Consider the following 60,948-nt stretch of genomic DNA (forward strand, 5'->3'; position numbering starts at 1 on the left):
TGCACCCTGCAGCTGTGAGCTCCTCCAGTAGTTAATCATTAGAATTCGTAGGTAAAGAACCAGACACAGTAAATGATAAACATCCTGGCCCTTCACAAGCTGCCATGCAACTTTAACACAATATCTGTATGTAAAAAAATACACTTTTGCTTTTTTTTGTTTCCTATAACATTAAAATTAGTTTTATTCTGGACATGCAGATTATCAGAAGGTACAGAGATTGTATATTTAAAAGGGTGTGCTTGTCTCAGAGATAATTTTTAAAAAATGTTTCATCAATGTTTCATAACAAAAACATATTATGGATATAGCCTCAATACATAACCCTGGAAATAATATCAAAGTTTTCTTTAGACTTTTTCTGTTTACTGGTTTTCATCTTATTGCTACACTTTTATTACTCTTGGATCCAGCCGACCTGAACAACACATGATATATAAATGTGCTGTAGGGAGCCTGGGGTACACTGTGTAGACTACTGCAAAGCTTTTAAAGCATGTTCCTCACATAAAAAAGTTAATTGAACCACAAGGAATGAGACACAAACATAATAAAGTGATATCATTTCAGGTTATTAATCATTTAGAACTCACCAACATGCGTACTATTATTGTTATCAGAGAAAAGTCTTGCTGTGTTATGTAATGCATGATCAATAGTTGTGATACAGGTGTATTGTTTTAGTTTTCCAGTTGCTCAGTGTTTAATCAGTTTGTGTCACTGATTCTCATTTCATATATTTTTCTTGACGGAACAATAAATGAGGCACTTATAGTGAAGATTGCAGTGTGAGTTGGGATGGTTGAGCTCAAGCCAGGCTTTTATGGAGCGTTCAAATTCTACCACCCTGCAGACAGGAGAGGCAACAAACACTACAGGAAGTACAAACTCCTGTAAAACTCTTCGTCTCTGCCTTTATGTATCTCTGTGTCTCTCTCTCGCCTTCATGCTATCGGTCTTTTTTAGTGGTTCTGTTTCTCTGGCTCGGTATCTTTTTTTTTCCTTCAGCATTTTTTTTTCCTTCCTCTGTCATGATTTCTCTCTGTCTTCTCTCTGATTAATAAAAGAAGCAGAATAAAAGGTTTAGACTCAAAAGGGAATCATTCAGGGAGCCAGGCAAATAGAAATAGTCTGTCTTAATCACCATATGCACACTTGCAATCATACACACACGCATGCGCAGTTTCCAAAGCACCCACACACAAACGCATGCTCCATATACCATTATCACAGGTTTCCAGGCTGCAGATAATCCAGTAAGAGTTGACATTTAGCAGCCTGTTGTTTCACTAAGACAGAATGTGCAGAAGCTCTGATTAACATGTTATATGATGGCCAGATTAACACCAACATGTACCACGGTACATGTCCTCAAAAGCTGTCTTCAGTTTGTGTTGCTTTGAAGGTGTTACTGCTCTGTGGTAATGATGGAAGGACACACGATTCATGTGTTTGAGTGACTGTTCAAAAATCACCATCCTGAGTGTACAGGCCTACAGGCTGGTCAGAGGAAAATTAAATACAGGAAAATGACAGGACTCTTAGTGATGTGATTATGAAGGTTAGGCTCTAAAATCATATAGGCCAGTCACAAGGATTTCAACAGTAAATGAAGGATTACTATAATCTATAGCATGTTCACTGACATGAAATACAGAGTGGAAGAGAGAGGCTGGAGCATTAGTGAGAAAAAAGGAAATAACCAGGTGGATTAGAGCAGACTACTGAAAAAAACAAGGAACCATTTTTTAAGGACATGGACACAGGATGTAATGAGGAGCTGTGTCCCAGTTGACGGGCTGCATCCTTCAAAGGACTGTGTGGTAAAGGTTCCTTCAAATGCAGTCAGCAAATGTGTCCTTCCTTTATGTGGTAATAAATAGGGAAATAGGGAGGTAACTGTATTCTTATTATTGCGATATCACAAGAGCAAAAGTTTCTCGATATCACTGTGCACTTGTGACAGTATCAAACAGTAGGTCGTTCGGACAAAAAAATTTTGTTTGGTTTCAGCGGCAGTGCATAACAGCAGAAGGACCCACAACAGTAGGAGAGCTCAAGAAATCACAAGATGTATTGGTAAATATGTAGCCAAAGACCTACGGCCGTTTTCTGTAGTGGATGACAAGGGATTCAGAAGGTTAGTGAATACACTGGAGCCAAAATATAAAATCCTGTTACAGACATACTTCAGTCAAACACTGTTACCAGCTCTTTAAAATTAACACCTAACCTGTGAGGTTGATTTTTCAGTCACTGATTTTTTTTCCTTCTTACTTAGTATGAAAGCTAAAAACTGTGGATGGTCCTGTTTCAAAGTGATGCAGTTTTTGTACCTTCAAATTACTGCCAAACTTATAAGGTAGTGTGTATTGATACATGGTGTGATCAGTTGCAAAAACACTGGCTTGCTCATTATTTAATAAACATTTTTTTCGAAAGTCAAGGTAGTATCATATCATTACATTTGTACAATATCGCAATAAATATCATACTGTGGAGTTGTTATCTGATATTATCGTATTGTGAGATTTTGATATCGTTACATCCTTAGTAATAAAGGGTGGATCCTTCAAGGCCCGACAGATCCCAGCACAGACTCTAACAGACGTTAACAGCCAAAGGGTAAACTCCTGATTGTAAATATCATCTGTATTTCACTTGGCAATACAAGCCAGTCACAAAAAAAAGAAGTCTTCACGATCCATCCCATTTAACAACTGCTGTTGTGACCTTTGAGGGCTGTAGCTGCAGTCTGTGAAGGACAGACCTCTGTAGACCATGTCCTTTGGAGGGTGCAGCCCATCAACTCTATGCATGATAAAATTTTGGCTAATCCAGCCAATCTATGGAACCAGTGGTTTGACCAAACTGCTAACCAAAGCCTAAAACAAACCTCGACCATGCCACCTCAGTAATCCTCAAAAAGTACAGACTGTATAGAACAACAACAGCTCTCTGGGTGATGCTTCTTCTTACTCTAATTGGGCAGGGGGCGGCTATTTGCTACAGTGACTCGCTTTCCCATTGTATGGTACAAAGTGGAATTACACAAGGTCCAAGACTGTAGCTGGAAAGCATGCCAACGTTAGCAGATAAACTCCTGATGTTAAACCAATGATCTTCTAAATAAGACTACTATTAAAATAAGGCAAACAGGAGTGCATTGTATTGGCTGTGTTCTTATAGGCAGGTAGGTCAATGTGGGTGATATGGTACATTTTTTATTGCAGTTTGAATTAAATAATGTAGTAGAATTAGCAGAATATTCACTTTAGGACAATTTACAAATCCTGTCTGATGAAGTGTGTGTCTGTGTGTCGATGCAACAACTTGAGGGCAGATTTATCAGGCAACAGAAATAGATGAGTTCAGTGAAGCAATCACCCAGATGTAATATACAATATAATATACATCAATATTTAGGGGTAATCACAGTCTTAACAAAGAAGAGAAGAGACAAGTGGTACCTCTGGTTTTAAGAAAAAAAAAATCCCTTTTCCGGTTTTCTCTTAATCTCTGTCCTTGATTCCTTTCTTGTTTTCATCTTTTTCTGGCCTATCACATGATTTATTGTTTGGCGCTTTCTTCTGTCCTCCATATCATCACATTTTTCACATTCTCTACTTCAATGCCATGAAAGGAACATCAACACAAAGCCTCACTCTTGCTCCAAAGTACCCTGGGAGAGGCAGGGAAGGAGAACAGTTGAAAGGTTTTTTTATTTCTTTTTTTTCTATATAAACAGTTGAAAGAAAATAGAGATGGAGCAGAGAGAATCAACCGGAGAGTCAAAATGAAAGAGAGCAACATAGTCATGCATGTAATTACCCTGTTGACTTCTCTGACAGATGTTAAAATCAAGATTGAGAGAGAAAGAAAAGGAGAGCTTGAGATGGAGAGAGACATCACTGTATTCTGTTGTCCTTTAGTCTGCTATTGCTGCCACTACAGGAACTTCCGTGCTCTGATTAGCCCAGCACAACCTAGCACAAAGGATGCACAGAAACACACACACACACAAGCTCTTGGGAACACGCAAGCGTGCAACCAGTACTCAATCATACACCAACGTCTTCATGGTCATTTGCACCCACACCTGAACGCATGCACGCAAACACTCCCACACACAGAAAGAAGGAGAGGTAAATATCCTTTGATTTGTTACAGCTCAGAGGAAAAAAGGCAATTAAGGTGCAGGACAGGCAGAAGAGGGGAAATTAAACACAAAGGAGAGAAATGTAAGTTTGCAAACAAACACAGAAAGATGGAGGAAGATTGGAAGGAAGCGGAATCCAAGAAGGATTTATTTTAATGAAATAGATATTGTTTTTCTTATCTTAGCAGGAGGATCCATGTTTGTACTCAGTGTGATATATGTTCATGATTCATTGGTTTCTCTTTAATTACAATGCTGTCTCACTCTTTATTGAAGGAAATGGATTTGGTTCCCAGCTCAGGCCTTCGCTCACTGTTAAAACAGCATATTCTGATATATTCTCTCATAGTGCTGATTTAGAACTTTATGATGTTTATCTGACCCTGTCACCACCACACTGTAAGCAACTGCAATTTCCAACAGTAATATACTTACATACTATTAATGTAATATGGTTTTGTATTGTAGCTTGCAATGCAATATGGGATGTTCAACATGAAGTCACAACCATCAACAGTATGCTAATGGTCTTTCCCTACACCTAACCAAGTTGTTGTAACAGCCAAACCTAAAAATGTAAGTGAGCTAAATAAAACAGGATGGCAGTCCTTCAGGGCCTCCATGGCAAGATTACAGGAACAGGCTGAAGGCTTTGTCATTCTGCCAATTCAGCCCAATAAATGAGGAAGGTTGATACTCACATGACAGCCATCTTGGTTGTTTACAAAAGTGCTACAACTGTGCTCCTGTGTAGCGACATAAAACCTGCAACATGTTAGGAATGGCTGTGATTCGCCCAGCAAGCAAGCCCAGGTGGAAATCATGTTTGAGCAGGATGAAGTCCAAGTATTGTGCCAGAGCAAACAAAATGAGCTCTCAGATTGTTTTGGTTCCCAGGCTGTGGATTGTTATAACAGAGTTTTATTTGAAGGCATCTCACTTTTTTGCATAACCTTTTGTTAAAAGAAAAAAAGATACCCAAGAGAATGTCTGTTAGAGAGTTTTTAGAAATGAGATATTGAACTTTGACTTTCAATTTCTAATGATGTTACCCCACCTACACACACACACTCCCAGTTGTAACAGGTCATAAAAAACAAGGTCGCTTGCCACATCTTGGGCATGCCAACCCCACAGGCGACAAAGCAAGCAAGTTTATTAAATTGACCATCTGTCACTACAGACACACACTCAAACACACGACACACACACATACAATATGCACACACAAGAATTTACATATGCACACACACAAGCATGGACTAAACTTTGCATGAAAAAACACTAATATCTTATGCAGCACGCAATACGTATACGATGAAGCACTTTCCTGTAAGCGTTCACAGGCTCATGTTAGGATAGGTTTCAACATACAAAAATTATGTACACAAATATATAGGTATATACTGCAAAACTTCATCCCTGTGTCCACGTTAAACCCACTGTAATTAATTAATTTAGTCATTTGTATCACCGAGGGAGTCTTTCTCCTGCTCCACTGCAAATACACAAATCATTGTGAATGATTTGTGTATTTGCAGATATACACAATCATTTTTGAATTTACCTGCCACTGTGACAATAACGACAACAAAATCAGTGTGGTTGAATTCAGTTAAAATGAACTATCATTTCATTTGCTTTTCCTTTTTTTCTATCAGCTTCCCAATAAATGAGGCTCCAAATCCACCAGGACAGATAATCTTAGCAAAATAGGATGATTGTGGTGCTCTTTAAATCTTCATATCAAATATAACCTTGACATTTAAATCTGCATGTTAATTTTGGCCACTAAAGCGAGGGTTAAAACCATATGCTCGTATTATGGTTGGAGTCACACAGAGCACCTAAGTACTGTACCACAAAGGCTAACGGTTGACAAATGAGATCTCAACATGACATTTAGCTTAGCTTAATTACATTCAAGCATGATGCATAATAGGACTGTCTTTATATTCTGTGCTCAATCATTCAAGCAGTATTAAATTAACACAAAATTCAGGCATGAATTTATGTCCTTTGTACCTCACTTTACCATTTCCTTTAATTTACGCTGCAATTTACATATCGACTAATTTAAAATTACATTCATTTCTACATGAAAAGTGAACACCAAGAGGGAAAAACAAGTATTGGCACCATGTCCATGTTCCGTTGATCAGTTCTCAAGCTTGATCAGAAAGCTGTCTGGCTGCGGCAGCCTGAAGATTGGCTGGAGTTCCAAGAACCTAGTCCACAGCCAGATTTGGATCTCTGCCCCTGCCTGAGTTTTTCTGTTCAGCAGCAGCAGCTCCTTCACTTACACTGATATTGGGTGTGGATTGCTTTGTGGATTTGTCTCTTTCATGTTGTATTCTTGTCTTTCATGCATTCTGATTTATGCATTGTGATCATGTTGAAGAGGCCAGACAAACTGTTCATATCTGCTTATATCCCATGAGCTGGAAGAGCGCCTCATCTGACTTTAAGCATGAGTCTGCCAAGAGTGCCAGTCAACGAAGTCTGTAAAATTGCACATAATAAAAATCGGTGTCAGAGATGCATGTTTATCTCTCTTTCCTTTTAACTTTGAGGTCACAACAAGGTCTGTACAGATGGCGTGTGCCATGCCCCTCACCAGGTTGTTCCTCAAGGCAAGTGAGTGCACAGGTCACGAGAAGACGCAGTGGATGTTTTTTTAATCAGGGAATGTTGCCTCAGTGTCATGGGAACACCAAATTCTGAGCCAATCAAAGCTCTTATCCAGTTATAGCATTTACCAATAATTCAGTGTGTGTCCAGGGTACACAGATGTTATGTGACAGAGTTTGACCTGGCACAGCCAAGCACGGGGAGCTGGAGGGATGTAACCAATGAAAATATGTTAGACGTGTGACGAAAAAGGCTGAAAACCTAGACAGATTTCCTTACAGTGAGATGTTGATTTGTGGTATTTGTTGGCATACTTTGGTTGTAGCAGAGGTTAGCTGAAAGTGTTGCAACAAGGGAGTGAGAGAGGAAGGAAATGGACACATATGCAATATCTACATGGAACTGAGCACTGTCAGAGTTACAGAATGTCAACACTTTAATATCTTAAACAAGCCAGCAATGTCCAGAGAGGACCTTTGTTATATTGAAGTGGTGGCCACACTATTTTTTAAAGGAAAGTATTAGTGAGCAAGCACCACTAGATGTCACTGTAAGCAGTACACTGGTCCTTTAACACATGTTCTAACTAATATTTTCCAACATTAATAATTTCTAATATTACATCCAGCAAGAAAAACAAGACAATGAAGTTAAGCAGATTCAACAGAAGCACTGTGATGCCAGTGATGTAAATGTTTTTTGGTTTTGCTAACATCTTTCTGTCAGGAGTAATTAAATCTCAGGACCACCCTACAAGCCCTGACTACTCTATGCACTTTGTAAATCTTCAGTGCTTTTCCAAAAAGCAAATTATGCCATAAACTGGCTGCTGTCTAAAGATTTTTAACACAGCCTGCATTTTAGAGGCTGGAATGAGCAGTGGCTGGAACGTGTTCAGAGCATTTCCTTCTGTGATTTCCAGGACTGTTGGATATTATCTGCAGGTTGATTCTGTAGAATTGTTTGGTACATGTATGGTGAAGTAAACCTTATAGATTGTCCTTAAACACGTACTTAGATTCAGGGAAAATGTCTTTTTTTTGTACTGTGATACTTATTCTCAACCCTCTTCACATCTCCTCTTCATGTCCATCTCCACAAATGCCTTGTGATGACTTTATCCTGATATACTGGCCTTGCTGTTCATTTTATTTTTGCTTGACCTGAAGTTTCTTGTTTTTCTTCAAAGCCTTTTAGCAACATCCGTTCAGCATATTTACCTCCGGCATTAGCCGTTAATGGCTTTGTGCAAGCTATCAAAAACTGTGGCTAATTAAGTGCCACCATGACTGTGGTTATCTGACTCATAATGTAGGGGAAAGTAACCTAGTACTTTAACTTGTACTTGCCAATATTTATATTTTACTCATAGCTTGTTACTTTGCATTCACAAGTAATGTCAGTACAATAATAATCGTAATTATGTAATTTTATTAAACAGCTGATCACGCATTCCCATTTCTTCTATAATGACCATTGATTTAAAAAAGAAAGAGTTAATATTACGCCTATGTCCCACATCCATACCATATGTTTTAAAAAATGTATGCATGTCACTCACGTGCATTTATTGATTCTCTAAAGAGTTTGTTGTGCCCAGCCTGAGTTGTGTTATAATGTGTATCTTCCACACTAATAATACAGTGCAGTCTTGTCCTCTTCTTTCTTCTCTGCAGTGTTCTGCTCCCATTGCAGCACCACATCCCTCACAAAGTAATTTGTCATTCTGTTTGTTATCAAACTTTATGCTAGAATATGCAGGAATGTGTCTTCAATTATATGTCTTTGGTTTCAACCATCATGGAGGTGGTCTTATCCCACAGGTACGGTTATTACACATGATCTCTCCTTTTTATTTTCTGTCAATTTTCCTCCACACTTTCTTTGTCCTATGCTGTATTGCCTCCACACAGCCCTCCTTCCTTCTTATGTTATTTTCTTCTCAGCAGAAGCTGGATCTGATGGGAGCATGTCTGTATGTTTTTGTGTGTTGTCTTCTTGTAACAGCAGGAGGCACTGCTGCCCCTTAAATGACAGTAGGCTGTGTAACATACAGCAGAGGACTGCAGTATGTTACTGGGGCAGCAGGCCGGTTTCTTGATGCAGAGGGTGTATTAATTGTTAGAGGAAGCAAGCAGATCATGTTACAGGTCAGGGTGGATTATAATTTATTAAGATCAGAGCAGAGCTACAAAAACATTTAAAGACACAGACAGAGTGGGAAGAGGTGGTGGTAGTCTAATACTGTGGAAAATGTAAATAGTCTTCTAAATGGGACATTTTTTTATCACCTCAGCTCAAGCAGAAGCTTTAAACATGTGAAAAGAAAATGTTTTCCAAGTGCACTTTATTTGTGTATTTTGAAAGAATTTATTTCTGACTTCCTCCTGTTATCTGTGCTTGTGTACAGATACCGGTAGCCAGGTAAAAACCTCTGTTTTGTGAAGAACAAAGCAAGAAAATTTAAAACATCTGATCTGTAGAGAAAACTAGTACAGAAGCGTGAGTATCATTAAAATCCTTCGCCTAATTAAAACTCCGATTTTCGACAGTCCGGAAACGTCACCTTGCTCCGACACGTCATCGCGTATCCGTGATCCAGTACCAGGAAGTGCTATGCCGGAGAGGGTTTCTCCTTTGGTTTTGTTTTGACAATGATGGAAGAAGAAGAATTTGAATTTGCTGAAGATTTGGAGGCTATTTTGCATCTTACCCCGGAGGTGCAACTAGCCATTGAACAGGTAGCCGCTTCATCTCGTCACCATATTTGTCCATTTTTTAAAAATAAAAATAAAACGTTGTTGCTAGTCCTGCTAACACGGAGTCAGCTGTTAGCAGGCTAACCCACTCTGCAGACTCACTGGATGGGGGCTGTAGCTATAAAACGATCAACCCACAATGTTTACATCGTCTTGCGCAGAGGACAATTTGTCAGATAGTCAAACAAATCCACTATCCTTAGATTGGAATGATGCACGGCGTTGTTACATAGTGAGATTATGTGATAATTATAGTAGCGTATCGTGTGCAATTAGCTATACAAGACTTCATTTAGTAGGGTACGTCAGTCGGTTTACAGTTTGCCCTTGATTCAGAAATCATCATTCACACATTGGAGAATGTAACCACAGAGTGTTTGTGTGTTTGTGTTGAAGGTTTTCCCCAGCCAGGACCCACTTGACAGAGCAGACTTCAATGCTGTGGAATACATCAACACACTTTTCCCCACCGAGCAGGTACAGTGAACAATTCAATATAGAGGACCACTATTCTGTTCTGAGTATAACAAAAGATAAAGCTTATATGTTATTATATAGGTCTCACAGTAAGTCAAATAAATATGTGTGGAATAGGGTCACCTATTCATATAGGTACTGTTTAGTTTAAAAAACCCAAACTTATGTGTAGTCACTTCCATGGTGTAAGAGCCATTGAACATAATAGAATTATTATAAATAAATCTATAAAGGTAAGGATGAGTAATCAGTACTTTAATAAATGTGTGCAACAGTTTAATCATTTAAATACAGTATATGTGCATGTATCTTTGATCTCCATAAGGGGTCACTGTAACTCTATATTTTGTGCATATGTACAGTGGAAGGTTTCATATTTGAGCCTGTACTTTCATGCAGGTTTCTTCTATGTATAAAACATCAGGATGTGAGGAGGCACACCTGCTGCAGATGTGACACATGGATATATTGCAAGGGATGTGTGTAGTATGATACAGAGTTTTGCAAAAAGTGTAGACTACAGAGCAGAAACAATTTGAGTTGAAGACTCGATGAATGATAAGACTTGATAAATGTTGAAGACTTGATGAATGAGTGACAATTGCTTCATGTTTTCCTCAATTCATTTTCTTTGCCCCCCTCAGTCTTTGGCTAATATTGATGATGTCGTCAACAAAATCCGGCTGAAAATTCGGTGAGTTCGGTTCAGCTTAAAAGGTAAGTTTTTATTTCACACTCAATGAGACTTATGGATTATTTCTGTCACATTGACAGGCGTCTGGATGACAACATAAGAACGGTGGTAAGAGGCCAGACCAATGTAGGTCAGGATGGCAGGCAGGTAAGTTGGAATGGTTGAACAAATTGAATTTAGTGTGAATTAGTTTTTGTACAAATGTTAGGAGTATCTAGAGGTCAGAGAAGCATGTTTTGGACCAAAGAATCACTGTACACTGCTCCAGTTGTGAACTAATGTTAATTACAGAGATGGTGATTTCCCTGTTTATTCAACATAGGAACAGGAAAATGTTTACTTCTTCTATCACTCTTAAACTTTGAAAGTGATAGATTAAACTGTGTTGGAGAGGGGAGACAGAAACTTTCATCCTCCTCCTGAAAATGATGCCATTGGTTGTAACAAACCCAGAAAAGTGTGCTCCTCCCCCTCTCCTGCTCTTTCCTTTCTCCATATTGCTTCCATGGAAAAGGACAAGATGACTCAGATTCATTCCCGCAGCTCAAACTGCCTTTCTTTACGGAAAACAAGTCTGTAAAGTAGATTCCCGTGTGTAAATACTTTGATTTCTGAAAAACCCAGGCCTTTGAGTCTTTATCGTTCTTCTTGTGGGAACATGACAGCAAAGAGCAGCCCCTGCTGATTTAATCCAGGTCCTTCCTCCGTCAAGGAGTTGTGGCTGAAAGGGAACATGACACCTGATGGGTGAGGCGCGTGTGTTCTGACCAGCTGACATGATTAGGTGTGCATTGTCGTCAGGGTGTCTGGCCCGGTGGCCCTGTCTTTCCCAGTTAGCTACCGTTTGGTAGGGGAAACACTCTTAATCCCCTCCAGACCAATAACATTAAACAGTTACACACAATAATTTTAGTTTGTTTTTCCAACCCCACAGAACCTTTCCAACATTTCCAGAGGGAAAAAAAATCCCTTCTGCAGATGGAAAGACGGAGAGGTGTTCATTTCAAGAGGGCAACTGAAACATACAGACAGCCATAGAATAAAAGCAACAATCAGCAGTTTAGTCAATGAGCTGACTGAACTGCTGAACACAATCCCCAGGTTGAAACCCAAGATTGTAACATTTATGGAGCAGGATGGAGGGAGAAGGTCAGGAAGAGGGAGAATGTGGAGGAGGCCTGGGGAATGACTTCCCCTGGGTTTTTTTTCTTTAGGGTGTCAGGCTGTAATAGGCTTGCCGACTGAGACTGTGGAAATGTGACTGCCTCAGCGGTCAGACTTTAGCAGCCACTTCAGTGAAGCTATTTAGTGTTTAGATGGAGGCATGGCTGCACATGCAGTGTTCCTCCACAGCACCACTAGTGTATCTAATAGCAAGATGTGTCTTTTTTTTACTTTTGAAAAAAAATGTCTGCCTTTGCTTTCCATCCTGTACACCCTTTGTTAAACTGTTTACAGTCTGGTACAGTGATGGTTTTGGTGACTGGCAGGTCAATGTCCTTTATAGCATACTGCATGGCCATTGGAGTCTGAAGGAATGAGTGAATTGCAAACATGTAAAGTGGTTGCAGGGAACCACTAAGCATAAAATGCACCAATGCAGAGACCACTTATCGTTTATATACAGTGACTGCTATCTGGTCGTGATGTTCCAATGTGCTTTGTTGCCTGCCGGTTGTCATGGCAATGGGAATAATGCATGCACACCTGCTCAACTGTCAGCTGACTTTAATATTACAGAGTTAACAAAGAGGTTATTTTGTACTTATTCATTCATTCATTGCACTTATGTTGGTTTGAATCTATTTGTGGGAGTCTCAGTTGGAGAAGCTTGTTAACAAGACCAAACATTTGTTATCATTTACTGCCTGCCATTTGCATTCCTGTTAATTGATTGCCGTTCAGGTTTGTGCCATAATAAACTGCTGTGCACAGCGGTATACTCACATTCCATATGCAATCATGTTCTCTTATAGTGAGGCTGTGCTGCTTGCATGGTTTGTAACCTGGCATCTGTGTTTTCCTTTGGTCTGTGTGTGTGTACGTGTGTTTCTGCGCATGCATGTGCTTTTTTTCTTTTTCTTCTGTGAGCAGTCATTGCACAGACTAGGCCACAGTGTCGGTGGTCTTCCTATAGAATTCCCTTAATGTACATATTGATCTCCAGAAGGCTGTTCACAGCTTCTGTTAGTCTATGCTTTCTTGTGAGTCTTCTGCAAATGTCATAATTCACAGTTAGTGTCTCTGTTCTCTACATGTGTAATTACACAAAAAGACAGATCATTTTGAACATTCTATGAACCTGTGCTAAATTACTACTGACTTTTCAGTACAGATTTTTCATAATATGCTCTAACCTAATCTAACCTGCATATGTGAACTAGTACTGTATTGTTTGTGGCAGACTGCATTTCGCCCTTGATATTATTTGCTCTCTTGCTTGGCAGCAACAAAACATTTTAACACAAGCTGTGTTTTCTTGAACTATCTATTTCTCCCTAAATTCTCCTTGTGAATGTTTATATGAAGCGCTGTGCTCAGGCATGGTTCCAGCTGTTAAAATAGCACTGTTTAGTTGATCTGATTTATTTTATTTGGCCCAAAATCCTGAAGTACCATTTAATATGCCCTCTACTTCAGAAAGCCAGTGGTTAATCCTGCGCACATTGAAAGAGTGAAAAGAAGCTCCCAACATCTTCTCTAAAGTGTAATACATCCTATGTGTGCCGTAGAACATGTGCTGTTTATTGCATGTTGGGGATACACTGCTTTGTGCAGCATGTGCGTGTTTGTGTGAGTGCAGATAACATCTTTGGCATGGAGGCGCCTGCTGGGCAGTGGTCTCTCTCAGCTTTCCTCAAGGCTAAATACAGGAAATGAGTGCTAGGAAGCGAGCCAGATTGACTCAGCTGAGTCTGCATGAGCAATGATTGCAGCTTTGGAGGTTCAAGTCTCTTCTGCATGCACTTTGTTTGCTTAAGAACACCTCCAGGGAACCTCTTTAAAGATTCAATGGCACTCCCTTCCTCTCAACCCTCAGATCAAAGAGTAATTACTTAACCTGCCTTTTTAAAATTAATTCATCCAGTGTCCTGACAAGCAAAGGGGGGTTTTAAAGCATGAAAAGAAAGAAGGATGCATGAAAGATGGAGTCTCTGTCTGACCAAAACATGCATTTTTAATTAATTTAAAACTTTCAGGTTAAACAGTCCTCTGCAGCATTATGGGCTGGAAAGCTGATTGTTGTTACTGTATGACCTGATGATTTGGTACCATCTTGACTTCGACTTTGTCTCATCACACTGTCCCTGCTTTTTCACACCACTCAGGAAGGAAAATTAATCCTCTGCTGTCAGCACACACTGTATTTATGTGTATGTGTGTGTGTGCGGCACATGCACAGTTTTGTGTGTTTGCTAAGTCACCGTCCACTTGTTTCTGAGATGTGCTTGTGAAAGTGGTAAATTCCTTGCACAGCTGGTGCCGGCTGTTAGCATTCCTTGTGCGCATGTGTTGTGTGTGTGTGTGTGTGTGTGCATGCTTGTGTGTGAGACAGACTGACTGAGGACTGAGGAGTTGTGTCTGCCGTGCCGCCACTGCATCGGGCCAAATGAAGCCAATTACCCTGGCATCAGATGTCAGAGCAAAATCAAAGAGCAGCTGCCATGTCCGATGATGGGGAAATATTAGAATAGCACTTCAGCTATCTTACAATTGTAACTGTCTAATGTTATCTAATCTGGCCCAGCTTTATAGGCTGGTAAAACTGCTAATGATGTCATTAGCCTTTATAGTGACAGCTTCTATGGAGAGCCTAGCCTTATGGCCTGTGTGTCATCTTAAAACATATCAATGTCAGATATCTGGAGAGCTTGTCAGTTAGACACTTAATAAGTATGTTTGACTCCCATTCTAGAGCTGGGAATGGACATTACAGGATAAATTTCCATGTGGACTAAAGCCAGTGGTGAGACCAGATTAAAAAAAAAACAATATATATTCCTTGGAAATTTGACCCAGACAGCCACAACCACTAACTAACACAGAGATATCCAACACCTGTTTCTCACAACCAAACATGATTAGAAATAGTGCTTACCAAAAACAAACATAATATATTTATCTTGAGGATAAATAGCTTCTATTTTCTAGACTTTTTGAGAGTGTTGGGTTGAGGGGTTGTTACATAGTAGCTTAAGTGTGTTCTCTTTGTATGTTTAATACTGCTCTGTTTGTTTTGCACAGGCTTTAGAGGAGGCCCAGATTGCCATACAACAACTCTTTGGCAAAATCAAAGACATTAAGGACAAGGCAGAGAAGTCTGAACAAATGGTACGCATGCACACGCACACACACATAAAAGAGAGCCTTAGCACAAGAGAGAAGTGGGACAGTGGGGCGAGTTGTTTTAAAGTCACTGTAATGCACCTTCCATGTGTGTTTTGGTTACATAAAGCACAGTGAGAGTTACAGGAGGGCCAATGGCCTGGATGAGTATAGAAAGAATGGGTTAGGTTTCAGGGAAACATGGGGGTAGGAATTGTCAATCAGACCCTCCCTGAGGAAACATGAAGGAGAAATAGTTTCTCAAAGTAGCGGGTGTGCCGTTCATCTTGCTCTTATTTCTCATTATCCTATTACTTCATCCAATGCACCACTCACACTTCCTCTTTTCTCCCTCTGGGTTATTCATCTCACTTGTTCCTGCACAGGTCAAAGAGATTACAAGGGACATAAAGCAGCTGGACCATGCCAAGCGACACCTCACCACTTCCATCACCACCCTCAACCACCTGCATATGCTGGCAGGGGGTGTTGACTCTCTAGAGTGGGTATAACTGCATGTAATACAGTGTCAAATGTCAAGCTCATTTAATAAATGAAGTTGCATGTTCTGGGTGGCTGCTAACACATCATACAACGAATCAGCTTATAGATATCATTAAGATGCGTGTTCTTGTTCCAGAGCCATGACCAGAAAGAGGCAGTATGGTGAGGTGGCTAACCTCCTGCAGGGAGTCGTCAATGTGCTCGAACATTTCCACAAATATATGGGCATCCCCCAGATCAGACAGCTTTCTGAGAGGTAACCAATACATATACATCAGCACACACACATGTGTATAATTTTTTTATCTTCTTTTCTTTATTCAATAAGATGCCTTCCAAGATAACTTGAACACTGGAGTTAGTGTCTTGCTCACACTCATAGTAAGCAGCATGACTCTCCAGATCATTTGCAGAAGCTAGAGGTTGATCTTTCCTTATACCTGAAATATGCCAGGGCCCATTAGCCAAACTATGGAGGAGTAGTTATAGTTTTGGGTGTGGTATTTTGCATTGTATCCTGTTTATGAGGATATACACACATGCATACAGAATCCCACTCACACACACAGGGAAACACAGGAAGGAACCTTACTGAATAGGGTCGAGTTATGCCAGATTTCTTCCATTGTGAGAGAGAAGGGACACTTTTTCTGTGCATGTGTTTCTTTATGTTGTTCATGCTTGCAAGTATCAGCCATGTAACATGTTATTTGTTCAGTCTGAGATGTTTGTTCACTCTGGAGTTAGTGATGCCAATATCTGGATGTTGTCTTGGACTCATGCAGAGATTAACACACACAGACGTTCTTTGTTACATTGTTGTTTCTCACAGTTCTGACTCAATTTCCATTTTTACAAATATTTTCCAAGCACACCACAATCAGTTTGGGACACAATGATTGCCAGCTTGATATTCAGATTCAAAGTGCTGCTGATCCCTAAAAACAAAGAAGAGGATGACCTTCTGTTCTGTTTTGACTGAGGTGTGGTAGTTGGTGTTCATACCAAACAACAGCTGTGTGGAAGAAGTGACTTTGCAGGAGAAACGGATAAGAGGAGAGACAGGGATGGGAAAGATATGAAGGCAAAGCTGAAAGCCTGATGCATACAACCATATGAAACAGTGAAGGATTCAGCTAGTGATGCCCTTACATGGAGATAATATCTGAAGATTTCATTAGAGAGTACAGTGGGTTTAGAATGCACTGTTGTTTTTTGAAAGTCATATTTTAATTGTAGAATAATATTAATTTGGTATACTACTAATTCTGTTATAGCACAATAAACCTTCTACAGTGTTACAGGCTAATATTCACATTAGAGCTTTATAACAGTTTCCTTTTAACATTTCTCTGTTTAAATCACTGATTTTTTTATTAACCTTTTGTCCTGACAGTACTGTGAACCATGACTAAATGGAGTGAGTAAAGCTTTCCCCTTTGAACAAGTTTAACTTTGATTACATTTTAATAAGCCCTTTTCCCCTTCTCATCACTTTATGCTCATCCTGTGTTCAGTGGGGCCGCAGAGAGATCCAGTGGTGTGTATAGAGATATAGATATGTACATGTAGATAGAGCATAAAAATACGTAAAGCAGGGGACACGGTTTTGGTACTGGATGTTTACTGAGTAGCATTCTCATTGTTTTCTCAAGCAAGCTTTAGTTGAATATAAGCAAACAGTCTTTGTGTAATGTTCTGTCATACACTGAACAGGCATTCTCACGTTTGTCATATAAATATCTTAGTGGTTTCGGGTGCAATCTGCCTGGTTGTAGGACTTTTGTTTCTTACCTCCAACTCCATTCTCAAATCTGAAGTTGCTAGTTGGACTATAAATATGGATGGCACATGGAAGAGACACTGTTGGCCTGGATATTCATTATCTGTTATCCAGATATCTGCTGGCTACATTGGAAGTTCCAAAATATCACCATGGCTTCAGGAAGCCAAGTCATTTGATGATAGCTGATTGGATTCCGTGTAGTCAAGCAGACAGAAGTGGATAGTAATTAGTCAGTGAAGGCTATTTGCTCAGTTGGCATCAAAATGCGATGGTATCTCTACACTCTTTCTGTTTATTATGAATAATTGTCATGGCTTTGGGTGCTGTCCTTGGTTAACCTGCCTTCAGTGCCTTTTACACCGATGATTTTTGTTGTGGATATTGTGATATTTAACTAACCAAATTTTAAAATTGGCACTCATAAGTGCTCAGTGTGTTTCTGTTCAGCGACTGGAAAGTAACTAAATAAAGGATCTTTTAACTGGCTGTTAGCCACAGAGGCTAATAAGGCCAAACATTCAAGCCCTACAGGAGGTTTTAATCTGCTGTTTTTTGGAGATTTCCATTTGCAAATGCTTTTATTTGAATATGACACTTGACTGATTGAGGAATCAGCTGTTTCTGGATGTTTATCCTCTATAGAGTGAAGGCAGCACAGAGTGAGCTGGGGACTCAGATCCTGGCAGATTTTGAAGAGGCCTTCCCTTCTCAGGGCTCCAAGGTAAACATGTTATATAAAATCTGAATGTTCTTTGGTTGTTTACTGTGTCTTAACAAATGTATTCCTACTTTGATGTCCTTTCATGTCCCAATCCACACACACAGAGACCGGGTGGACCCAGTAATGTGCTGAGAGATGCCTGTCTGGTGGCGAATGTGCTCGACCCACGCATCAAACAGGAGATCATTAAAAAGTTTATCAGGCAGCACCTCTCAGAGTATCTGGTCCTGTTCCAGGAAAACCAAGATGTGAGTTAAAACTGGAAAAAAAATCAGCTCCATATTAAGCAGGTTGTTAATATTATCTAATTAAAAAGTGTGAAATCTGTATAGTAAGTAGCATCCTGCCCTGCCTCACAGGTTGCCTGGCTAGACAAGATTGATCGCCGCTATGCCTGGATCAAGCGACAACTGTTAGATTATGAAGAAAAATATGGACGTATGTTTCCTGAAGAGTGGTGCATGACAGAGCGTATCGCTGTGGAGTTCTGCCACATCACCAGGTGAAGTGCATGTGGGATAAAAGCCCATCAAGAGTCAAGTATTTTGTATATAATTTGCCAAAATAATGATGACTATTATATTATTGCATTGGATATACTCTGAAAGAAAGGGAAAAAAGAACACTGAATTAAATGAACCAGGCAGAAATTGGAAAATTGGCTGTTTGGACGTCGGGTTTTGTTATGATGAGGTTTTGTTGTGGGAGTTACTTTCTGTCCAGTTGACGTAGGTGGCCTATATGAGCAGTGACCTTCAACTACACGAGAGAAAAATTACAAATATAAAATTGGATTGAATTGTAGTAGACATGCTGTTGCATAGAATCAGTGTAAGGATGTAATTATGGACTAATAAGCATGATTGGAAACTTTTTTGAATATTACAGGTGTGCATACATTGACATTATATCTGTGTTTTGTGTGTGTGTTCCAAAGGGTGGAGCTTGCCAAAGTGATGAGAACACGTGCTAAAGAGATTGAGGTGAAGCTGCTTCTGTTTGCCATTCAGAGGACCACAAACTTCGAGGGTTTACTGGCCAAGCGTTTCTCAGGATGCACCTTGACGGACGCACCTGGAGTGAGAAAAGCTCACACACAGTAACACAATACATGTCTAAAAATACAGGTCTGCTGGTCACCAAATACTTCATATTCCTCCAGATGAAAAACTTAAATGAGGAAGATTGGATTTACAGATCAGAAATGCACTAACAATTATGTCATTATTGCTTTCTTTAAAGGTCTGTGAAGGTTTATAAAATATAAATCTTCACCACGTGAACATTCTTAATCCACGTCATACTGGTGTGTCAGCAGTGTGAAAGTGATACACACAGAATGGGCATGATTAGTTTTGTTGGAGCCAACTAGGCCAACCTTGTACAGAACTGAGAATATTTAGGCAAGACAGAGGCCCTTTTGTCTCCAGTTCAATTTACACCCATGCCTGTTGGGTTCTGTAATTCAATCAGGGATTTGGTTGAGTGGAATTTTATAATTGGAGGTGCAGTTTCATCAGAGCCTTGCATGAAATGGTCTACAGAGACACAGGATGAGGAGCTGGGATTTCAACTTAAACAACACTAGATGAAGTGATTTCATTATTATTTAATTATTGGCATAATTTGCACTGATACTTAATCATTATGAAGTGCACTAAAGTTGCACTGGGTTTTTTGTTTGTACAGCAAAAGAGGCCAGAAAGCCCCTTAGACACAACTAACCCTTTTCTAGAGGATGAACCAGGAGAGGATGTGGGCACAGAAAAAGACGAAGATCTTGCTAAGGTGAGCTAACCTGGACTGACTTTATCTGGGTTTTTGCACAGTTTGAAGAGAGCTGTCAGATGTTGCTTACTGATGTCACCACTCGCCCCTGTTACCTCTTTCAGCCCAGGAAACCCAAAGCTCCAGACAACCCTTTCCACGGCCTTGTCTCCAAGTGCTTTGAACCGCATCTATATGTCTACATAGAATCCCAAGACAAGTGAGTAAGGCACACTCATAGAAGCAGAGAAGATCAAATTGGGTTGTGGTATACAGACCCAGAATTAGGAGCAGGTTGTATGTAAAGCTGGCACATAAATGCTTTTTCCACTGCCTGCTCATCAATCAGACCCCCCTCCTCCTATTCTACTCCATTGCCTCTTCTGTCTTTCCATCCCTTGTTCCTGTATATGCCTCCTCCTTCTCCACTGTGGCAGAAATGTTTCCCATTAGCCGCACAACCACAGACACTGAGAGAAAAAGAGAGGGAGGTTAAAGAAGTGCTGCCACAGCAGATCTGCCTATTTTCTTTCCCACCTCCTTCCGTGTTTTTTCTTTCTTTAGTCTGCTTTTGTGTAATTTATGTTCCTTTCTTTCATTTTAGTCTCCTTTTTGTTTATTCATTTATATCCCTCTGATTCTTTGTTGCTTTTGGTGTTATTTTACCACCATCAATCACTTCGCCATCAGTCCCTCCCCTCCCCCAGTGTTAGTGGTGCTCCTGAAACTGAACACAGTTCTGGGATTACTGTGCTTGTATGTAGCCCCTGGGTCTTGGCTCTTTGGAGCGTTAAATGCTGTTTGTCTGTCCAAGGGGACAGGACTGACCTATTCTGCAGCCACAACCTCATTTCAGTTCAATCCAAAGGCCTTAAACAGGCAACAGCCAAATCAGTGTGTCCCCAGTGGGACATAGCAGGAGAGAACAGTGGCCTGCTTGTTTTGTCCTTGGCTTTAGTTCCTTGATTCAGTTGGGTTGAGCCACATTAACTGGCTGCGGACCTGTTGACTGCAGTACTGAGGAGTTTTGAATATTGTCCCCTACTTATCCAACTGGCTTTCTGCCTGTTTGCTTGTTATTTAATAATTTTATTTACATTACAATTAGGGATCAATCATATGTTTATAATGTTTTTTATTTGATCCATTTCATTTGTTACATGTGCATCTAATCCAACCACCCATGTGTGTGTGCTGTGTGTGTGAACCTCTGTGGGTTTGGCTGTACCTTTTTTTGGGTCTCTGCAGGAACTTGGGTGAACTGATTGACCGGTTTGTGGCTGATTTCCGAGCACAAGGCCCACCCAAGGCAGGCACAGATGAAGGTGGAGCAGTGCTGCCTAGCTGTGCTGACCTCTTTGTCTATTACAAGAAGTGTATGGTGCAGTGCTCCCAACTAAGTACCGGAGAACCAATGATCGCCCTCACAACCATCTTCCAGAAATTCCTCAGAGAGTACGCGTGGAAGATCCTCTCTGGCAACCTGCCTAAGTAAGACTCCACTCTGATGTACCTTACACTCTTAGCATGCAACTAAGGATGCTTTGTGACAGGCAAAAACCTCATCTTCCTTCTTAAAACACAAATTATAACTTAAGTTAAACTTTCGACTCCTTCTAAGCTTTGACATGGACAGATGATATTAAAGTCTAGCACGCTTATTTGTAACAAATAGATTGAAACCATCAACTGCCTGAAAATTATATTTTATGAAAGTATTCTGTATATTTAAGGTCCAGCATTTTGAGATTTACCACTTCAGAATAACAACAATTATGGCATGGGGCTGAGTGCCACAGACTGAACCTAAAAGATAGTGAGAGATGGACTAATACACTTTGATATTGTTACCAACATGTATTAGTAATAATACCACAAAAGGACAGTTAGAAGTAAGCATATCATTTCAGATATTTGTGTTTACCGTATTTTGTTTATTTCAAAGTAAACACAATCTGGGATCAACCTTTTTACAAACAGACATGTCATGCCCGTGTTTGTTCATACTTTTGGAATGGTGCTGGGGCTGTATAGTAGTTTAGTTTAAAACCAACATCTCCAGTCTGCACTGCATTTGATGGATTGAGATGGCATGCCACGAGTGATCTGGAGCTGGTTATGTTGCGGCAAAGCCCAATATGCTACCAGCAAAAACATCTCTGGCTCATTGGCCACATTAGAAATCTTCACTGGCTGTGGTGTACACACGCACACACACACAGGGTGTGTTCTGTTTTTCTTTTTCAGATATGCATACTAATTAAACACTTGCATTTGCTGACTAACTTATACCATATTCTGAGCCATATACAGATACACTCTTTGGGTACAATTACAAACAAATACAGTTCAGACACCCGACCAGTGTCGTGTGCTGTGAATGTGTTTTGCGAGGGTTTGAAGGGGGCCCTCGAAAGGAGCTTTGAACTACGTTGTGGTTTTACCCACATGTCTCTGTTATGACGTTTATTAATGACTGGACTGCCAATGAAGGCCCAGCATCTCTACATTTGCATCTGCTTGTAGTTATGCCCATTGTGTTACTAAAAATTGCCTTCTTTACCTGTGGTTTTAAGAGTTTTTAGAGCTCAGTAACAAAGGGGAGCAGATAACCTCTAGCACTACATGTAAATATATGGGACTATCACTGGTGGGACTATTATTTGTCATCTTTGTTGCATTGAACTAATAATCTGTGTCTTTGTTTCCTCATTCTTTTTTTTGCTGTACTGTTTCTCTCCAGATCCAACAGTAACAGTGGCGGTCTTACCATCAGCAGTCTGCTGAAGGAAAAAGAAGGCTCTGAAGCAGCGAAGTTCACTGTTGACGAGCTCTGTTTGATCTGTAGCATTCTTAGCACTGCAGAGTACTGTCTGGCTACCACACAACAGGCACATATACAAACCTACTTAACATAAAACTTCTGCTTTTTATTGACTTATATTTTATGTGTGTTCATATTTCTGTTTGCATGTGTTTCAGTTGGAAGAGAAGTTGAAGGAGAAAGTAGACAAAGTCTTGGTGGAGAGAATCAATTTGACTGGGGAGATGGATACGTTTAGCACGTAAGTGACAAATGTAGACCAGCAGTTTTTTTTTCCTTATAAAAAAGAACATACCTTCAATTATTTTATTGGCTCATTTCAATTATATCCATTTGTGTTTTTACAGTGTGATCTCAAACAGTATCCAGCTGCTTGTTCAAGATCTCGATGCTGCCTGTGATCCTGCTCTTACTGCTATGAGCAAAGTAAAACACAGCGACCATTTTTATAGTTAAAATTAACATCATCACATTTCTGTTATTGTCAAAAATAGGAAATTACTGTTATGCTGCTTTTCTGCTGTTTTTGTTTATGTCAATTTGCACTAATCATCATCTTAAAAAAAACCTCAAATGTGTGTTTTAATGTGCGATGCATTTTAAGGGATTAACACCTAAAGCGCTCTCTGGCCTTTATCTCTTCCCCTCAGATGCCGTGGCAGAGCGTGGAGCATGTTGGTGACCAGAGTCCCTATGTGACTTCAATTATTATGCACATTAAACAAAATGTGCCCGTCATCAGAGACAATCTGGCCTCCACGCGCAAATACTTCACCCAATTCTGCATAAAGTTTACAAAGTACGGCACATGCATCCATTCTCATCTGTAAAACGCATCTAAAGGCTCCTAATATTGATACATTTTTTTCTTCCTTTAGTTCATTCATTCCTAAATTCATCAACCACCTGTTCAGATGTAAGCCTATCAGCATGGTGGGAGCAGAGCAGGCAAGTGTAATTTAATCTGTTGTAAAGGTGCAATTTGAACCTCATTTATTCATTTTTTACTTGTTAATCAAAGTAATTATTAACAAGTTAGAATTATTGACTCACTCTCACTTGTGTTAATACTTACCTGACTGTGCTTCTTGTGTAATCGCACCAGCTCCTCCTCGACACTCACTCTCTGAAGACAGTCCTGCTGGATCTGCCCTCCATAGGCTCCCAGGTGCTCCGCAAGGCACCTGCAAGCTACACCAAGATAGTGGTGAAAGGCATGACGCGTGCAGAGATGATACTCAAGGTAAGGAATCTATTCAGACACTGAAAAATAACCCAGCCTGTCCTTTGATGAAGGTTGGAAAAACACTCAAACTAGCTTCATTTAAACTGTTTACCCTTTGTGTATAAACTCAGCATGAGCTTTAACTGACGGATTTGAAAGAGAACTTGAGTTTTACAGTAAATATAAGGCAGGTGAAGTTAAACACTGTATCGGTGTTACTCCATCTTTATGGCACACTTGAGTTTTTATGATATTTAGCTTGGGTGGCTAAGTTTAAGCTTAATTTCTACAGTCAGAGCTTTAGGTTCTGACCTTTAAAGGCTTGGAACTTTAGATAGACCTTTAAGTGCAGTCTGAATGGGTTTTCTTTCTTCTTGTCGTATAGCAGATTTGATGTCGAAGTTTCAACATGTCAAACACAAGCTTTGGAGCTGACGCTAACACTTAAATGTGAATAGTCTGGCACAACCTGCAGCTAACTGCTTTTCCGCTGATTTTGGTTCTGTCTTAAGGAGCAACAATAGACTGAACAAACATTTGTCCCGTGAGTGTTTGTGGTTGGACTGGCGAGCCAGCTTTAAATGTTTGTCTTGAGTCACTTGAGCAGATTATCTACTTAGAGTTTATTTTGGCCTGAATAACCCTTTAATTGTGTCTTTAACCCCACTCACAATAGCACTTTATGAGCATGTTTCCACACAACAGCCCATCTCACAAGAGAAAATAGGAAAATCGGAATGGGACTCATGCACTGCTGTTTTAATGAGTGAGAAACATGCCAGCATAAGACACATGCACACACACACACAGACACATTTTTAACAGAGTCTAGTGGTTGACCTTGAGCTAGTGGAAAGGTGTGAGTGAGTAAATAAGTAGATAATCATGAGTATACTCACAAACACACAGCCACACACACATGCAGAATGCCATGTTGTGTAAGGGGATGTTTAGTGAGGAGAGCAATCACAGGAGTTGGCCCTTCTATCAGAATTACCTTAATGGACTCTGGAGGACACTGGTATGTGGCTGTCATAGATTAACCCCACCCTAATTAACTGTCCCTGGAGTGTACAGAATTGGAGCCAGTACATGCCTGACTGTCCCTTGATTTCCCTGGGACTCCCAGGAGGACCTGCTTCCTTCCTGAAGTTGGATTGTCTTGATGCTGTGACCTGATCTAATCATGCAACAGCAGCTCTGCTTTCACTGCCTGAAAATAGTTTTGATTTATGGCATTTTATTGTGACCACTTTGACTCCCCGTCTTAGATTCAGGCCTTCAGGCACACCAACTTGTTGTGTCTCAAACACCGACTGTCTAGCGAACCCTTCTCACTATTTCATATTTGATTGTCTGGTCTGTCTGTCTTCTGCTGGGATGCACTCTGTTCCATGTGGCCTGTGTAAAGCCTGTCTTTGTCCCCTGGAGAAAAAAAAGAGAGCTCTAAATGTATATACATATATTTCCCCTCATCTGCCATACATTAAGGAGGCTTTCACATTATAGAATTATATGAATGCATTCACATCAGCTTACTGATGTCTGCTTTCTCTGAATCAAGACTGCCAGCGGGCCCCCTCAGCTGGAATGTGATCTATATGGCTTCCAAGCAACTTTTAAAGACGCAGCTGACATTCTGTGAAGGCCTTTGATTGATTCACATGCATTACTGTGACAGCAAAGGACAAAAATAATCATTGTGGAGGCTAGAAATCTGAAACCATGCGAAATATCAAAACGCGGGTACTAAAGAGAAGTAGAAGAAAATTCTCAAGCACAATATAACAACAATTAAATAGACTACATACAGAAAAAGGGTATAATCGACCATTACATTTCAGCCTGAGTGGAAAAAAACAGCCTGGAAGGATGAGTTCTCTGTATTGCATCAAATTAAAAGGAACTGCTGTTTAGAAGGAGCCACACAAAGATTTCTTCTGTGACCATTTTTGGCTGTGGAGGGAGAGTAAAGAGAAGCTTTTGTAGTGCGGCCAGCATTTTAGCCATCGACTTGGTGTAACATCAAGGTTCCTCGCAGGTAATTGCTTCCACCTTGGGCTGGGACTGAAGCTTCTGAAAGACAAACCCATTGAAAGAAGGTCAATACAAAAAATTCCATTGCCTAGTTTTAAGTTACACTCAGTGATGCTGTGGCTTGAAATCAAATCTGGTTTACCCCCACAGAGAAACTGCAATTCAGTGGGAGAGTTGAAGGAGCATTCTCAAATATTTGAAGCTTTCTTTGAGAGTCACAACCTATTTCAATTAAGTGCAGTGTTAGTTCTTTAGTCCTGCAGACTTAATATTTAAATTGTCCACTGTGAGTTGGTCATCATGTTCACTCATACGCAATGGCCTGGCTCTTTTTATTGCTGTATGATTAAGCACTAAAAATAAGCATTTTCTGAAGTCAGTGTATCTGGTAAATAAGTTCATATGTACACAGGCAGCATCACCTTTTGTCTTTTTAAAACAGCAGGACAAGCTGTGAATAACACCGGTGTATTATCACCTCATAAAGTTAATGGTAATGGGTTAACAATTCACATCTAGCCTAAGTGGAACAACATTATCATTTATGCAGTTACGTGAAGTTTGGTGTGTTTTTGGAAATGTTGATGATGTCCATGTAACTCCTACAGAAAATAGGCTTCACTGCTTGGTGAAGAGAAGAGGGTTAGTGTTCAACAGCTATTCAACAGTTTGTTTTTCATGAATATTGTTGTAATTTATTATTATTTTGATTATTGTCTCAGATGTCACAGATTCTCATTTCTAGAGTGATATTGGCTACACTAAAAACCAGTTAGCACAATCAACTGCACATAAGAGCAACAAGCGTTACCTTTTAACACAGTTATGCAGGCCGTGAACAGTGCATGCATGCATCTGATTCCTCAGAAACAATGGCAGTTGGATTTTCTGTGCATTACACTGATTTAGCTATTGGAATTGCATTGTTACATATTTATATTTCTAAAAAAAAACATCCTGAATGCAGAAGTGGATCGTTACCTGATAACTGATAATAATAATGTACACTTAGTTGCATTACACAGGTCATTCTCAGTGTAAAGATATTATTTATGTAATTTAATTGTACAATTCGGGGCATTGTTGTGCTTCAAAGGTGGCACAGCAGTACACGGTGCCAAGACAACTTCACAGCTCTGACTGTGAAACATCGGCGCGTCCTCTAAAAGCGCACACTGAAGCTTTGTTGGTTTGTTTGGGAACAAGCAAATGCAGAGTAAGCATTATAGCGTGATCTCCATGTAACGGGGGCTACTGTGATTTATAGCTTCCGCTAAATAGCTCTTAAATCTCTGTTTAGCTGTCCCAGTACCTGCTTTGAGTGTTTCAGATTTTGGCTGTCTGTTCCGTGAACTGCTCAGTTGTGTTCAAAGCACATAGGATTCTTTCTGTCTGTCTGAGACGGCCTTTCCTGGCCGGTACAATGCCTGTGAGACGTGGCTGTTTTCCACACTCTCCCAGCCCAGCCTGCTGCTGTAGCTACAGCTCTCTTTCCCACTTCAGAAGTTGGGGAGTATTTTTAAAGGTACCCCCCCCCCCAATACCCCCCATACCCACCCTTGTGCAGCCTGCATGCTGTATGCCCCCCCCCTCCATTTCTCGCACTTTCCCTTTTTATGCCCGTTTTCATTCTTAACTCCCTCTCCCCCTTTCTCCCCCCTTTTTTATACAAGGTCCCCACAGGCCTTTCCCTTGGCCTGGCTCAAGGACAGTTGCTAAGTAAATCACTCAGTCAGCAGCGCTAGTAAGAAAGCAAAGAATTCCACACAATCCTGAGCCTTTCATGCCTGCTCTTCCCTTTCTGTCTCCTCCACACCCACAGTCCCTGAGCAGCTCTTCCTCTCATGTATTTTACTTTGAGTTAAAAAAGAGATTATGCTTGAAAGGAGTGATCAGAAGAGGATGATAGGAGAAACATTTTGTGAGTCTGTGTGGACCAGTGTATGCATGAGATGGGAAGTGGGGCGGGTGGAGGGGTCTGTCAGCCATGTGTTTGGTCTGCCTTCTTTATAGCGGCTTCAAAAACTGCTATCCAATCCACGTTTTCCACCCAGACTCCAGTGTTGGAAAAAATCAACCAGGAGAATTCAATCCAGAAAGTCTTGTGCCCCATTAAACTTTTTGCCTGTTCTTGACTAATGCTGATTTTTGCCCAGGCTCATTATACCCCCCGAAACAATTACGGGTGAAACTAATTCTTGCCCACTCGTGCGTGGAATAATTGGTGTGTAAAAGGATGAAAAGTCTGAACAGTGGGCACCTAAATATAGAATCATAGTCTCCACTGTTTGTTGCTAGAAGTACTCGGTTCTGTCAGTCGTAGCCCCCCCTCCGCTCCCTCATTTGGGCCATAGCTGCTCCATGTGGGATCATTTAAAGATCTCTTGGGTCGTCCCATGATGGTTCACAGGAAAGTGGTGGTGAGGCTGGAACTAACATTAAACTTTTCCGCAGGTGGTGATGGCCCCACATGAACCACCGGTGGTGTTTGTTGATAACTACATCAAGCTCCTGGCTGATGGCAATCCTGAGACCTTCCAGAAGATTCTGGATATGAAGGTAGGTTATCTTAGGTTAGAGCCATGTTTCTGTTAATGTTGTATTGCATCTTCCTGTTGTCTTGTGTACTTACCACTTTGTGCTGTGTGTGCAGGGTTTGAAGCGCAGTGAGCAGAGCAGCATGCTGGAGCTCTTCAGGCAGAGGTTACCTACTCCACCATCTGGGGCCGACGGCGGCCCCTCTCTGTCCTTCAGTACGCCCACCCCCGAGCAAGAGTCGTCTCGCATCCGGAAACTAGAGAAACTCATCAAGAAGAGACTGTGAGCTGACACACTCTGGGAGTGTGGGCTGGAACAGCCTTTAACTCTCATGCAGTTACTCATCTCAGAGACTCCATTGTGCTCCATGTGGTTAATGTGGAGGATTACAGAAAGAGTTGACTGATAACATAAAGCCAAGCCAGGGCTGGATTGTGAAGAAACTTCCTCAACTCTTCATTGCCGTTGTTACATACAATGCTTGATGTACTTATGTAATTTTCCGCCTTTTGATGACACTAATGTCTGTTTCATAACATTGCTTGCATTCTATTTGCACTCAGAAGACTCTGATTAGTGAGAGCCTGGCTGCTTCTCTGTGACACCTAACCCTGATTATTGTCAGTCTGATATTAATTAAAGTTGATGTTTTCTGAGTACAATTAAAGCAACATTTAGTGTGGGAATGACGGGTTGAAACCTGTGTGCATCTTTGCCATTCATTAAAGGGAATTTAGCATTGTGTCCCCAGTGGCCCCTCAGGGACCCAAACAGGGTCGTGGGTCCTCTGCACTGTACCTGCAACATAATACATAGACCCCTTTGCTTTACGTCAGTTGGATGTGGTTTACAATTTAACTTTAATCCTTAAACACTGGAAAAGAGAAGAAAATCATCCGGCAACGTATTGTCTTTTCTTTTGATACTAGTCCCTCTAGCTTCAGCTAGATCAGATAATTAACTGCATTAATACCTGATATGCCTCTCTCCCCTGCTATTATCTGAATTACATTCTTCACGGGCAACACTATTGAAACCTTGCCCCAGACTTTCCTCTTTGCTCCATCAGAAGGGTGTGTGCTGTTTCACTTTGCACATTTTTTGCACAATACCAGGAAAACATATCAACCTTATTTTACCAGGGTCCAATTTGAATGAGGGTCTGGAAAAGTTCCCATGACTGGCTTGGTCTCTGGTTGCTGTGTATCGTCCAACCAATCAGGAGCCAATAAAAGCGCTGAAAGGCGTTTCCTTTCCTGTGTTTATGGATCTGAAAGCCCCCTTTGAAGAGAGAGGAGTTTGAAGAGGAGCCGCGGGCAGCAGGAGCCTCTCAGTGTTCCTCTGTGTGGCTTAGAAGTCAGTTGGCTTCTTCTTATCTCTTTAGTCACGTTCAGTGAGCGAGGTGCTTTTTGCATTTTATGTCAATGTAAAGAACAACCAACGGTGTGGCGTTCAGGGAACCGAGTTGCTGCCTGCTTGATGGTCTTTGCAGCGTGCAGCTGTGCATGCTGTCCGGGCTGCAGTCACACCGGGGGAACAAAGTAATACTAAAAAAAAAAACAAGGAACTACAAGCTGGAAGTGTTTCTTCTGTTGTAACCTGCGCCTCACTTGCTGGAGTTTTGCAACTTTTTAACTAGAAATGGTTGGCAGGTTGAACTTGCCAAATGTATGCGACGAAGATCCTCTGGATATGAGCTGCAGGGCTGATCGAGGACTTGATAGCCCGGACTCGGGTTTACCCCCGAGTCCGAGCCCCAGTGCATGGCTGCTGCCCGTGTGTGCGGATAAAGCCGGTGGTGTGAGCCCGGTGTCTGAAGACGAAGGAAGGGGCTCTCTGGTAGGTAGCGCCGCTCTGCATCGTTACTGGGAAGTCAAGAGGGAATGTTGCTGTTTCTCTTTCAAAGTAAAAGCTTAGTTTTGTCTGTATATGTTACCACTAATCACAGGAAGTTGGCTCAGGCAGACTCACTGACCCACTCCTGTTCTTTGTATGCAATAATACTTGATACAGTTTCATACACACTCTGGCAAACTAAAGAAAGTGAGTGAATTCATCACTAGACTTTACCCATGAAGACTTCCAGCTCTTATTCTATTGTTGCTTTGCAGGTTCCAGTTCTACCTGCTGGATCTTTCCCACAGCTACACCCGCTGTCCTTTGGGGAAGGAATAGCACTTGACCCATTACCACCAAAGGAAATGAGGTGGGTTCAATTTGCTATAACACCTGCAGACAGGAGAACGGTGGTCTTAAACATTCTAGTGTGGTCGTGCATCTCTGTGTTTTTCTCACATCTATCTCACTGTCCCTTTACCACAGATACACCTCATCTGTGCACTATGACTCGGACCGCCACTTCATCCAGGATGTGTCCCTGCAGCCTCTGGGCCAGGGCCTTGAACACTGCCAGCAGACCGTCATGGCCATCTCCCACAGCACCTGGCGCCACTACAAGACACAGCTGGACTTTCAGCCTCGCCATCGTCCCCAACGCTTCAAGAGCACCACCATCATCTACCCCAAGAAGACCAGCACCGTCTACACAACAGAGCTGAGCTACGACTGCCGTCGGCTATCCAGGCGTTTCCTCTCCAGCGTGGAGCTGGAGGCTGCAGGCCGTAGAAAGATACCTCAGTGAGGAGCAAAGGCACGAGGGACATGCCATGGCAGTTCATTGGCATGGACCCTGTATTGGTGCTTCCTGATGGCTGGCTGGCTGCCACTGACCTGCTGTGTTGTCTCATTACAGTTTTTTTTTCAAAACCTTAACCACACAAGCTGTGCATCTGTGTTGTGATGATGTTACACAAAGCTAAGATGGAAGGATGCCTTCAACTCCAAGTCTTGATATGTTTATATCCCTTCTGACATGGGTTTTTTTTAGCATTAAATGCTTCAAATTGTAGCTTTTTGAAAATATTTCCAGATCACATTTGATTTGTTTATACTGCCTGTAGCTCTCACTGATATGGACCAATATGGGGAAAATACTAATTTGCCTCAAGCAAACTCTCCTAATGTTACGTCCAGTTGGTTCAGAGACTGATTTTTACATTGTTGTAGTGGAGAGGCAGGCCATCTGATTTAATCAGAGAGTTCATTACCTATAACGTGCTTCTAGAGTTTGGATTGATGCTAAGAAATCACTCACTTATCCACACTTTACAAAGTTTGTGTTGAAGATTCACTTTTGTTTTCCACCACAGGGTATTGTTTTGTGCACACCACAGCACACAAGCTAAGCTCCTCACAAGCCTTTTCTTTAGCCACTGTTTACAGTTAATGTTGTGTTACGTAAAAGGGAATTTTTCTGTTCGTGGTGGTGTGTTTAAGCTTACACAAACTGAGTAGGTAGTGTAGATGGATAATAAGTGTGGCGTTTTGAAAAGTGGATAGTTTGTCGATATCGCTCACTGGTTTACTAAATAAAATAACAAGCTGCATTCCACAGCTAGAACTTTTACCTGGTTTGAAATTGTATTTATTCTGTTTATTAAGTTTCTGGATTTGGAGATTATATCATTAACAAGCCTCTCTCCACAGTTGTGGTAAGGGATGTGTTTTGATGACCTATCTGTTGATGCTTCTTTTTGATATTAGTCACTTATCAGTGCCAGTTTGAAATAAAGTGATTTTAGTTGCAGTATTGTGTGTTTCAGACTGTCCCTCTTACCTACAGTAGACAGATCCTTGTTATTATTTTTGGTCTTCTCTTACAGAAGTAATGTTCATACATTTTGTATTTTTTTTCCACTCCACCCTCAAAAGTTAGTTTGCATGCACAACCACACAAGAATTGCTTTAATGATTGTGCAGCAGTAATGCCCCCTCGTGGCCACAGTGGAAATGTGCAATATATATATATATATATATATATATTCGTTCAACAGCAAGATACAGAGGATCTTCGGAGTGAAGCTTCTCACCGAGGGTGTTCTCACAAACACTGGGATAAATGATAAGAAATAAATTCTTATTGCACAATCTGAACGCTTTACGATTTTTAAAATCTACCGTTTCCCAGCACACCTGAATGCATCCGAGTGTGAAGAGACGTTTATGTTTCTTAGTCACGGAGAATATGATTTTTTTTCTCTACTGCAATTTAAACAAAAATGTTAACATCTTATAGTTTTAGTTAATATAGTTTTTTTTAATTAAAATAAAATAAACACGCACCCTCCCTCGTGTGACGTCTGGGTTCAGAGGTCCTAAGAACACGCCCACTTCCTCTTCGCATGCTGTCGCGTTGTTGTGTTGTCGCTGTTCCGAGAGAATTCTGCCTGCATCTGTGTGGCTGAGTGGTGTTTTGCGGCGCACATCAACTTTTCTCACGCCTCAACACAACGACATCACTGTCAAACGGTACAACCTGCTGCTAAGCGGAAATCTTCTCGTCGAGTGTTAGCTTGTTATGCTACATGGCTAACGGTGCTACTTCTAAAGCATGAAGACTGCTAGCTGTAACACCAACATCATGGACATGTTTGAAAAAGGAAAAGTCCTGAAAATTTGCGCTCCAATGGTTCGATATTCAAAGTAAGTAAAATCTATAATTGAAGCTATTCAGATCTGTTGTTTTGCGGTATTGGTGACACATCTCAAAGTTACTGCTGTGTTTGTGTCGTTAACTAATTTTTTTTCTCTCAGGCTTGCCTTCAGGTCATTGGTTAGAAAGTACAACTGTGATATCTGCTTCACTCCAATGATTGTTGCTGCTGACTTCATGCGATCTGTCAAAGCCAGAGACAGTGAATTCACCACCAATGAACGTGGGTAGCAACATTAAAGTATTGCACAGCTTACTATTCAGTATGTTATTAGTTGTGGCCATTGTTTTATTATTATTATTGTTCCGTTTCCCCCTCAGGTGATCGGCCCTTGATAGTGCAGTTTGCGGCCCACGATGCACAGACTCTGGCCGATGCAGCCTGTGTGGTAGCACCTTTTTCAGATGGAGTTGATCTCAACTGTGGCTGTCCACAAAGGTGGAGATACTCACTACATGTTTCCTGTATTCATTTTGGCAGTTTGACGTTACACAGGATACAGTGTGTTTGACTTGATTCCTAAATATGCAAATATTAGTTACGATATACCTAAATTGTTGCTTGGATAATTATGTATTAATACCTGTGCACTCAAAATCATGTGAAAGCTTTCTAATTGGACCTGTTGTTGTGTTATCAGATGGGCTATGTCAGCTGGGTATGGTGCATGCCTCATCAACAAACCAGAACTTGTGAAAGACATGGTCAGACATGTTCGAAACCAAGTGGATAATCCAAACTACACCACATCCATCAAAATAAGGTAAAGAAAACTCCTACAGTTTACATAAGAGCTGTTAGTAAGTCCGCTGTATTTTAAAGGAGCAGCATCTTCGCCCACAGAATTCACAAAGACCTGAAGCAGACAGTGGATCTATGTCAGAAGGCTGAATCAGCTGGTGTGTCGTGGATAACGGTCCACGGCCGTACAACAGAAGAGCGCCACCAGCCTGTCCATTATGATGCCATAAAGACAATAAAAGACAGTGTATCCATCCCTGTTATTGCCAATGGCGATATAAAGTACCTCCGTGATGTGGAGTCCACTCACAAGCTCACTGGTGTTGATGGTAGGTTCGTTTTAACGATCAGATTCTGACAGACACTGTTCAGAGTTCCCGTCTTAATTCCCGTCTTGCTTGTTTTGATCTACTCATCAGGTGTGATGGCTGCACGGGGGTTACTTGCTAACCCTGCCATGTTTGCCGGCTACGAGGACACACCTTTGGAGTGTATATGGGACTGGGTGGACATCTCTATAGAACAGGGCACTCCCTTCACATGCTTCCACCATCATCTTATCTACATGCTGGAGAGGGTTAGCTCCCAGCCTGAGAGAAAAGTGTTTAATTCTCTGTCCAGCACCGCAGCTGTGATAGATTACCTCCAGAACACATACGGTTCAGTTCATGATCTCATAACATGAGTCTGTAGAAATGTAATGTTTCAGATTTAGAATTGTATTTTTTGTTTTTATGCCAAATAAAACTGCAAACCTGGTGTTTTTGTTACTTTATTTTCTCTAATCAAGCTTGATAGATTTTTTTCTCAATCTAAGCTGTCATTATGTATGTTGACTGTATTGCAATAAATATGCAATTATCAAATAACATGTATACTCCTACTTGATACTGTCTCACTCCCGCACGGTAGGTGGCAGTAAAGCGCCTTGAACTTTTCAAGCCGCCCGTCATTAAACAAAAGAAGAAGAAGCCACTGAAACCGGAAGAGGTGCAGGAAGACAAACTTTTTTCCTGGTTGATTTAAGAAGTTAACTCTTAAATTATTCTTTTTTTTACCCACTGCATATTTTTCAGGACTTTGCGGTACGTTGTGTGTGTTTATACCTATATTTAACCATGACTTTGGCTACACGAGCGACTGACATTGTTAAACATTAACACTTTACAGTATGAATTATCGCCTGTTTTAGGTTGTTAGCGTTAGCCAAAAATATTATTGAAGCTTTGCGTTTAATATTATTAACATTAACGTGCAGTGAAGAGGAACAAATTGACGACATTTTGACTTTAAAAGAAGACTCGCCTTTTTTAATCATATATTGACAATGTTATGGTGGCGCAGTATATTACTATAGCGTGACGGTTAACTGTAGCGTGTATGTGGGTTTCTACGAAGGTATGTAAAGGGTTGTGAGGATCTTAAATCAGTGGAGGTATTGTTAAATAATAAAAGACGTACGTGCTGAGAGGTGAACAGCATTTCTGAGCGGCCTGTGTGGCCATTTATTGTATTTTGTCAGAGAGGCTGGGCCGACTGACTTTTTAATGTTTCTTTCTTTTTAGGTTTCAGACTATTTGTATCCGGTTGTCCTCAGAAACTCACGGTGAAGATGACGTTGCAATGGACTGCTGTGGCGCTCTTTCTCTATGTAGAGATTGGCGTCATTCTCATCCTCTGCTTACCTTTCATCTCAGCCAGGAGGCAAGTAACTGATCCAGAATGTGTGGGCGTCAGACTTTTATTACCAGAGAGTAACATAATGTTTCATACCGTTCCTTCCTGCTTGCCTGCAAATGTTTGCCTCTGTCTTGTTTCAGGTGGCAGAGAATTTTTCAGCTAAGAATCTGGGGGTTTATGGCAAGGTTCTGGAACAAAGTGTTTCTTACCATGATAATAATACTTATTGTTCTCTTCCTCGGTAAGTGTAACATCAGCTGTCTTTGTTTTTACTTTGTTTGTGGTTTGTGGGTGTGGAACTCATGGTATGCGTCTCTTTTTTAGATGCTGTCCGTGAAGTGAGAAAGTATTCGAGTAAAGACCTAAGCACAGATTCCAAGCTGCAACCAAACATGTTTGACCATCTGCACATGAAGCTTTTCAGGGCCCAGAGGAATCTCTACATCTCAGGCTTCGCTGTCTTCCTCTGGCTGTGAGTCAATGCACAAAAAATAAAGAATTAAGCTGCACGTGGAATTCAGGTCTTCCTCTAAACCCTGTTATATATTGCAGAGTAATGAAGCGGGTGGTCACCTTAATCAACCAGTTGGCCACAATGTCTGGGACTACAGCAGCTCTTCAAGCACAGGCTGAGAATGCTAACCAGGCTGCAGAGAAATATATGAAGGACAATGAGATGCTGAAGCAGGTAAGCTCTGTCTGCCATGGCTGACTTTTGAAAGTTCTGTTTTAGTAGTGTATATAGGATCCGTGAAGATCTTTTATTGTCATAATCCACACTACAAGACTCCAATGACTGAGTCATAAAGGAAAGTTCATTTTTTTATTCTGGACAGTCTGCATCCTTGTGAGAAAGAGTGCCTACATTACCCACATACTAGATATCATGTACTTGAAGTTCCCATCATTCATTGTATTTCAGAGCCTGATGGAAGGGAAGGGCGATAAAGCTACTGCAGAGGGCATGGAGCTTTTGAGGAAAGAAGTGGAGAAACTGAAAGATGACCTGAAGACCTCGGGAGATGGTTAGTATCCTTGTTCATGTGTGCATATCTACTGTAATATAGATAGAGCGTTTAGCGTAGTTTTATATTTTGGCCAAAGCAAAGGGTAATACGCCTATAGCTAAAATATATATCGGATGGCTTGTGTTGATGTGTGGCTGTTTCCTGTCCAGCCCTGAAAACGTCCCAGGCAGAGGCAAATGTAATGAAGAAGCAGATGGACGGCCTCGCCAGGGAGTATGACAGACTGCTGAAAGAACATCAGGAGCTGCAGGTAATTCTTAGCTCTAAACACAGCAGGGTAATGACTTGTTGGGTCATTTACTGCCTGGATATAACAATTACACAGGGCAAGCAGCCACAGGTTGGGTAAATGGTTCCTCTGTATTAAATTCATTAATTACAATCAGGCCTATCGGGCCCATGTGGAAAACAAAGGTTGTTAATAGTAGTGAAATCCCAATAACGCTCAGGATCTTAACTAAGGAAATCCAAATACTTTGTTTTAACTCCTTACCGGTATCAGTTTATTAACATTTTTAAACCTCTAATGGTATTTACATAGCCTTACATAACAGCATATTGACTGACACTTTTTGTTCATATTTTGTCCTTTCAGAATCTTCAAGATAGTGGGAGTAAAAAGGACGACTAGTTTTTGTAATATGTGTACTGGTTTGAAGTGTTTACACAGCCACATCAGAGAGAGAGAGAGAGTCACTCTACCACATGCCTCACCTTTGTGTTATGCTGCATGTCACACAATCACAACTGGCTTCTCTGACATACACACGTTTGGCTGATATCGTAGGTGGTCGTTAAAGAGGTGATTTTTCTTTTATTAGGGCACCAGACTGGCTTTTTTATTATGGCACCAGCCTGGTATTTGATCGACTCTTGTTTTTGACTGGTGCAGCGTGATTAAGACACATTTTTCAAGTTTACATCAGATATTAATTGTGCAGGTAATTGGGGGAGAATTCAGTTTGTAATTGATTCCAGTCGGCTCACAGAGCACTTATTGTGTTAATCTAAAAACAAAGATGGTTATTTTCTAGTTTGTGTCATTGGTTTTAGTAGTTGGCGCAGTTTAGATTGCAAAAAATTCTGCGACAAATGGTTATAAATGTATTTTTATGTTTCAAACATAACAAAACCTCAGATATATCATCTTCACATAGTTTGGATTTGTGTAGCTTTTACACAGACGCAATGAAGTTTAGAAACCTTTCTTTTTGGTCACCATATTGGGTTTAAAAACAAATAATACAGGACATTTAGAGGAACAAAAAAAGTTCAACACACATCAAGTCTTACCTTAAAGTTCATATAAGAAGTCAAAGAATGTTTTATTGTGCATGTTCTGATCCACAGAAGGTCCAGGTTCTTGTATAGTTACTGTGCTGCAATTTGCACACTTACCTTAGTGTTAGGGCACTAGGATTTATACTGTGTGTGTGTGTGTCACAACATGGGAATGTATACTTTGTTTGTTGCATCTTTATTATCCAGACAGAGCCATGTTGTTGTGCCAGAGATGCTGAGATGTTTCAGGTGTTTTGTTAAAGCAGCAGGAGACAGTGCAGTTTCAGGCAGTGCTGTCATGGTCCTCTTGTACGTAGGGATCAAAGTGCCTTTTTAGGTGGATATGGAACGGTTTCTGTAATAAAGTTCTTTCTTTAACCTCTGCCTTGTTTTAAGTTTTTATAATATAGTATTAGGCCTGTCACGATAACAAATTTTGCTGGGCAATTAATTGCCAAGAGAAATTATTGCGATAAGCGACAATATTGTCGTTTTGAGACCATGTTTAACTAATATAATGATAACCATATATAATGCAAGTACACCCTTTCAAAGATCAATAAACGTTAATTTCTAAAGAACATTTAACACTGGAAAGGTCCCCAATCATCATTATTATTATTCATATTAATATGAATACTAATGTTGATATTAATATTATTATGAGTAGTGGTAGGCCTATTACCATGGCTTATCTGATCATAGTCAATGGAGTTAAGTCAAACCAACTAGCACGTCATGAGCAACAGAGCCAAACAACAACACGCACTCTACCTGCTGCTGGGAGTGGGCTCACCTGTATGTGCGCACACGTGTCTGCATGTGTGTTTGCGTGTATGTATGAGCATCGGGCCGCTATGCACAGCTGAATTTTAAAAACCCCACCATGTAGACTGGGCAATGAGTGGCGCTACCGCGAGTGCCGCTGCCAGTAAGAAGGCAGAGACCTTCTTACGCCTTTTGTCCTCCAGCCTCTTTGGCAGGGAGAGGGAGAGAGGAAAACAAACGAGCGTTCAAATGTAATTTATCGCGGCTGGAAAACTTACCGAGCCCATTTAAAGTTATCGTGCAATTAATTGATTTATTGCTTATCGCCACAGGCCTATATAGTATGATGCATGTAGTATTGTTAGCTTTCATTGAGTAGAGTTGCAGTGATGTGATGAAACACCATTAAACACCTTGAAGGTAACACCAAAAACGGGATTTGATTGGATATTAAAAGTTTTATTTAAGTCTTACATTTAAGATATTCCTTGAAATTTTACAAAAATAATCCAAGAAAATTATTTACATTCTGATTTGTTTTAATGCAAGCAAATGCCTTACATTATTGAGATAATGACCGCCTTCTTCTATACACCTGCCTGCCTGCTCCTCTCTGAGTCTGTCTGCTTGTGTCTGAAACTGAAACTGAAGACACTCACCACATACTGCAAGCATCCATGTCGAAAGAGAAACAGGGTTCCCATTCGTTTTCAAATGATACATTTCAGGGACAGGCTCAGGAAATGTTCACTGATCTAAGATAGTAGCTCTGATGGGGAATCGCACCCTGAATTTTCTTTCTATAAAATGTCCTAAAACCAGTAAATCCATGGCTTTGAGTAGGGCTAAGCTGAATGTCAGTTTTTAGTTAAACTGCTGTAGCCTGAGCTGTAAGAAAAGCAAAGAGAATCTGTTGTTGAGAGTCACCTGAACTGCAAATCAGTTTCACTAGAAAACCTACAGACTGAAGCTATTCTGAGTGAGAGATGAGGTCTGAATTAACAATATATGCAACATTGTGAATCTCTGAGGTCAATGCATTATTAATAGCTCTGAATACACTATAATCACTGCCATGAATGAGGTATGTCCTTTCACTGTTCTCTGTATACTGAATACTAACTCATATCAGGACAGATGTCTTATGATAACTATTGTAAATGCTGGTTACTATCATGAGTAGTAGTTGAATTATCTTAAATGTGACGGGGGTGTTCGTCCATTTAAATACAAGCGCGTGGTGTGTTTGATAGTCACTGCGAAATGATACAAAGATGCCGAGTAAACCTTAAGTTAGCATTTAGCATACACACTGATTTCTAGAGGAGGGTAATCTGTATTATTGCGATAACTGCAGAATGTAACTACTATCAGTAAAGAATGCAAATGAGTCTTGACTTATATCAGTAGTATCAATACTCTTTGTTACAAAACATCATCATATACTCTCACCTCTCTAACTTCATCTGGTCCCTGAACATAGCCCTGATTTAAGCTGCCAGTTGATCCAGATATCTGAAAGTGGTAGAAAATATCCAGGCTGGCAGCTCTATGTCATGTCATCATTTTTCTAACTGACCCTTCAGAAACAGAAAGTTTGCAATAAATGTTCAATGAATTTTTTTAAGCACTGGTCTCATATCCACTTTTTTCAATCAGAGAAATTATTGTCTAATGTCAGGAAAAAAGGAGTGTCATTTTTAGATGAACCTTTTTTTATAAGAATAAAACCTGAGTAGAGACTATGATGTGTCTGGGTTTTGGCACAGCTTCTTTCCCACAAAATACACAAAAACCCCAATACAACATAAAAACACTGACCACTGCAACATATAGAACAATGGCTGAAGACGTAGAAGTAGAGCTTTCACACATCAGCAATAAACGCACACTTCCTGTTGTAGAGATTCACATACAGTGGGTCTGTCAACACCCCCCCCCCCACCACCACCACTACCACCAGCACCACCACCCCCAAAAGACCAGTAACATACAGTTCATCATATATTATATATCAATACCCCAACAGTATAAACTGCCTCCTCCGAGGCACAAGGGTCGTTTAATACCAGAGCCTGATGAGCCTCACTGAAATACTTCTGTGCCATTTTAGACCAATACTTCACTGATTGTGCTGCGTGTCTTTACTGCCAAACATGGAGGCGCTGCGTCTTTGTAGTCATCGAAACTAAAATCCAAACAATCCTCCACAATAAGAGCAGGTTTCACTCTAATTTCTAGTGAGTTCCATTTCTAGTGATTTTTAAAATAACAAAACCCATTCAGAAAGTGCACAATACAAACTTTAGTACAATCAGCAACTTTGGGCTTTAAATAAAAGTTAGTCAAATAAAAAAAGTTTTTTTTCCAAATGTGAATAAATTTAAAACAAACACAACTCAATTGCTCCATACTCTAATGACAACCATTTAGAGGTAACTGTTGAGTGAATGAGGCACATACGTCAAACCAAGAACTTTCTGAAAGTATTCCAGTGTCGACCGTTTACTTTTAAAATTATAGAAAGAAGTAAAAAAAAACTTCTCATCTGTTTGAAGGCCCAGGAAGAAAAATGTCATCTGAAAGAAGAGTCCTAAAGAGGCAGCTTAATAATTGCTGGTGTTCAGAATAACTGTTCTGCAGTAGTCTGTGCACGTCACATTTCCTGTTTTTTTGTTCCAGCATTAAAACCACAAAATATGTTTTTCTTTATAAGGAATAAAACAACAGCATTTACATTCAAGAAATAGTTCAGTTATATCAAATTTCTGTCAAAGCCTCCACACCTCCGGTAGTACAAATATATAATTTATACTTTACATGAGATGACTGGATATAACATGATTCCCTGCAAATCTCATTTGTGTGTGTGTGTGTGTGAGTGTGTGCACTCGTGCGCAGCATCACTATCTGGGTGTAGGAGAGGACGAGGAGTCCGTTCTGCTCGGTCCGTCACAGTCGTGTCTGCCTGTCTGTGCTGTTGTCTGACGTGTGTTGCAATTGGTCAGAATTAGAAATCACAAACTCTTCTTTCCTGAGCACCTCCAGTTCAGTTCCTCCATTAGTCAGGGCTCCATGGATGGCACTCCTCTCCTCCTTCTTCAGCTGTCGACTGAGCAGTACGAAGCCCGGGATGCAGATAATAAAGGAGATGGTCCGCAGGCTCAGTGTCAGACCCAGGTATGCTATCCTGAGAAGTACATGGTGGGAGCTAATTACACATACAGCAATCACCATTCAGCTAGGTGAACTACTGCATTTATGACAGCTGGTAGGAATGAATCCTGGGTAAAAAAAACGCCATACCTTCATAACAAGTATTTAAAGTGTAATTATATAATATTAAACTGCCATGTGCAACTACATCACATCACGTCAGTACCTGTAGGCAGTGGTGTTGTAGAATCTGCAGGCTCCTATGCCTCCACACCTCTTCTGACCCCATTTTAAACATGTTGTGTCAATGATGGCTCCGAAGTAGATGGGTGCAGGGATCCCCGCTGTAAGAAACAAAATATACAACGATGTTGTTAAAAGAAATCAGGATAAACATCTGACTCAATCATGCTTTAGATTGTCTTACCAAGAGTACGTGTTGCCAAAGCATGAAAACCTAAGGCCAGTGATTTCAGCTGAGGTTTGATGCACCTGTGAGGAGGTAGATTTTAAATGATTTGTGGGAAAAAAAAGAGAAGTGACTTGACATTAAAAGAGATGGCACAACATCAGAGTGAACACAGCACATAAATTCTTTCCTGTGGGGTCATTGCATTCCAACAGGATCAGCTGAGGTGGCTTTAGGAAATCTTGCATGTGTGTGTTTGAGCTTGTCACATGATGAGTAGGTATAATTCTCTATAGAAGTAGAGATGTTAGTGGAAGAAGAGTCATAAATATGGCACACTTGTATAAGAGGTCACTCGATTTGTATGGGAAATGTTGCCAGCAGAGGGTGCTGTTGAGCAGGAGATTCTATGACAAGTTCACAATCATGATTCAGGTCCAGGCCACATACTACAGACTAATATCTGTATTTTTCTTGTTTGTTGTAAAATGCATTATGAAGTCAGAGTGAAGGCCAGCCAAAAGGAGCACTTAAGAGCCTCATATTTTACTCATATTTTACATCAATATTTTTAAGTTAATTTATTTTTTAGGGAGAAAAAAATGAATCAAGCTTATGTGTTTCATAACTGACTTACCAGTCCTCATTTAGTTTTGAATAGGAGCTCTTCAATATAATACCTGCAGCAAGGCACACTTAAATATCGGATTTTCTTTAACTCCACAAAGTGTTGTTTGTTCAGAGAAATTCTTGTTCCTTACTTTGACCTGATCAATTACTGTCAGTAAGTGCATTCTGCCTGGTCAACTAGGCAACAGTAACTCTTCAAACCGTTTTCAGTGATTCTCAAGTGATCAGACTTGAGTATTTTTGACAAAGCCACTGATTGTGAATGTACACACACACACACACACATGCATCCATTGCCAATAGGTCAGCTATAAATAGCCCTCATCATTGTCTCTAAAGACTTTGATTCTTGAGAAAGCAAACATAAAAATAGACACTTCCCATGATCCTTTGAAATAAGGTCAGGCAGACATGAGGTCTGTGAAATACAAACAACCCAGTGTAAAATCATATCAAATAAAGACTTTTTGTGCTCTAACAGAATTAGACTAAGAAATTAAACCAATACAATGTCACTCACGGAACAACGTCTGCAAACACTGCTACAAATAAGAATCACGTTAAGATGACTCATAATCAGCAGTCGGAACACACCACACTCGCATGTGTGCTAATGAATGGGTTCTTTCCTAGCAGTCTTTTGCACATGGTATCCCCTGTAATTATATGTATAAATACAGAAAAGATTCTCTGCAAAGTATTTAGACCTTCCTGCTTTTAGTCACAACAATCATGGTTTTGCTTAAACCAGATTGATGCTGCACCACAAACAAACATGGCCGCTCTGTTCTTGGTCCAAAGTCATGAGGTTTGTTCAAAATGAGCCATGCCTGTGCAGAATTGATCACAGGAGAGTTCAGGCATCATCTCAGTCAGAACAGATTAAACACACATATCATGATCAGCTTGACCATACAGGATTATAATGAACAGACAGCATATTATTCAGCTTGAGTCAGCTCTAGGGTGTAAGTGTTCCTGTGACTCTCTGTGCAGACAAACATAACACTCACATTGGAAAAGTGACTTTTGAGGAACAAAGAAAAAGAAAGAACATTGGTAATATTATTACTTAAATTTTCACTCTAACCTGATGAGAAGCATGTAGCCAGGGGTCCCTCCAAGAGAGATGATGAAGGAAGTGATGACAGAGAGCGCCAGGAAGTACGGGAACATCCTGTCGCAGTCGTCCTTGTCAGGGCACTGACCTGTACTGGCCGTAAAGTTACCAGCCACACCTACACAGCTACAGTTAGAGAAGACCTGGAGAGACACGCACAGTCACACACACGCACACGGACACAGATAGATGGACGAAGACACATTTATAGACGCAGTAATTCTAACCACACAGGAACTAAAGACATCAGGTTTTATCTCTCAAGGTTGTGGTGGATACAGTTTACTGGTATAGTGTGGGGTCCTTTGTCCACTTACTGTGTTTTTCCCTGAGCCAGCAGATGCGGTGCAGCCAGCGAGACATGGAGAAACATATGTGACACCGTTCTCTCCACAGACCGGGTCCCAGTCATTCGCTGAACAAAAACAACCTGAGTTGCAACCATTGAACACGGAGTGTTTGTCGTAAGATATACTGTCCAAGCTGGAAGAAAGAGAAAGAAAATGTCCATTGTGAGCAAAACCATAAGAAGTCAGTGTCTTAATCGGATCTTTACTTTCTAAATGTTCATTAGCTCCTCTGCTGACCAGACAGTATTAGAACACTAGGAGGGAGCCAGAGCTGTAACAGTGCATGCTGCTAGAGCTCCAACAATGAGCTCACAGTCACAATGAAGGTTTATGAAGCAGATTAGAGGTGCCAGTGCTATGCCAGCAAGTACGTTCACAGTGTCACACTGTCATTTAATACATGGATATTAGAACAGATACAGATATAACATCATGCATCATCTCAGAGTAATCATATTACATGTCAGCAATTAACATGTTCTTTTAAAGCAGCTGTTGCCAGGGTACTGCTCACTTGCTTATGAGGAAAAAAAACAGTGTTAATGAGGATTAGGAAATGTAATATTTATTTGCCACATGCAGAGCTAGAATCTAATTGTGTGTGCCAGCTTCACATTCACTCCAGGCTAATTAGCACATTACACCCTCCAGGCCCTTCATTTTCATGCAGGCAGTAACACTCCATCTTTGTCTGCTGTTATACGTCAGCTCTGAGACTAAGGTGCACTGGGCACACCCAGAACAATGTTTCTTTTTGCTTTTGATCTCATGTCCCACATGCCAGGACCCACGATTTTTTTTTTTCAAAGTCAACAGAACAGCTTTTTATAGACTCTAGTTTTTAATCCAAGTGCTGTGTAGAGAGAAGGTGTGGCTGTCAGTTAAGAAGAACACACGGAGGTGAAGTTAGACTGTCACCAAACTTAATAATAATAAAAATAATATGAATATTATTAACTCACCTGTCATATGAAAGCGACACCCCAGCTACCTTGGCATTCTCGCAGCTCATGGCAAAAAAGAACAGTGACAGGATGTAGCCAATCAGAGATGTGCCAAAGGCAAACCTGGCTGCTCCCATGATGTTCAGCTTCAGCCTTTTCATTAGCAGGCCTCCAGAGAACATCCCCAGGGCCACAGCAGGGATGTTGATCACACCTGAGATGAAGGGAAACAAATAATCGATAACGACTTAAATTATGCAACACCGACTCTGCTGCTGACACGCTAGTTAACTAGCGAGGTACTTTCAGAAGAGAAAATACGACGACACGAGCTCAAAGCTGCCTTGATCAAAAATGGAGCCCTGCCTTTTTTTTTGTCTTATACCTTCATTTAACATCAGTGTGAAGACATGGGCTTTTTATCTATACCCATGTCATTAGCTCTGGTCACTAATACAGTATTCCCTTTCATATGCAGCCGGCCTGATCAGTGCTGCCATCTCCTTTGATGAGACCACATACATAACCTAGATATTTTCATTTTATGCTGTGAACTTCATTAGATATTTTATTTCATGTGTAAAACAGTTCTCATATTCACAGAGCTCCGGTCTGTGCATCTGTGGCAGTTAGCTGGTTGAAATAGAATATAGCTAACCCAGCTGTGCTCTCTGCTTTGCTCAACTAATGCTGAACAGACATAAAGCTCATATGTGTAAACCTCGTACAGTAATTGTGTGTACATACGCTAAGCTGGAATTATGTTGCACTTCTCTTATTCTCTTATACAATATGAACCTATAGCAGAAAAGTCTTCTCTGGCTGTGCTTCCTCCTCATGATTTCTTGGGCTGTAATACACAAATAATTTATACAGAAGGATACAGTATTCATGAAACATGTGCCATACCCATTAGAAAGTTGGCCTTCGAGGCGGACTGCCTGAAGTGCTGCTCGATGTACTTGGGCTTGTAAGTGACCATGCCAATGAGAGAGTTGAGCTGGATGATTGTCACACACAGGTAGATCAGATAGACAGGGTGCGCCAGCAGACTACGCAAGGTCGGAATGAAGTCTGTGGGGGGGAGGCAGAAGCACAGTCTGAAAACACTGAGTGTAATACAAAAGAATTAATGAAGATTTTCTGTTACACATAAAACCTTTCATTTTAAAGGGGTGCAGCCCACTTACCTTTGGCCATCTCTATAAAACCAGTGTGCTCATCTGCCGGATACTTGTGCTTCAGGAGGGGAGAACCTTTGATAAAACTCGTCTGCTCTGGAGTGCACTTCTCTGGGACCTGTGGCCCAGATCTGGGTATAGAGCGAGGCAAAAACCAGAATGGGATGGCAGAGAGCAGAGTGATGACGCCAGCGATGAGGTAGCCCAGCCACCAAGCCCCCACCCAGCGGGCGTCTGCTGGCGTAATGCTGATGGTTTCTGTGTTCAGGGTACAGAGGGTTAAAGGTAAATAATGGCTTCTTAAAATGTTATTGAATTATGATTCAACTTCGCTGTATGATCTAGTTTGACGGTGAGATGTGTGTGCTGTTGAAATGTTTCCCCAGTCTCATCCTTGTTATAGCAAAGAGGTGCATAGTACGTGGTTCTGCTCAGTTCTGGTTCATTGGCATTGAAAACAGACTTGTAGCCATTTCCCTCAGTAAGTGCTTTGTTATCATTCCTGGGTTCCTTTTTTCTTCATCCCTCTCTCTGCACTCTGTTTGATTGGCGCCTGTCAGATAGCTCTGTCCTCCATGTTCCTCAGCTGGCCTCATTCATTAGCTAATTGACGCTAATCCTGAACACCTGTCCTAAGTCTTGAATTCCGCGCGCACATACTGTGATCCCCTTGTTGCTGTGTCTCATAACATCATGCTTCAGTTTTATCAATGAAAAGCACAGCAGACATTTTCATCACACACACAGACACACACTACAATTAAATAGCAACAAGTGTCTATGGACAGTTTGCCTACTGTTTACCTAATGGTCTGACACACACTTGTGTTTAACTCACCCATTTTTACAAATCCAATGTCCACATAGATTTTGGCACAAAGAGATCCTAACAGGTATCCAAACACAGGGCCGACCACCGATATGGTCTGCACGCAGCCTAGGATGCAACATCAGAGAAGTACACAAACTGGTCAAGACTTGAGATGCAAAATACTGTACAACACCTACACTGTATCACAAGTGCTTACATGTGTTAGTTAAATGTTTACAACCTACCTTTAAGCCCTAATCTGTCTAGAAAAATCCTTCAATAAGAATGTTGTTTTCCAGTAATGACCATAATCTGGTACTGAGATTTATTGCCTCCTCATATTAAACTAGTGCACATGGCAAAGTTTTCTGCAAGCACAGCATTATTACGAGCTTACTTAGTAGTAAGAAGTCTGTAACGTGAGCAGTCAGTCTTACTGTTACCACAGACAATATTTCTGCCTTACAAAAACTATTTTTTTCTGTTGCATTGTGATTGATTACCATCAGCATTCACACTTTTAGCCGTTGTTCTCTTCATAATAACAATAAGAGATGAGGGATACTGTCCAAGGTACAATATGTTAGAATTCTGTTGTTTTGCAGTATTTAGTATTGTGACCTTTGTAGTAGAATTAGGGTGACAATAATGTTGCAGTGATACTAGCACCGAAGGCTTTGGATTCATCAACAATGAGAGCTGCTGGCTGATGGACCTGGCTCTGTGCCACATGATGATTGGCAGCCAAATGGCTGAGGAAACCAAAACAGACCAAATGGTATCTGTACTCAGTGTTATGGCTACATCGGTGTGATTGTAACACAGAAATAGATTTACTACGGTATGCAGACCACACACGGTATAGCACTTGTTGCTATGGCAGCAGTTGACATTTTTAAATGCAGTACATTTCCCAGGTCTATAAAAACACTATGATTATGTGTGCTAAGCATTAAGGGATGTAACTTTCTTGATGTTACCCTGTCTAGAAATATCAATGTAAAGATATACAGAATGCAGCTGACGCACACAGTGATGGTTGTCTTACCAACATATAGTGCAGCATTCTCCTCAGCAGCATAATCATCTATATAGGAGATCCCCAGAGGCTGGACAGGTGTCTCACCGATGCCCCGTAAGACATTTCCCAGCAGCACGTAGATCCACATCGACAGGTTGGACTCGCCTTCACAACCTGGATTAAAGGATGAGTGTAATCTGACTTCAGGCAGTGTGGGTGAGAGGACTCAGGAGCAGGCACAGATTCACTTAAACAAAGTTCAGGTTTAATGCAGGGTTCAATACATAGAAGGTACAGATGGTTAGACAGAGGCAGAGTTAAAAAGCAGAAGCAGGAGTAAACACTTAAACAGGCTAAGAGAAAATCCAGGAAACAAACAGGGTCATAAACCAGAGATTAAAACTACAAATACTGCTGGAACACTCTGTAACACACAAGAGGATCTGGCAGGGACAGACACACATTAATACAGGAGGGAAGGGAAGACAAAGAGACGCAAATGGAACACATTAGGGCAGGCAGGTAATCAGCAGGAGGAGGGAGCACAGACAGGAGGAGGAGGGGAGGACAAGACACCTGAAGCGAGAGGGAGGTCAGAACTACAAAATAAAGCAGGAAACAGACAACCTCTCAAAGTAAAAACCAAACCGCCTGCAGGGAGCCTGACAGACGTGTTTATACTAGTGTTGTGGGTGTGTAAACACTCACCTGCAGCTGGCACTTGAGGCAGTTTACCATCTTGTGACGGGTCTGCTGGTGAGCCCACCGTACACGGAGAAGGGTTCTGGGTTGAGTTCGCCATCCACCGCACTGATGTTTCAAATTCATAGCTGCGTATGAAATAAGGACATTTGAAACTTTGAAGGACAGAGATAAAATCCTCATTTCATGCAGATATGAGCTGCAAACCATGGAAACCATGCTGGAAAGGAGCTGTAGCAGTGCGCTGGAGTGGGAAAGACTTACCAACAAAAAAAAACCCTCAGCAAGTGCTATGCAAGGACACGCTGCTTTTACTCCATATTTGAAATTAGCGTAACTGTCACATCAATCAAAGGGGCTCCATGTGTCCTATAGGAAGTATTTTTCCATACAACAAGACAGCTACTTTGTACTCACCGTCCAATGATGAAGTGAGGCAGAGCAATGATGAAGGTGCCAATGGACATCAGTACACAGCCCACTGCAATGATCTTTGGCCTGTGGAGCTTGGCCCCAAAGTAACTGACGAAAGCTATCACCAACAAATTACCTGAGCGGGGAGAAGCGGATAAATCATTAGTTTAGAATCTGACCATACGAAGTGGATGAAGGAGGACGCAGTAAATACTCGGACTGAGGGGGAATATCACATTTGTTTTAAACAGCTTTCTTGTGACAGTGCTTAGCTCATCTGTGGCCAAGTATTTGTTTACAGTTCAGTCATTAGATTAGGCTTGGATTTCACTGCTGTGTGAATGAAGACCGGGTGTTTTTACTTTGCTCTTGATAGCCACACTTTATACACAACACTTGTTAAAATGTGATTTCTATATAAGAAAGCAGGTAAATATTTATTGTATACATATAATAGCATGCCAGAACAGATTGGAAAATAAGACGAAGCATGAAACTCTACCTTCATAAATCATAAAAGCTCTGTAACCTTTAGAGAATTGGACAAAAAATGCCCACAATTAAACAACACTAGGTCTCCTGTCACCTTTGTGGTGTGTGTGATCAGTGACATGGGAAACTCCATTTTGAATGAGGTGGAAAAGTGGCCTAGAAAGATAAGCTTGTGCCATGCAATCTGACCTTTTCTGTATAATACAGGTTCATTTGAAGGGGTGACGTCAAACGCAATCCTTCAGCTATGTGTATGAGTGAGTGAGAGAGAGAGAGAGCTCGGAGAAATGTCACGCTAATTCATACATAGTAACTTTGCGTTTGTAACCTTTATATGCAGCTATAAGAAAAGTGAGGAAAGAAAGTGCTCATCTTTTAGTTTTACATGGAAACTAAAACTCTTCCGGGGCTGTTTTTGATCATTTTGTACACTTTTCTTTTTTTTTTTTATTTTTTTTTTTTATCATTTTGTACACTTAATGTGCTTAAACTCTTGGATTTTCATACACAGTAAACTGCACATTAAGATGATTTATGCAGCATATCTACATATTTATATATTTATCAGTCACCTGAGCTCACCTGGTTCCTGGCATCACTCTCCTTTCTTGTCAGTATTCTTTATTTCTCCCCTCCTGCTCTCCTTTTTTTGTTTTCTTACACTCTTTCCTGAGCCCTTCTCTCTTCACACTGCCCTGCTCTGCCTCTGTTACCCTGGCAACAGTCCTATAGAAAAAGCTTGTTGCCTAGGTCACACAAGAGACGCAGCTTTAGCAAGAGATGGAGAGATGAGGTTTGAGAGAATTGGGTGTTCAGCTGCGACTGAGCCAGGGGTGTCATAATCACCTTTTCCACTGAGAGATAGGCTAAAAGTGTCAGCACAAACATACAGACTCAACCTCCAATGTTATGTAGGGGGGAAAAGTCATTTCTGTACTGTGGCACCTTGGCTACCAGCGACCTGTCTCAAAAGCAGGAGTAGATTTGACTGATAGATGATGATTCAGGTTTCAGAACATATGTATGACTTTAAATCAGAAGCTTTGGTTGAACAGATGAGACATAACTGTCCTTGTCCTTGGTGTGTCTTATGCTACAGACTAGATGATTTTCACAATTGGAATGGATTTTTACTTTTTTATTTTGGATGTTACTGATGTTTCATCCAATTTTAAGTTAGATTTAGAGTGTCATTTTAACTTTGTTATATATGAGTGAACTTTTACACATGCACAGAGTGATAAATTAAAGTTAGCTGATTAGAGGATCCCACAATATGTCATCGATGTGATTATGTGTCCCTAAGATAAGAAACATTCCCAATGAGAGCTAGATAAGCACTAAAAGAAAAGGACGAATATGATATTTTATAAATGTGGCACACTTACACAACAAATTATTTTAGCATTGCTTGAAGAGTCTCTCTGCCCGTAGCTGACGTGATGTATCAGATAAAGCTTGTAAATGCTAGCTGATTGCTATATATACATCATGTATTTTGTCTGGGTAAAAAAGATTAAACTCATAATACAGTATGAAGTTGTGGTGTACCAAAATCTTTCCGCAGCTTAAAGACAGCTCGGAGTGCGTATATGATGTCCTTGTTCAACACTATGACTCACCACACACAAACACACCCCTCTATCCTCTTCTTGGAAGCCTGATGAATCCTTTATCTGCAGCTTGAATATCTCTATGACCCATTCATATTTTCCTCCCCAAAGAAAGAAAGAAAGAAAGAAGGGAGAGGAGCCCATAACAGGCTACAAACAGAACAACAAAACACTGGCAGCGATTGGCAGGACTGCTCACCTATCTCGAAGCTTCCGTCAATGACACCTATGAGGTAACTGGGGATGTCAAAGCGCCTCTCCAGCTGGGTTATTGTGCTCTTCATGTAGCTCCCTGACAGAGCTTTTGCAAAATAGGCAAAGGACAAAGCAACCACAAACATCTGAGAACAGAAGAGATGGGAGAAGAAACAAAGGGGAGGATTTTACATGGGCACAGGAACAGTACAAAAGCATTGTTCATTCAGGACTGAACAACAACTGAGAGACCTGAGGGAAGAACTGCAAAGCAGATAGCAGGAACTGTCAAAAACCATAAGAGGATAACATTTGAGTGCTGATGGCTAGATAAAAAAACAGGACTTATCACTCTTATCACACACAGAATAGCACAGGCCGACATGTAGGTTTCTCATAATCCAATAAGTAAAACCTAATGTGCGTGATAAAGAGCTGTGGCAGGTCACACAGGAGCATAGGGATGTAGAGAGTGTTTTTAATGTGAACAAATATATAATATTCAAAACACTAGCTTGGCTGGTATTGAAGATTTGTATATGTACAATCAACATTATTAAGCTGAGTTTCTGGTGAGGAGAAAGTTTTATTATGTAAACAATTCTCTGTCAATAATTGATGTCTCCTCTGTGAACACACACCAAACATCATCATTCAAAGCAGTGAGATGATGAGCAAATATGGACTGTCCGTCATTCCCAGACCATCCACAGCGCCTCTGCTTCCATTTGATTTAAAGGAATCATGATGTCGCCCTGAGGTGCTGATCTTGTAACGATATGATATAACAAGCTAGATTAGGAATGCTTATTTCATGATTTTTGTTATTTTGTTATTGTTGTTTATTTATCAATACAACACAATCTTTCAAGTTTTATAGCACAATGTCACCAACATCTCGAACCATTTTAGTAATACTCTCAAAATATTAACAATTGTTGTAACACAGACAGACAGGAGTTGTCATTAACACACCTGGCAAAGGTCAGGACATTCAAATCCCAATTATTCAATCATGTGTCTCTAACAGACATCAACCAAAGACAAATGATGTCTACATGTAAATGCATCTTACAGAATTAAATAGTACATAAAAGTAACTTGTATATGAAAAAATAGCAATAGTTCTCATATTCAAATTTATTCAATACTTTCACTGTAATTATCGGCTTTGGATTTGCACAGCACTTCCTCTTGATTGCTTTTAGCAAAGTTAAAGACATCAGAATAATACAACCTTTGTGTTATCTATAGACTACAAGTGTGTGAGTTTGTGTGTGTGTCTGTGTGTAATAAATAGGTAATGGTGTGCAGCCCTGGTCACAGTTCTTGTACCTCCCCTCCCTCCCTCCCTCCCCGGTCAGTGTGCTGACGTGGGAACAGCAGCACACATGAGAGTCACATTACACAAAGTGATCAGAGAGACATACCATCAGAATAGACGGAACAACGGCCGTGATTATTCTAAACCTACAGCAATCCATACCATACGACGAAATCAGTCACAAATAATCAGCACAGAGGATGCAGTTTGACCTTTTGGCTATTAGCCTAGTGGTAGCTGAAATGGAAGCAGCTGACTATACTGTTTGTTCTGGTAAAAACCTACTAACAAAGTTAATAACATAAGAGGAACAACATATGGAGGGCAATCGGGAGTCGGAGATACTAGATATACTGAGCCCCCATTTACATCATATGGTGGGAAAGGGCCCATTAATGCAGACAGACCTCTACTGAGATCAGGCTGCCCACCAGTGCTGGCCGCGGGGCATTAACAACAGTAGTTCATCACATGTGCCGTTCCTGCAAACAAGCATACACATTTGTTTTCCCGCAAAGCAAGGAAAGGGCAAAAACCTTGTTTATCAGCATAAACCCTCAGCAGGGAGTTTTCCTGGCTTAAGCTTTTCACCGACAAAGTGTCAGACACAAGTTAATTACTTCTGCTGGAGTTAGGTTGGTCATTCGGTTACAGCTAAACAGGACGCTGTTTGTACAAAATGCGGGAGTAATGGGAGACGTGTGTTTGAAACAGTAATTCTATTTTTGCACCTCTGCGTTTTGTAGAAAGCGCAAAGAGCTCTCAGAGTTTACTCATCCATTTTAATGTGCAACCCCAGGATCACACTACTTTTAAAGGAAGTAAGAATGAAAAGCTGACTCAGATAGATGACATCGCTCAGAGATAAGAGTAGATACGAAAGGAAGACAGATAAAACAAATCTAATTTGTTCCGACTATGGTTGAGTTCCTAAAGTGCACAGTGTAAAATTTCTCACAAAGATAAGATTGTCCCCGTACAATATGTCCTGGGTAGAGTCACATGTCAACAGTGAACACGGTATGTAATGTGTTGAAGCTCCTGATGCATCTCTTACCATTTGAGACTAAACAACCTCCATAAATGTGCGGTATTACAGATAATGGTGACAATTAAGGCTGCATGCATAGTTACACAAGGACGTCACTTTAAAGGCAGTCATCAATAGGATGGTGTAGGATGTTTTTCATCTGCACTGCAGGTCTTCAATCACTGCATTTACATGCATTATTGTGGTTATGACGTAAATGGAACGTGAGAATATTTTAAACATTGCCCAGGTTTCTATTCATATGTTGAGGTGTTTACATGCAGCAGTATCCTGGTTTTTATTGACGTACTCCAGGTAGCAGAGTCAGGATTCTCAAATCGAAATAGAAATGTATCCAGGTTACTGAAACCACAATAGAGCAAATTCTTCCAATGCAAAAGCCAAACAACAGAATAAGAAAAGTCATCTTTACAACTTAAGGAGAGTAGTATGTTGGTACTGGATTGGTTTCCTTTTTGAATAACGCTCTGCTTGTTTTTGGGATTTTCCAACAATGCCTCATTATTCTGTACTTTGAATTGGTATTTTACCAGGTGCCAAATAAACAGTGGCTCTAAGTGTGATTAAAATCACTAGAAAGACATTCACATTAAGCCTTTGTGAAAATTGAAGCAAATCCTCCTCGTGACCTGCGACCTGCTTTTGTTCTTAGCTCATTTGATGTCACCCCCCTCCTTAATAAGCTTAGACCAACACAGGCGTCTGACACACACATGAATGCACACACATTGTTTTCAAATGTTCATGAGACTGATGTAGTAGAAGATGATTAATTATACATAATAGGTAGCATTGCTAGAAAGTGCTCAGGGAGTGCTAAGACAGTGTTTGAAGCAATCATGAATGAGACGTGAAGACACACCGAGACATTGTGGCACCAAGGTTCTGGTCTTACTGCTGGATTTAACAAAAAGCAGAGAACAACAGTGAGCTCCGGATTACAGTGGAAACGGGCTGTGCCATGTCCCACCCAGAACCAAACAATTCTGAGAAGAAGTAAGTCCGTCCTGCCACTGCAGTCTGTATTATGATAAGCTGCTTAAACACCATTGTCTCACATCACTTTCATGTGAGAAAAAGAAACAAGAGTGTCTGATCTCATTTAGGGCTTTACTAACTTTCATGTTGTTGGCAGAAGAAGGTTTCGGGCCAGGAGTTTTTTTTTCTTAAGATTGCTTTGGACTGGAGAAAGAAAAGAGTGAGGTGCTCTGTTTTCACAATATGAGATTCACATCATGTTTCTTTACTTTTCCAATAATATAGTTTCTCTACGGCATAAACAAAAAAAACTTTGCAAAAGTAATTAACCTGAGTGTGCTTCAGTGCAAAGCCCCTTTTTTCTAAATGACTTTCACTCTTCAACAATCTGATCTGTTGTTTCTCATCTTTTCCCTCGATTTTCTTTTTCTCCAGCCTGTTGAGGTAGGCTGGCTGTCCTGAGCCTGGTTTCTGTTGAAGATCTTCTTTTTCTCCTCACTTAGCAAGTGTTCGCTGCAGTAGATATCTGAAGCCTCCGATCAGCCTCTAAATTATCAAAAGATAGGGCTATTTAAATAATAAGGGTGTGCAACATCAGTGGTTTAGTGGAGCCAAAATTGCCTTTACTATTATTGGGCAGCTGTGCTGTTTCTTGAAAGATATTGCTGCACAAGAGCATGAATAATACGGACCCCAAATGCCAGTCTATGTCAAGTAAAAAAGGGGCTGTAACACTCAACACAACACAATAGGTTGTAGCTAAGTGTGTTGCATTCCAGTCAAAACACAAAATCTCAGCTGTTTGCAGCGATACAGTGGTTCTGTTCTGGCAGTGCCAAAGTCCACCTAACATTGTAATATGGTCCTGTAGGTTGTATTTGTTATAAGGGGTTAACCGGAGGCCAGTTAACGTCTGTTGTGTTGTAAGAACTGACACCTAAAGGATGAGAGTCTCTGTCTTGAAGGAGGGATGCCATGGTCATGTGAGGATAATTGTTTTTGACTGGTGAGAATGCCACAGCAGCATATGGAGGAGATGACACATGATTTGTCATGTCTGACATTCTATTATCCTTCATTATTTAACAGACAGGGCACAGGTTAAAATGTGCAGTCCTCCTCTTTCATACACGCATACAGCCTCCTCAACCTGTTGGACTGTTGGTGTAATTAGGTTATTTAGTTAGAACTTGTATCCACACACAAATGCATGGAAGCACACATACTGAAACAGCATGTGACTTCCCAAAGCACACACATACACACACACTCGTACACTGCATCAAATAGGTGGAGAGCCTTATCAAAGACATTTTAGTGTGTGTGTACCCTCAGACTGCAGCGGGAAGAGGAGCGGGGTTCTCCGGCCGTGCCATCACTGCGTCCGTTCTCCTGCACGCATTCTTGCTCAGATCTCTCCTCCATCCTCCAGAAATGTCTCTGTGGCTCTTTAGCAGAAGTCAGAAGTTGGCACTGAGGCATGCAACCCTGCAAATGGATAATTCAAGCATGTGACCCACTTCTCATCTTCAGCACAAAAACAGTAACATGTCTGCAGCGGTTGGCAGAGGGGAGACTGACACAGAAACACTGCTCTGCTTTTCTTTTTTTTTCTACACACCTAAACACTTAAATCGCTACTGAAAAGCTGACATTGCATTCATGACTTATGCATGTGTTTCCAAACAAAAGGCTTTTATATCCAGTAAACTATTTCAGGAACAATATCAAAAAAACTACAAGCTAAACATTCCTTATTGTATTGTTCAGGCAACAACGGACATCATGTGACCAAATACCTACACTGAAATATAAACCCACGGCTGTGAAGTGTGGTAAAACTATCTAAAGCCTAAGAGCCTTGCTGCACCGAGACTATATATAAACCACTTGAGAGGAAATTTGTTGTTCTCTAATATTGATGAGTTAAGTTGCTTTTGTGGCCTGTGCTGTTTTTTTTTTTTTTGGTTCGTGGTGAAAATGCGCTTTCCCATAAAATCCCAATTAAGGATAAATATTATGTGTCAGAACACCAACTGCTCTGCTGCTCTGATAATTACTCTCACATGCACTCTGCTGTCAGTCATCTTCCCATCGATTGGCTGCTCCATGTGAGAAGAGAAGGAGGTGTTTGTCTTTACCTGTTGAGACTTACAGGGACTGGCTTCTATTCCTCATTTATTGCTAATAAATGTAGAATAATTTAAGATTTAACCCATGAGACTCCTGACTCAGGTACACTAACATGTTGCTACTTAAATGAGCTAGTATGGAATTAACCTGCTGGGCTTGTTTTTCATATACATATACAGATGAAAGGGTAAATAATTAGATCTTGTTTATACTATGGATGCTTTTTTATTCCTGTGAGGCTTTTGCATCTACGTAATTTAAGATTTACCAAGATGACCCACTTCAGGTCTGCCACTAAATCCAAACACACACTTGCAGCTGGACATTCCTGAACCTGTGCAGGATCCATGTGTAAGTTCCCACTGATGTTGAGCTATACAGACATTGGTGCTAACAGAATAGGTCAACCAAGAAAAAAAACACATCACTTACAGGCTGTGTTTTCTCCCTCCTGATTCCCTGTACTGCAGTTTGCATCATTTATTTCAATGGCTGATGCAAAATCTACACTTTGTGGAAGCAGCTGCTTCTTTAGAAAAGATGACTTTACTCATAAGAAAACTGGTATAAAATCCCTGCGCTACAACAGAGACGGACTTTCAGCTAAATTAAATTGATTATTTAGATTTGGTGGATCAGTTTACACTCATAAATGCAGAATAGGTTGTTTGCAAATGTTTCTCTATACTATTATATTTTAATTCACGAGGCATACTGTAAACAGCACGCCAACAAAGTTCGAAACACCGAGCCCAAAACAAAAGAGAAGGGATTTTTCCTTTTGTTTAATTTCTTCCTTCGTGACCTATTTCTCTCTGAGTCCTCTCTTTCTGACTCCTCGCATTGGTCTTAGTTATTTCACATATCACCCTCTCCTCCCCCTCAGTCCATCTCAGCAGTCATGTGAAGCAGTGAATGTAATTGCTTCAGGGGATGGTGTTGATGATTGCTATGCAGAAAAGAACCCTAACACAAAACCATGGCCGTTTCAGTCACTGAGACGGCTGCTGGTGCTGTACATGTAACATCTTTTACATTTCTTACTGAATGATTTTTCTGTCTGCAGGACCAGAACAGACCATAGGAGCAGGCTAATTGCAACAGGTTTGACCTACTTTTGAAGAATTAGACCAACAGCAGCTTTAAGTAGAACGATGCAAAGCAGCAGGTTCAAAAACATACACACAGTATTTTAGGGAATTGTTTCCTCCACCAGAATAGCAGATATGCAAGGCGATCATTTCAACTAAAATTCTTAAGAGTGCTTGATATAAAGACACTGTTTTCACTTTCAAACTGTTCATTTTCTCTTCACATAAAGAACGTAGAGTTTCTTGGTTGTTTGGTTGTGATGAGGATTAATGGAGCATGTCAAGCCCACTGTTCTCACACTTACTATACTATGATCTAGTAATAATATATCTAATAAAATTAAGTGACACCCTGATATTGTGTGGGATCTGAAACAACCAATGCGTTTTCTAAAAAAACAGAAAGACTTACGCTGCTGTCCCTTTCTTACTAATGAAAATGCATTAAATTACATGTTAATTATTTGCTTCATATCTCCTTACAGCTGCACAGATTTCTGCTCTGTATGAGTGTTAATCACTCCGTGCTGAACCCTCAGCTTGCTACTGAAAGACAGCTTCTTTGAAAGATTGCAAGCTACATGTTTGGGAAGTCAGTGTTCAATTTGCTGTTAGAGTTACAGTTCAAAATAGGACCATAATAAAAGAGCAGCTCCTCATGCTGTTCTTCAGTCAACTTTTACAATAGCAGAGACATCAGGCTCACAATTAACCAGCACATTTGGTCAACAGTCACCTACCTCAGAAACACATCCTGGTGATGACCAGAATGAATTACCTTTCCACCAGAATTTCACCTGTTGCTTATACAACCATCAAAAACATCACTTTTGTTTTCTCTCACAAGTAGGGTTAGGCAAAGTATCTGCATCTCCCATTCTCAGCTACTATGATAATAACACCCCCACCCCCAACATTACATATGACAAGGGCTACTTAATACAACAGGTGGGTGCTGACGCTGAAGATGATGTGCTCAGAGAAGCAAAACCACCACATTTAAACGTGTCAGTGAAAATAATGGAATCACTGAAGACATCCACTTTTCCGCAGGCTTAGTGCCCAAAGGTCAACATGCTAACTCAAAGCAGTACATTCAAGTGATGAGATGAATTGAAAACAAAAAAGCCTTTTGTCCAGAATAGAAACAATGCCTCTCTAACCACCAAGCAAAGAATGACAAACACATTGACATCCAGCAAACCAGGAGGCTGGATTCTAATGGTGGCTGCATTTGGATTTACAGCTGGGATTAAGGAATAAAGACTTGTTAATAAAGACAAAGTTTAGGCCTGTGGGTGTCAAACTTACTGAGCAACCTCCAGTGTCAGCTCTGACATTTTTGTTGCAGTTTAAACCTTTCAATCACTTGTCAACTATGGTGATGGCTCACAACACAAATGGGATGTGGATACTTAGTGTCTCCATCAACTAATTAGGCCCAAGAATAAAGAAATGATGCCTAGAAAATATTGTAATGATTAAAAATGGAGGCAAAGACATGAGAGGACAAAAGTTGGGAGGTTTTTAAAAAGGCAGTGGACCAGATTGAAAGTGAGGATGCTGCTGCTTGGCTCCTCAGTCCGGATGCCCTGCAGGGAGGCTACAGGTGCGTTATGGGGGAAACGCTGCACATAAAACAGTAATGAAGGTCTGTCTCCTCCTAAGCTTTTATCAGAGCCTGTGTTTTCACTAAAAAAATAAAATAGCGAAATATGAAATGTTTTTAAGATTATTTAAATATAAGCATATAGTTGAGAAAGGGAGATCTCATGATGTCTTGTCACATGAATGGAAACAAGTGCGGCAAGGTCAGATTGTGGCGACGCAATACCGCAGTGACACCAGAAAACAGGAGAGGAAAAAATGCCTGTTGCCATGATTCATAACCCAGGCGCTCTTAACGCCCTGGACCCAATGTCTGAGCATCCTGCAAAGAGTAGAAGATGTGCCTGTAAACATGTGGTGGAGGAAATCACTCACCTCAGTGTCCTATGGAACAGTCAGCCCGCGTCGAGTCGCACAGATTATACCAGCAGTCGGAAGCACAGTTTGTGTGTAGCCTTCCCTTCAGCCAGCCCCGATCAAACTTCTCATGTGGATGGGAAACGCGAAGAAGCGGCGACTCTTATCGTTAATGCTCTGAGACCGACATGTGCCGTCAGAGTTCATTTCCAGCCGACTGCACGGTGGCTTTCAAGGCAGACTAGTCCAAATTAAGAGGGGATTTTAGTCTCGTGACACATGTCTTCGCTGCGCGCGTGTGTGTGAGTGTGTGTGTGTGCCGCTGTTTGGGGTTTGGGGATGTGGTGCGTCAGATGCGCTCCAAAAGTGACCCCCACAGCCACCCTCTCTCAAACTGACCGTGCAGACAGATAGGCTCCGATAGAATAAACCTCCACAATAAAGCTGTCTAAACCCTCCTGCAGGTCGCTCTGTTTCCCCTCTATCTTTATCTCTCTCCCTCCTCTCTCACTCTCTCTCCCTCTCTTGTCTGCCTCCTCCTCTACCTCCTTCTCCTCTCGGAGCCTTACTGGAATCACGTAATATTCACGCTGTCATGCGTTTGTTAACAAGATGTTATGAGCTCTTATTTGCCAGCATCAAACTAAGTATTATTGAAAAGTTAAATACTTTACTGTTTCCTGCACCGCGTGTCTTTAGACTCATGACTTATTACCATAGCAACCAAGCCTAGAGATAGTACCAGATACCTAGACTTGAGTAAAAGTACAGACACTTCACCAAAATGACTTTAGAGTAGAATTCTAAACTGCTCTGGCAGTGATACTGGAGTGGATTGTAATGGAGGTACTGCTCCAATGTGTCACTGG

The 60,948-nt window shown here is 40.8% G+C and overlaps 5 protein-coding genes across 5 annotated transcripts; 4 read left to right on the forward strand and 1 right to left on the reverse strand.

The window, feature by feature from the left end:
* Positions 1 to 9,399: 9,399 nt before the first annotated feature.
* On the forward strand, positions 9,400 to 29,147 carry vps53 (VPS53 subunit of GARP complex). Its single transcript, XM_028419899.1, has 22 exons — positions 9,400 to 9,531; positions 9,946 to 10,026; positions 10,671 to 10,720; positions 10,801 to 10,867; positions 14,966 to 15,052; positions 15,433 to 15,548; positions 15,687 to 15,806; positions 17,979 to 18,057; positions 18,162 to 18,305; positions 18,417 to 18,559; positions 18,995 to 19,136; positions 19,747 to 19,845; positions 19,950 to 20,044; positions 21,073 to 21,315; positions 22,568 to 22,715; positions 22,807 to 22,889; positions 22,996 to 23,074; positions 23,299 to 23,447; positions 23,527 to 23,596; positions 23,754 to 23,891; positions 28,365 to 28,469; positions 28,564 to 29,147. Exons 1-22 carry the CDS (start codon positions 9,445 to 9,447, stop codon positions 28,732 to 28,734), a joined length of 2,496 nt encoding a protein of 831 aa, XP_028275700.1. The 5' UTR covers positions 9,400 to 9,444; the 3' UTR covers positions 28,735 to 29,147.
* Positions 29,148 to 29,723: 576 nt separating this feature from the next.
* Positions 29,724 to 32,097, forward strand: rflnb (refilin B). Its single transcript, XM_028419750.1, has 3 exons — positions 29,724 to 30,287; positions 30,560 to 30,654; positions 30,771 to 32,097. Exons 1-3 carry the CDS (start codon positions 30,090 to 30,092, stop codon positions 31,087 to 31,089), a joined length of 612 nt encoding a protein of 203 aa, XP_028275551.1. The 5' UTR covers positions 29,724 to 30,089; the 3' UTR covers positions 31,090 to 32,097.
* A 590-nt stretch (positions 32,098 to 32,687) lies between these two features.
* dus4l (dihydrouridine synthase 4-like (S. cerevisiae)) lies at positions 32,688 to 34,501 on the forward strand. Its single transcript, XM_028419979.1, has 6 exons — positions 32,688 to 32,990; positions 33,102 to 33,223; positions 33,322 to 33,439; positions 33,642 to 33,764; positions 33,845 to 34,071; positions 34,162 to 34,501. Exons 1-6 carry the CDS (start codon positions 32,899 to 32,901, stop codon positions 34,425 to 34,427), a joined length of 948 nt encoding a protein of 315 aa, XP_028275780.1. The 5' UTR covers positions 32,688 to 32,898; the 3' UTR covers positions 34,428 to 34,501.
* Positions 34,502 to 34,699: 198 nt separating this feature from the next.
* bcap29 (B cell receptor associated protein 29) lies at positions 34,700 to 38,114 on the forward strand. Its single transcript, XM_028419580.1, has 8 exons — positions 34,700 to 34,827; positions 35,308 to 35,446; positions 35,563 to 35,663; positions 35,747 to 35,894; positions 35,975 to 36,110; positions 36,345 to 36,447; positions 36,600 to 36,700; positions 37,046 to 38,114. The coding sequence occupies exons 2-8, from the start codon at positions 35,355 to 35,357 to the stop codon at positions 37,079 to 37,081; spliced, it is 717 nt and encodes a 238-aa protein (XP_028275381.1). The 5' UTR covers positions 34,700 to 34,827; positions 35,308 to 35,354; the 3' UTR covers positions 37,082 to 38,114.
* A 3,236-nt stretch (positions 38,115 to 41,350) lies between these two features.
* Positions 41,351 to 60,497, reverse strand: LOC114444700 (solute carrier organic anion transporter family member 1C1-like). Its single transcript, XM_028419442.1, has 15 exons — positions 60,098 to 60,497; positions 56,220 to 56,378; positions 51,542 to 51,683; positions 49,241 to 49,373; positions 48,830 to 48,951; positions 48,149 to 48,295; positions 47,128 to 47,226; positions 46,299 to 46,547; positions 46,018 to 46,182; positions 45,127 to 45,322; positions 44,132 to 44,297; positions 43,785 to 43,957; positions 42,083 to 42,147; positions 41,882 to 41,999; positions 41,351 to 41,689 (listed from the first exon to the last, which is right to left on the reverse strand). The coding sequence occupies exons 2-15, from the start codon at positions 56,370 to 56,372 to the stop codon at positions 41,452 to 41,454; spliced, it is 2,166 nt and encodes a 721-aa protein (XP_028275243.1). The 5' UTR covers positions 56,373 to 56,378; positions 60,098 to 60,497; the 3' UTR covers positions 41,351 to 41,451.
* Positions 60,498 to 60,948: the final 451 nt, after the last annotated feature.

The sequence above is a fragment of the Parambassis ranga genome, chromosome 13 (genome assembly GCF_900634625.1).
Source record: "Parambassis ranga chromosome 13, fParRan2.1, whole genome shotgun sequence".
Lineage (NCBI taxonomy): Eukaryota > Metazoa > Chordata > Actinopteri > Ambassidae > Parambassis > Parambassis ranga.

Excerpts from the sequence above, each read along its gene's own strand:
- vps53 (XM_028419899.1), top strand. The coding sequence starts at position 9,445 with ATGATGGAAGAAGAAGAATTTGAATTTGCTGAAGATTTGGAGGCTATT. Across the intron at positions 15,807-17,978 it reads ATCAGACAGCTTTCTGAGAG|AGTGAAGGCAGCACAGAGTG; the intron begins GTAACCAATACA and ends TATCCTCTATAG. Across the intron at positions 22,890-22,995 it reads GAGATGGATACGTTTAGCAC|TGTGATCTCAAACAGTATCC; the intron begins GTAAGTGACAAA and ends GTGTTTTTACAG.
- rflnb (XM_028419750.1), top strand. The coding sequence starts at position 30,090 with ATGGTTGGCAGGTTGAACTTGCCAAATGTATGCGACGAAGATCCTCTG. Across the intron at positions 30,288-30,559 it reads ACGAAGGAAGGGGCTCTCTG|GTTCCAGTTCTACCTGCTGG; the intron begins GTAGGTAGCGCC and ends GTTGCTTTGCAG. Across the intron at positions 30,655-30,770 it reads TTACCACCAAAGGAAATGAG|ATACACCTCATCTGTGCACT; the intron begins GTGGGTTCAATT and ends CCTTTACCACAG.
- dus4l (XM_028419979.1), top strand. The coding sequence starts at position 32,899 with ATGAAGACTGCTAGCTGTAACACCAACATCATGGACATGTTTGAAAAA. Across the intron at positions 32,991-33,101 it reads CCAATGGTTCGATATTCAAA|GCTTGCCTTCAGGTCATTGG; the intron begins GTAAGTAAAATC and ends TTTTTCTCTCAG. Across the intron at positions 33,224-33,321 it reads TGAATTCACCACCAATGAAC|GTGATCGGCCCTTGATAGTG; the intron begins GTGGGTAGCAAC and ends TTTCCCCCTCAG.
- bcap29 (XM_028419580.1), top strand. The coding sequence starts at position 35,355 with ATGACGTTGCAATGGACTGCTGTGGCGCTCTTTCTCTATGTAGAGATT. Across the intron at positions 36,111-36,344 it reads ACAATGAGATGCTGAAGCAG|AGCCTGATGGAAGGGAAGGG; the intron begins GTAAGCTCTGTC and ends ATTGTATTTCAG. Across the intron at positions 36,448-36,599 it reads CCTGAAGACCTCGGGAGATG|CCCTGAAAACGTCCCAGGCA; the intron begins GTTAGTATCCTT and ends TTTCCTGTCCAG.
- LOC114444700 (XM_028419442.1), bottom strand. The coding sequence starts at position 56,372 with ATGCCTCAGTGCCAACTTCTGACTTCTGCTAAAGAGCCACAGAGACAT. Across the intron at positions 46,183-46,298 it reads TTTTATAGAGATGGCCAAAG|ACTTCATTCCGACCTTGCGT; the intron begins GTAAGTGGGCTG and ends TCCCCCCCACAG. Across the intron at positions 42,000-42,082 it reads TTTGGCAACACGTACTCTTG|CGGGGATCCCTGCACCCATC; the intron begins GTAAGACAATCT and ends TGTTTCTTACAG.